Below are 72,089 nucleotides of genomic sequence, written 5' to 3'. Positions count from 1 at the left end.
TGTCAAAGATAGGTGGGCTGCGATGATCATTGCTTCCGACAGCATAGTATACCTTACTTTTGTAAATGGAATAAAATAGAAATGTTCCCACCAATATCCAAGAGGAAAGTGAGCTCCAGTGAGAGGCTGAATAGTATGGTACTATTTTCCCTGGATCGACAGAAGCTGAGGCTTGACCTTATGGAGGTTTGTAAAAACATGAGGGGCATGTGTAGGATAGAAACACAAGGCATTTTCCCTGAATTGGGGCAGTGCCGCACCCGAGCTGATTGGTTTAAAGTGAGAGGGAAATAAATTAAAAGGGACGTAAGGAGCAACTTCTTCACGCAGAGGTTGGTGGGTGTATGAAATGAGTTGCCAGGTGATGTGGCGGTGTCTGCTAAAATTGCAATACTTCAAAGGCATTTGAATGGGTATATGAATAGGAAGGGTTTAGAGGTACATGACTCGAGTGTTTGCAAATGAGCCTTGATTCGTGGAGGATATTTGTTCAGCACGGACGACTTGGACCAAAGGTTTCTGTCTGTGATGACCATCTCTATGACTCTATGATATAGTTACATAAGTTTGTGAGAGCGTTATGTGTTAATTACAATGTCGATGCATTAGAGGTGAGCAAACGAGTTCATTCCCCTGGAGGTCATGTGAAAAGTGTTGATAGCCATCCAAAACAAAGTGAAAAATCTTTCACTTGAATTGAAACCTGAAGTCTGTTTCTCGCTCCAGATTGTGCCAGGTCATGACCTCCCACCTCCTGTACTCAATATGCTGACAAATCAAGGAAAGCATACCAAACTCCTTCTTCACTATCCTATCTACCTGAGACTCCACTTTCAAGGAGCTATGAACCTTCATTCCAAGGTCTCTTTGTTCAGCAAAACTTCCTAGGACATTACCATTACGTGTAAATGTCCCGCTAAGATTTGCTTTCCCAAAATGATTCACTATTTATCTGAATTAAACTCCATCTGCCATTTCTCAGCCCATTGGCCCATCTGATCAAGATCCTGTTGCAATCTGAGGTAACCCTCTTCGCTGTTCACTACACCTACAATTTTGGTGTGAGGCTGGTACAATTGCAACATTTAAGAGGCATTTGGGTGGGTATATGAATAGCAAGGGTTTGGAAGGATATGGGCCGGATGCTCGCAGGTTGGACCAATGGGTCTGTTTCCATGCGGTACATCTCTATGTCTCTATGACTCTAAGGTATGCCTACTTTCTCCAGAAGTGTAATTTTTTTCAGTTATTTCTAATAAACATTACGACTTATTTGTTTGCTGTAGTCGGCACCAAACAGTGATCATGGGTATGGCTGTGAAGCCCTGCGTCCATTCCTTTTTTATTTGTGCTGACGAGTGTTTAGTGGCTGCATGCAGTCATGTTGTTTGGAAATACAGCAGCGAAGCTCAGATGAGATCAGCTCAGCCGAGCCACTGGATGATTGAGATGAGGCTTAATGACTCTGATAGCTGACTAGCGTGTGGAATAGACACCGTAACTCATCAGATCACAATTTCATGCGAATGGTGAACAGAAAAGCAACGATAAACATCAACACTGCAAGTGTGAACCTGCCACTTGCAAATCCCAACAATGCACCTCGTCAGTGTGGGCATCAAATACACAACTTTGGCATTACTAGCGTCACACTCGAAACATCTGAGCAAACGGACCTGCACGCGCCCTGCAACAATTCAGTTCGCTAATCACTTTACACCACTGTGCTCGCAGCCAGCAATTTTGTCTTTTATCATTGATGGCGCGATAGTCAGAAGTGAATCCTTTCATTGCGACTTTTTTCGGTAAAAAATGGATCGTTTTAACTTCTGTCTCCCCGTTCTCTATCTCTGCTCACACTCTGTGCAACCCCACTCTCCCACCCAACACACTCTCTCTCCATAGTACTCTCTCTAAGTTCCAACTCGCCCCGACTCTCTCTCTCATCTCGCTCCCAATTTTTCTCTCTCACACTCTCTCCAACCTTCTCTCACTCTTCCTCCCCACACTCTCTCTCTCTTCCCCCACTCTCTCTCCCTCCGCACTCTCCCCTTCTCTCTCCCCATTCTCTCTCTACCCCACGCTCTACCCCCACTCTCTGTCTCCCCGTACTATCTATTCCAGCACTGTCTTCTCCCCAACAAACTCTCTCCCTCACCTTGCATGCTCTCTTCCTCCTCTCTCTCCTCTCTCTCCACAATGCCTCTCCTCCCAACTCACTTCCCGACTCTCTCCCCACTCTGTCTCTTCCCCAAACTCTCTCTCTCGCCAGCGACGCTCTTTTCCTCCAATCTCTCTCTCCACAATATCTTTCCTCCAACTCTCTCCCCTGTCTCTACACCATACTGTCTCTCCCCACTCTCTCTTACCCCACTCTATCTCCCTCCCGTTAGCTCCTTCCCAAACCTCTCTCACTCCCTCCCTCTCTCTCCTTAACTCCCTCTGTCTCCCTTCCCTCTCCACTCACTGTTTTTCTCCCGTTCTCTCGTTCTGCATCCCTCTCTCTCAGCTTCAGATTCTCTCCCTCTTCTCCCTCACCCTCCATTCCTGTCTCTGTTTACAATCATGCTCTCTCTCCCTTCTCTCTCTCTCTCTCTCTCCTTCTCTCTGTCACAACTCACAACTCTCCCCGACATCTCTCTATCTCAACTCCCTCTGTCTTGCTATTTCTCACTTTTGCCCTCCAGGTCTCTCTGCCCCACTCTTTCTTTCTCTCCCTCCCGCTCTCTCCCTCTCCCTCCCTCTTTCTCCCTCGCCCCTTCCTTTCTCTCTCTCCTTCCGCTATCTATCTCTCTCTACCTCTCTCTCGCTATCTCCCCCTCCCCCATGCTCTCTCTGCCTGCCTTCCTCCATATCTCTCTCCTCCTCCTCTCTCTCCCTATCCGTCTCTTTCCCACCACTCTCTCTATCTCCCCCACACTGTCTCCGCCACATTCTCTCTCTCCCCAACACTTTCTCTTCAATTTACTTTCTCTCTCCCACAATCTCTCTCTCCCCACTCTCTCAGAGCCCCCAACTCAACCTCCCCACTCTCTCTCCTCCCCCTCTCTCACACCCCTCACTCTCTCTTTCGAATTCCCTCCCTCTTTGCCCGTATTTTCCCCACTCCCGTTGTCTTCCCCTACTCTCTCCCCACTCCCACATTCTCTCCTCCCTCTCCCGCTATCTTTCCCCTCCCTCTCTCCCGCTTTCTTTTTCTCCCCTCGCTTTCTTTTTCCCCTCTATCCTTCTCTCTCTCTTCTCTCACCAGTCAATCCCCTCTCTCTCCTCCTCCCTCTCTCTTTCCCCACTCTCTCCCGCTGCCTCTCTCTCCCCCCGCATCCCTTTCTCTTTTCCACCACTCTCTCCCTCGCTCTCCCATCCCACTCTCTCTTCCTCCTCTCACTATCTCTCCTCTCTCTCCCTCTAGTCTTATCTCCCTCTCTCTCCGCTCCCTCCCTGTCTCCACTTTCCTCTAACTCCCAGTATCTGTCTCCCGTCCCTCTCTCTCAACCTCACCCTCTCCTCACTTTCTCTCTCTCGAAATTCCCTATGTCGCACTCACTTTCTCCTTCCCTCATCACTATTTCACCCTCACGATTTCGTCTCCCTCTCTCCCTCCCCCTCTATCCCACCCTCTCCCTCTCCCTCTCTGTCTTTCCCCATCTCTCTCCTTCCCATCTCTTTCCTCCGCTCTACCTTACCTCCTCTCTTTCCCACCTTTCGCACTGCCACCACTCTGTCTCCACCACTCACTGGCTTTTTCCCTTCCTGCCCCCTTTCAATCTCCATCCCCTTACTTTCTCACCACTCCTGCTCTCTTTGCCCTCTCCCCTATCATTCTCTACCATCCCCTCTCTCCCCTGTCCCCCCTCTCCCCTTTCCAAACAGCCTCTCTCTCCCCATCCCTGTCTCTGACGTGTTTTGATGTATATTCCGCAGGATATCCTGCGATCAGAGCCATGGAGCCTCATTTCATTCATCCAGTGGCTAGGCTGAGCTGACTTGAGCTGTGCTGCTGTATATCCAGACAGTATGCCTGCGTGCAGCCACAACACAAGAAGCCTAGTCTGCATAAATACCATGTTTTACAAGGATTGACACATGACTTTGTAGCCGTAGCTGCGATGACTGTTTAATGGCGAATGCAGCAACCAATGAGCCTCAATGTTCTTGACCAACAAATGAAAAGCACAAGGAAATGTATTGATTAGCTAATCAGAACTGGATCAATCCGTCAGAGCTTAAGTAAAAGCTCAAATTTATTTTGCTGCATGTCGATCCATACTTTTCACACAGCCTTCAGGAGAATGAATTAGCTTGTTCACCTCTCATGCATCGATGCTGAAGTTATCATATAACCCTCTCAGCAATTTAGCACTTTGTGTAGCGATATAATAGAGTCATAGATATGGACGACACGGAGACCGAGCCTTCAGTCTAATCCGTCCCTGTCGAACAAGTATCATACATTAATCTAGTCCCATTTACAAGCACTTGGCCAATATTTGCCTAAACGCTTCCTATTCATATATGCATCCAGATGCTCTTTAAATGTTGCAATTGTGCCAGACTCCAGCACTTCCTCTGGCAGCTCATTTCACAAATGCACCACCCGCTGCTTGAAAACGTTATCATATAGATCCCTTTCATATCGTTCTCCTCTCACCCTAAAACTATGCCGTCTATTTCTGGACTCCCCCAACCCAGGGAAAAGCCCTTGACAATTTTCCTATACATGCCACTCATGATTTTGAAAACCTGTATAAGGTCACCACTCAGCCTCCGACGCTAGGGAAAACAACCCCAGCCTATTCAGCTTATACCTACACCTCAAACTCTCGATCCCTGGCACCATCTTAGTCACACTTTTCTGAACGCTTTCCAGTTTCACAACATCCTTCCGACAGGGAGGAGACCAGAATTGCACGTAATATTACAAAAGTGGCCTAATCAATGTCCTGTACAGCTACAACATCACCTCCCAAATCCAATACTTAGTACACTGACCAATAAAGGAAAGCATACCAAACGCCTTCTTCACTCTCCTAGCTACCTGTGACTCCACATTCAAGGGGCCATGAACCTGCATTGCAATGTCCCTTTATTTCGCAACTCAATAGTACCTTACAATAAAGTGTATAAGTCCTGCTAAGATTTGCTTTCCCAAAGTGCAGCACCTCACATTTATCGGAATTAAACTCCATCTGCCACTTCTCAACCCATTGGCCCATCTGATCAACATCCCGTTATAGTATGAGGTAACCCTTTTCACTGTCCACTACACCTCCAAATTTTGGTGTGGTCTGCAAACTTGCTAAATACACCTCCTATGATGACATCCAAATAATTTAAATAAATGAAGAAATGCACTGGACATAGCACGAATCCTTGTGGCCTTCCGCTGGTCACATGCCTTCAGTCTGAATAACAACCCTTTACCATCATCATCTGTCTTCTACCTTCGAGCAAGTTCGGTCTCAAAATGGTTAGTTCTCCCGGTATTCCATGAGATCTCACCTTGCAAACCAGCCTCTCATAAGGAATCTTGTTGAATGCCTTATTGAAGTCAATATAGATCATCCCTACTGCTCTGCCCTCGTCAATCCTCATTGTTACTTCTTGAGAAAAAACAATCAAGCTCGTGAGACATGACCACCCACGCACAAAGCCATGTTGACCCGCCCTAATCAGACCTTGCCTTTCCAAATGCATGCAAATCCTGACACTTAGCATTCTCTCCAACAACTTGCCGACCACCGATATCAGGCTGACTGGTCCATCATTCACTGGCTTACCCTGACCACCTTTTTTAAACAGTGGCATTACAATTGCCAAACTCCAGTGGAATTACATTTGCCAAATCTGCCTCCAATCCGCTTTCGAAAATTCTTTCCTAATACCATCAAAATTGGTGTTCCTCCAATTTAGAAATTCAATTTTGAGATTCGGTCGATCCTTTTCCATTGCATTCTTAACGCTAATAGAATAATGGACACTGGCTCAAAAGTGAACCCCCACTGAGACCTCAGCCACCTGCCTTGCCTTATTTCCCATAGGTAGGTCAGGCTTTGCACCTACTCTGGTTGTCACATACACATACTGAGACAAAAGTTTTTCTTGTACACACTTAACTAATTTCTCTGCATCTTCCCTTAATACTGTAGAAGTCCCAGCCTGGGATGGGAAAGGTGGAATCCACTACCATAACCACCCTACTATTCTCACAGTTAACTGACATCTCCTTATAAATTTGTTTGTCACTTCCTGTTGACTATTAGAGGGTCTATAATGCAATACCAAAAAGGCTGGTACAATTGCAACATTTAAGAGGCATTTGGATGGGTATGGAATAGGAAGGGTTTGGAGGAATATGGGCCGCGTGCTGGCAGGTGGGACGAGATTGGGTTGGAAAATCTGGTCGGCATGGACGGGTTGGACCGAAGAGTCTGCTTCCTTGCTGTACATCTCTATGACTCTATGACTCTATGGTTCCTTTGGAAAAAGTATCGAGTTCAATCAGTCAGAGCCGGAAGCAACAAAGCAGACAACAAGGTAAGACTCATAAATTAAACTGCAATTACTTCAATGCAAGAGGCCTAACAGGGAAGGCAGAAGAATTCAGGGCATAGTTCAGAACATGGTAGTGTGATATCATAGCAATTAAAGAGATGTGGATCAGGGATGGACAGGACTGGGATCTTTATATTACATGATATAAATGCTATAGGAGGTATAGCAAGGGGCAAGAGACGAGGGCGGGTGGCGTTTTTGATCAACAATAGCGTTATCTGTACGGACGGAGGATATTCCTGGGAATACATCAAGTGAAGTTATTTAGGTGGAACTGAGAGATGATCGCCTGTTTGGATTTGCATTATAGACCCTCTAATAGTCAACAAAAAGTTGACAAACAAATTTATAAGGAGATGTCAGTTAACTGTGAGAATGATCGAGTGGTTATGGTAGTGAATTCCACCTTTCCAAACCCAGGCTGGGACTGCTACAGTATTATGGGAAGATGAAGAGGAATTAATTAAGTGTGTAAAGAAAAAACTCTGTCTCAGTATGGTAAGGTCCTGTTGTAATCTGAGGTAACCCTCTTCGTTGTCCATTACACCTCTAATTTTGGTGTCATCTTCAAACTTACTAACTTTATCTGTTATGCATGCATTCAAATCATTTATGTAAATGACAAAACGTAGAGGACCCGGCACCAATCTTTGTGGCACTCCACTGGTCACACGCCTCCAGTCTGAAAAAGAACCCTCCACCACCACCCTCTGTATTCTGCTTTTGAGCCAGTTCTGTATCCAAATGGCTAGTTCTCCCTGTCTTCCATGAAATCTACCTTGCTAATCAGTCTCCCATGGGGAACCTTGTCGAACGCCTTTCTGAAGCCCGTATAGATCACATCTACTGCTCTGCCCTCATCAATCCTCTTTGTTACTTCTTCAAAAAACTCAATCGAGTTTGTAAGACATGATTTCCCACGCACAAAGCCATGTTGTCTATACCTAATCAGTCCTTGCCTTTTCAACTGCGTGTACATCCTGTCTCTCAACAACTTGCCCACCACAGACGTCAGGCTCACCGGTCTATAGTTCCCTGGCTTGGCTTTACCGCCCTTCCGAAACAGTGACACCACGTTTGCCAACCTCCAACCTCCAGACTTCCGGCACCTCACCTGTGACTTTCAATGATACAAATATCTCAGCAAGAGGCCCAGCAATCACTTCTCTGGCTTTCCACAGAGTTCTCGTTTACACCTGATCAGGTCCTGGGGATTTATCCACCTTTGTCCGTTTCAAGACATCCAGTATTTCCTCCTCTGTAATCTGGACATTTTGAAAGATGTCACCATCTATTTCCCTACAGTCTATATCTTCCTTATTCTTTTCCACAGTAAATATCGATGCAAAATATTCGTGAATATTTTCCTCACTATCTCCCGGAGTCGCAACGCAACGCCCACCACACACCCACTTTACTTGTTTAAATCATCCCGAGCAACTCTAGAAAATCTCCCTGCCAGTTTATTAGACCCATTCCAATCAGTCTTTCTAGAAGAGGTGAATTCTACACTAGAACAGGTTCCAATGATTCAAAAATGCGAACCCTTTTTCAATGCACCAGCTCCACAGCCATAGAGTAATCTGCTCTATTTTCCAATCCTAATAACACTGTCTCGTAACATTGGTAATAATCGAGATATTACTACGCCTGCTGTCTTGACCTAGATTAATAAAACATCTATTTCATGCTCAATATCCATCATGTCCCTCTCCTCGGCGAACAATGATGCAAAGTGCTCGTTAGGAATCCCACACATTTTCTCTAATTCCACACGTAACTTCCTTCTTTTGTCTTTGAGAGGGTCAACCCTTTCTCTCATTAGCCCCTTGCCCCAAATATTTGAAAGAAAGGCTTTGTGATTTTCCTTACCCCTGTTTGCTAAACATATCTCATGACCAGTTTCAGCCCTCTCAATTCCTCTTTTCATATTTGTCATTTCTTCCCGATATTTCTCCAAAGCGTCGTCATGCTTCCGTCGCCTAGATCTTTCCTATGCTTCCTTTTTGCTCCTAGCTTATCTCACAATTTCACCTGTCAGCCATGGTTCCCTCTCTTTGTCGTTTCTATCCCTCATTTTCACAGCAATATCTTTCTCCCACACTCTAATCAACCTCTCTTTAAAACGCTCCCACTTATCAACTTTAGATTTACCTTCAAACAGCTGCTCCCAATCCGGATTCCTCAGGTCCTTCCCAATTTTGGTACAGCTGGTCTTCTGCCAATTTAGCATTCTTACTCCACTTCTTTCTCCAAGAATACTTTAAACTTACGGAACTGTGATCACTATTCCGAAAGTAATGCCTTACTGAAATTTCAACCTTTGGCCAGGTTCAATCCCCAACACCAGGTCCAGTATGGCCCCGTCTCGAGTCAGACGATTTGCAAACTGCTCTTGAAAGCCCTACTAGATGCTTCTGACAAATTCTGCTCCATCCGGAAATTTAACGCTAAGTGATTCCAGTCAATGTTGGGAAACCTAAAGTCTCCTACAACCACCACCCTGTTGCATCTACGCCTTTTCATAATCTGGTTATATATTTGTACCTCTATCTCACACAATCTGTTGGGAGACTTGGAGTGCAGCTGCGACGCTCTTTCCAAGCCGTTCCTTTTTCTGAGCTCCGTCTTCTGGCCTCACTGCTCGAGTCTTTCATTGTGCCCACCTTCAGCACAGCTGTGATATCCTCTCTGACTAGTCATGCAATTCTTCTACTCCTTTTTCCTCCCTCTCTATCCCGCTTGAAGCATCGATATCCATGGGTATTTTGTTGCCAATCACGACCTTCCCTCAACTAAGTCTGAGTATTTTCAATAAAATAATACTTCCAGTACTAATCCAAGCCAAACGTTCATCTGCCTTGCCTACTCTACATTTAAACATATGCACCTCAGACCACTAATTCCTCTGCGATTGTAATCTGCTCCCTGCCTTCTCTTTCCTTTCGTCATGCAGCCTTCATTATTTGGTTCCTTCCAGACTTTAGTTACTACCTCCTTCCTGTCGACGAATCTCATCACTTGTTCCGATCCAGCTGTTACATTCATTTAAAAACTCCCCCAACGCCGTTAGTAAAAGCACCCCCGCCAGGATATTGGTTCCAGTCCGTCCCAGGTGTTGGCCATTTAATTTGTAATAGTCACAACGTTCCTAGAACTGGTCCCAACGTCTCAAAATTCTGAACCTGAGATTACTACCTCTGAGGTCCTACGTTTAACATGCGTCACAACTCGATAAATTGTTGTTGGAGGCCCGCATCCAATTTTTACCAATAGCATTTGTGCCTATATGCACAACATCAACAGGCTGTGCCCTCTCCCCATTGAGAATGTTCTGCAGTTGATATGAGTCATCCTTGACCCATGGATCAGGGAGGCCGAACACCATTCGGGAGTTTAATTTTCGACCACAGAAAGGTGTATCTACTGCTGCCTCACAGCGCCAGAAACTCGGGTACAATTCCCGCCTCAGTCAACTGTCTGTGTGGAGTTTCCACATTCTTCTCGTGTCTGTGTGGGTTTCCTTCGGGTGCTCCGGTTTCCTCTCACAGTCCAAAAACGTGCAGTTTAAGTGAATTGACCCTGCTAATTTGCCCGTCGTGTTAGGTGAAGTAGTAAATGTAGGCGAATGGGTCTAGGTGGGTTGCTCTTCGGAGGGTCAGTGTGGAATTGTTGGGCCGAAGGGCATGTTTCCACACTGTAAGCAACCGAATCAAATAGGGCGGCACGGTGGCTCTGTGGTTAGCGCTACTGCCTCACAGTGCCAGCGTCTCAAGTTCAATTCCAGCCTTGGGTGACTGTGTGTGTGGAGTATCGCATTCTCCTTGTGTCCGTGTGGGTTTCCTTCGGGTGGTCCAGTTTCCTCTCACAGTCCAAATATGTGCAGGTCAGGTGAATTGGCCATGTTAAATTAGTCAGAGGGGAATGGGTCTGGGTGGGTTATTTTCTGGAGTGTCAGTGTCGACCTGTTGGGTCGAAAGGCTTGTTTCAACACTGTAGGAAATCTAACGTACTCTCCTTACAATTCGATCTCCTCTGACTGGAGCCCTTCCGCTCTTTTTCCCGCTCGCTGTACACCAGAGACACGCACGATGCCATAAACCTGGCTATTGCTGCATTCTGCTTGTGAGCCAACTTCCCCAGCATTATCATAATGGTATTTCTGCTTTGGAAGGAGTTGACCGCAGGGGATACTTGCACGGACTTCCTGCTCTTTCTCTGTTGTTTGGTCACCCATTCCCTGTCTCCCTCAACAATTCTAAACTACGGTATCAGGTATCGCTAGAATCAGGGAAAGTCCTTGAGGACTAAACAAATTCGATAACGTGACACCCCTGTTTCATAAAAGAGAAAGGCAAACGATTGAAAATACCTCAGTTGGGGTGAAAACCTGGAATATATCGTGGAGGATGAGCTTTCTGAACGCCTGAAAGGCTACTATAAAACAGGACAAATTCAATACGGTTTCATCATAGCGAATTACTGTCTGACAAATCTACTAGAATTCTTGAACGAGGCAATAAGCAGATTAGGCCAAGGAGATCCAATCGATATTATCTACCGAGATCACAAGAAGACCTTCGACAAGTCGCTGTACAGGACGCTACTGAGTAAGATAAGGGCTCAAGATGTCAGAGCCAAGATTTGAGCAAGGGCAGTAGCTTCGCTGTCTGGCAAAAATCGAGAGAGGGGATAAACATTCATCTCAGGATGATAGTTGTGATAAGTGGTGATCCGCAATGTTCAGTGTTGGGACGACAGGTTTCACTTTATACATGAACGAACTCGATGAAGGAACTGAGGGCCTTCTGTCTAAGTTTGCAGATGATGCAAAGGTTAGGAGAGTGACAGGTAGCATTGAAGAACAGGAAGGCTGCAGCCTGAAATGCAATGAATCTTTGAAATTCTAGTCCCGGATTCTCTCAAGTAAAACATGCAGGTCGAGTCAGTAGTTAGGAAAGCAAATGCAATGACGGTGCTTATTTTGAGAGGACTTCAATATAAAAGCAGGGATACACTTCTAAAGCTCTATAAGGCTCTGGTCAGACGACATTTCTAGTATTATGCGCAGTTCTGGGACCAATATCGCAGGAATGATGCACTGGGACCATGTTCAACACAAGTTCATGAGAATGGTCCCAGCAACGAAAAGCTTAGCACTTGAGAAAGGTTTGAGAACTCTGGGTGAATGCTCTTACAATTGGAGAGTCTACTACTATTTCAGCACTGTAAGCTCTACTACTCTCTGAGTAAAGAAAGTACTTCTGACAACCGTTGTTTATCTATTACCCATCAACTAAAATATATGCCCCCTTGTTCTAAATATCGCCATCCGAGGAAAAGGGCTATCACCATCCACCTATCTAATACTCCGATTACCTGATCTGTCCCAATTAAGTCACCTCTCAACCTTCTCCTCACCAACGAAAATAGCCTCAAGTCCCTCAGCGTTTGCCTGTAACACCTCTTCATAACAGGCAACACTGTGTTAAATCTCCTCTGAACCCTTTTTAAATCTTCGACGTCCTTCCTATAATGCTGACATCAGAACAGTATGCAATTCTCCAAGTGCGGCCGCATTGGAGATTTGTCCATTTGCAGCATGACCTCGTGGTTACTAAACACAATCCTTCTCCCAATAAAAGCCAATAGACCGTGTGCCTACTTAACCGCCCAATCAACCTGGGTGGCAAGATTCAGTGATCTATGAACAAGGTCTCTGTGCTCATCTACACGACCAAGAATCTTAACACCTTTCAAGTACTCCACATTCCTATTGCACCTTCCAAATAGAAAAACAACTCACACTTTCCCGCTATGTACTCTAGTTGCCACTTCTCAGCCCAGCTCTCCAGCTTATCCATGTCCCTCTGTAACCAACAACATCGTTCTGTACTATCCACTATTCTACTGACCTCAGTGACATTCACAAATGTCACTATACGCCGTCATACAGGTCGTTGATAAAAATGACAAATACCAGTGTACCCAAAAGAGATCCTTATGTTATACCACTAGTTACTGAACTCCAGAATGATCAGTTCCCAACAACCACCACCCTCTATCTTATTTTCATCGAGCCAATTTCAGATCAAATGCACGAAGCATAAGAAATAAGATGGATGAGCTAGAGGATTAGTTGGAAATTGGCAGGTACGATGTTGCGGGCGTAACTAAGACATGGCTTCAACTGGACAGGGCATGGGATATGAATATTCAAGGCTCTACGGTTATCGAAAGGACAGACTGATGGGCAGATGGAGTGTGGTGGCCCTGTGGGCGAGGAATGATATTCTGTCTCTTGCGAGGGAGGACAACGAATCAGGAGACGTAGAGTCAGTATGGATAGATCCGAGAAATTCTAAGGACAGAAATATCCTCATGGGAATTATCTGTAGACCCCGAAACCGCAGTTTGGATGTACAGTGTAAGTTGAAAAAGGAGTTAAAATTAGCCTGTTGCAAAGGTATTACTACAGTTGTTATGGTGAATTTCAACATGAAGGTAGACTGGGAGTGTCAGGATGGCACTGGACCCCAAGAACGGGAGTTTGTGGAGTGCCTCCGAGATGGATTCTTAGATTAGTTGTACTGAAGCCTATCAGGGAGAAGGCAATTCTGGATCTGGTGTTGTGCAATGAATCGAATTTGATCAAGGACCTCGAAGTAAAGGAGCCATTAGGAGATAGTGACCACATTATGATATGTTTTAATCTGCAATTTGAGAGGGAGACGGGAGAATCAGGAGTATTCGTATTGCAGTTGAGCAAAGGGAACGATGGAGCTAGGAGGGAGGAACTGGTTATAGCTCAATTGTTCAATACCTTAGCAGAGGTGGCAGTGAAACAACAGTAGCAGGTATTCCTGGATATAATGCACAAGGTACAGGATCGGTTCATTCCAAAGGGGAAGAAAGATCTTAAGGGGAGGCAGGGACGACCGCGACTGACTTGCGAAATTAAGGAGCGTATACGGATAAAAGAAAATAAGTATAACGTAGCAAAGATCAGTGGGAAGCCGGAGGACTGGGAAAATTTTAAACAGCAATAGAGGATAACAAACAGACAATATGCTGAGAAAAAACATAGGTATGAAAGCAAACTGGCCAAAAATCTAAAGGAGGATAATAAAAGCTATTTTAGGTATGTGTGAAGAAAACCAAGTTGGCTAACACTAAAATTGGGCCCTTGAAGACAGAAATGTGTGAATTTATTGTGGGGAACAAGGAAATGGCAGAAGAGCTGAATAGGTACTTTGATTCTCTCTTCACTGGGGAAGACACAAGCAAACTCCCAAATGTAATACTGGCTGAATGTCTTCGGGTAATAGATTAACTGTACGGAGTTATATTAGGCAGGAAATGGCGTTGCATAGCCTGATAGGTGCGAAGGCTAATAAGTCCCCGGACCTGATGGTGTACGTCCCAGGGTACTTGAGGAGATGGCTCTAGAAATCGTGGACGCATTGCCAATCATATTCCAATGTTTTATCGATTCAGGATCCGTCCCAGCGGATTGGAGGGTGGCTAACCGACAAACACTGACCAAATACTTAACTATACCAGCAACCATCCCAACACACACAAACGAAGCTGTATCAGAACACTATTCCAACGAGCCACCACACACTGCAGCACAGACGAACTTCGTAAAACAGAGGAGAACCACCTATGCAACGTAATCAAGAAGAACGGATACTCAAAACATACAGTCCGCAGGTTCCTCAAGGACAAACAACGACAAGCAGATCAAACACAGCCAGAAATCCTAACCGCCTTACCATACATCAAACAAGTTTCAGAAATGACAGCCAGATTACTGAGACCCCTCGGAATCCTAGTATCACACAAACCCACCAACACTCTCAAACAAAAACTAACAAACTTAAAATACCCAGTACATCTCATGGACACAACCAACGTCATTTACAAAATTCCATGCAAGGACTGCCACAAAAACTACGTAGGACAAACAGGAAAAAAGTTAGCCACCAGGATACACGAACACCAGCTAGCCACAAAAAGACACGACCCTCTCTCCCTCGTAGCCCTACACACGGATAAAAAAAAACCCACCATTTCGACTGGGACAACACATCTATCCTGGGACAGGCGAAGCAAAAACATGCCAGATAATTCCTAGAGGCTTGGCACTCCAGCCACAATGCCATAGACAAACACATAGTTCGAGATGCCATCTATCAACCCCTCAGAAAGCGAACAGGAAATGACATCACCACAAACCCCAGGAACCCAATCCAGGAGAAAGATGTAAATAGAAAGCAGGAGACAACAGCTTCGCTTCACTTGGAGGTCGCCACTGATGATGTTACCTTGCCAGGTCATGAAACGTTTGGATATCAAACCTACAGCTCAGCGAGCAAACCTACACCCGAAATTACGACTTATTTGGATAGCAGTAACAGGATAGATCAGAGTCCTCATGGATTTACGAAGGGAAAAGCGTGCTTGATCAACCTAGTGGAAGTTTTGAGGACGTAATAATGAAGATGGACAAGGGAGAGCAAGTGGATGTAGCGTATCTTGTCTTTCAAAAATCCTTTGATAAGGTCCCACAACAGAGAATAATGGGCAAAAGTAGGGCACATGGTATTGGGGACAAGGTAATTATTTGGACTGAGAGTTGGCTGACTGACAGCAAGCAAAGAGTAGCGATAAATGGGTTGTTTTCGCAATGGCAGGCGGTGAAAATTAGGGTACCAAAAGGTTCCGTGCTGGGACTGCAGCTGTTTATAATATCCATCAATGATATAGATGAAGGCATGAACAGTAATAATACCAAATTTGCGGATGACACAAAGCTGAGTAGCAGAGTGAAATGTGAGTTGGACTTTATGAGAATACAGGCTGACTTGGACAGGCTAGGTGAGTGGATGTTTGCATGGTAGACGCGGGTTAATGTGGATAAATGTGTGGTTATCGAATTTGGTGGCAAGAACCGGAAGGCAGATTAATATCTAAATGGAGTCAAGTTAGGTAAAGAGGAAGGAAATGAAAGCAAGCATTCAGGTACAGCAGGCAGTGAAGAAAGCTAATTGCATGCTTGTCTTCATAACGAGAGGAATTGACTTTAGGAGCGAAGAGTTCCTTCTGCAGCTGTACAGGGCCCTGGTGAGACCGCACGTGCAGTATTGCGTGCAGATTTGATCTCCAAATTTCCGGATGGACATTCTGGCATTGAGGGAGTACAGCGTAGGTTTAAGAGGTCAATTCCCAGAATGGCCGAACTATCATAGTTGAAAGTTTGCAGCGTCTGGGCTTGTAGATACTTGAATTTGAAGGATGAGAGGGGATGTGATTGAGACTTGTACAATCACTAATAGATGGGACACTCTGGAGGCAGGAAGGAGGTTTCTGATGATGAGTGCGTCCAGAACCACATAACACAATTTAAATTATGGGGTAGGCCATTTAGAATAGAGTTGAGAAGAATCTTCTTCACCCAGTGAGTCGTGGATATTTAGATTTAGATTAGATTACAGTGTGGAAACAGGCCCTTCGGCCCAACAAGTCCACACCGACCCGCCGAAGCGAAACCCACCCATACCCCTACATTTACCCCTTACCTCACACTACGGGCAATTTGGTATGGCCAATTCATCTAACCTGCACATCTTTGGACTGTGGGAGGAAACCGGGGCACCCGGAGGAAACCCACGCAGACACGGGGAGAACGTGTATGGAATGCTCTGACCCAGAAAGCACTGCGGGTCAAGTCTCTGGATTATTTCAAGAAAGAGATGCATATAGCTCTTAGAGAGAGTGGATTCAAGGGTTATGGGGTGAAGGCAGGAGCAGGATACTGATTGTGGATCATCTGCCATGATCCTAATGAATAGTGGAGCTGGCTCGAAGGGCCGAATGGCCTATTCCTGCACGTCGTCTCTATTGTCTATTGATGAACTGTTCTACCTCCTCATGGGAGCACAAGGCGGTGCAGATACAGTCATCGATTTAGCAGAGGAATGGATGTTAGGGTAGTGCCAGTGTTAACTGCGAAAGATGAACTGTTCCTCTTATCCAACAAACGGGCGGGCATAGATGGTTCCTGTGGGTGCCCGTGGTTACTTCTTTGGTTTGGAGGAAGTGGGAGGATTAGAAGAAGTTGTTGACGGTGAGGACAAGTTAAGCCAGGCAGTTGAGGGTATCAGTGGAAAGATGCTGTTTGGGACGGCTTGGGAGGAAGAAACGTCGGGTTTGGAGACCTTCATCATGGAGCATCAGTCTCTCCAGGAATGGGGTGCAGATGAGGAAGTTGAGGCGTTGGGGGCCGGGGAAACGAAACTCTTAGAGAAAGTGAAGGTGTCACGAACGTCGATGTTGAGGTCCTGGGAATAGGATGTAGTCGAGGCAGGAAGAGTTGAGTTCGGTGGGACAGCCCAGGCTGAGACAATGGGTCGACTGTGGCAGTCAGGTTAGTTAATCTTAGGAAGGAGGTAGAATTGGGTCATGTGGGGTTCATGGACATGGAGTTTGTAAGTTGTGAATGGCAGATCCTCAGAGGCGATGAGGTTGTGGTTGGTATGGGAGATGATGTTTTGGTGATGGGTTATGAGTTGGTGATCAAGACACAATAGGAGGAGGTGTCTGCGACTTGCCACCTGACTTCAGCAGTGTTAAGTTCAGTGTGCCACACTATTCCCGCGCCTCCCCTTGTCTGCGTGTTTCATGATGAGTTTGGGGTTCGAGGGGATGGGGTGGAGGGCTATGCGCTGTAAGAGTGGGAGGTTGGAGTGGGTGAGGATCCGGACAGGTTGAGGCAGTCGATGTCATGGTGGCAGTTTGAAATAAGGAGGCCAAGGGTGGGGAGCATGCCTGTATGGGCTGTCCAGGAATTTGGGGTGTGTGGGAGATGGGAAAGGGGTCCTCGGTGTTTAGGTGGGTGTCTTGGTTTAAAAGAAATGTACACAGATTCGGAGGTAGTGGAATAAACTTTTAAGCTCGTAGTGTGTGCCAAACCCTTTAAACCGGGAGCCACATTGACTGACTTCCTACAGACTGTTTGCTGTTTGAACAAAATGGCATGTATATTCAAATACAAATATGCAAATGGAAATTCACCTGTGGACTGATATTTGGGCGTGTGAGTGTTTGTTTGTGTGTGTGTGTCGGCTTATGAACAAGTGAGAGGGTGTCTGTGTGTGTGCCTATGTGTTTGTGTGTGAGAGAGCATGTGTCTGAAGGAGGGTACATGTGCGTATGATTGTAAGAATGTGTGTGCATGTTCATATGCGTGAGTATGTGTGTGAGAGTGCATGGTGTAGTGGGCTGACCTGTAGTGTAACATGAAGCCAAGATGCTGTTTGAGGCTGTCCATATGGGTACAGAATGTAACTCTCAGTTTCAGCTTGGCCACTCTATTTTGTGGCATATTCTGAAGACCGCCTTCGAGAACCGTCACCTGAAGATTGGAGGCTGAATATCTCTGACCGCTGAAGTGCTCCCCCGATTGGGAGGGAACATCTCTGTCTGGCATTTGTTGTGCAGTGTCCATTTATCCGTTGTTAGAGCTTCCGCTTAGCTTGGCAAATGTGTAATGCCTCAGGACACCCTGGACTGTAGTGTCTGAGGAAGACAACATTGGACGATGTACATGAGTACAACGTGGTATGTGGTGGACATTTATTAGAGACAACACGGTGTGACCGTCTTTATGACACAGTGCAGTGGTCCCTCTGTATCTTTTACAGAACAACATCTCTGATTTTCATGCGGGGAACACCAGTCACTGTTTATCACAGAGACAAATGGTCCCTGTTTTAGTATAGACAACAAGAGTCTCTGTTGTTATTGTAGTGAATGGGATTTTCTGTCTTTGTTTTAGAGAACATAGGTCCCGATCACTGATATAGAGAACAGCTTTCCCTGAGTTATACATTTACATTTCATTACAGTGTGGAAACAGGCCCTTCGGCCCAACAAGTCCACACCGACCCGCTGAAGCGTAACCCACCCATACCCCTACATTTACCCCTTACCTAACACTACGGGCAATTTAGCATGGCCAATTCACCTAACATGCACATCTTTGGACTGTGGGAGGAAACCGGAGCACCCGGAGGAAACCCACGCAGACACGGGGAGAACGTGCAAACTCCACACAGTCAGTCGCCTGAGGCGGGAATTGAACCCGGGTCTCAGGCGCTGTGAGGCAGCAGTGCTAACCACTGTGCCACCGTGCCGCCCAAATTCATACAGACCTGCAGTTCCTGTGTTTATAAAAGTGAACATCAGTCTTGGCTTCATTATAGAGAATAGCATTTCCTTTGTCTATTAAAGTGAACTAAGGAAAGTGAGGACTGCAGATGAATGAGATTAGAGTCGTGAGTGTTGTGCTGCAAAAGTTCAACAGGTCAGGTAGCATTTGTTGAGCGAGAGTACCGTCGTTTCGGGCACAAAGCCTTAATGAGGAATCCTGATGAAGGGCTCTTGCTCGATTGTCGATTCTCCTGCTCCTCCGATGCTTCTTGACCTGCTGTGTTTTTCCAGCACCAAACTCTCAACTCTATTAAAGTGAATGTCATTCCCTGTTGGAAACATAAGGACTCGGATCAGGAGTAGGCCATCTGGTCCTTTGAGCCTGCTGTGTCATTAATTATATCTTTCCGTGGCCTCAGCTCCACTTAGCCCCCCTCTCACCATAAACCTTGATTTCATTACTGCTCAAAAAAATACTGTATTAGCTTTAAAAATATTTACTGAGAAAGCTCAACAACTTCACTGGGCAAGGAATCCGATAGATGCACAACCATTTTGGTGAAGAAGTTGTTTCTCAATTCAGTCTTAAATCTGCTCCCCCTGATATTGAGGCGTTGCCCTCCTGTCCTAGTTTCAGCCGCCAATGTCAGCATCCTCGCTAGTTCTATCTTATGTATTGTCTTTATAATTTTATATGTTTCCGTAAGACTCCCTCCCATGCTTCCGAATTTCAGTAAATATAATTGCAATCAATGCATTATCTCCCCAGACGGCAACTCCGTCATCTCCAGAATCTACTTCGTGAACCTCCTCTGCATCACCTCCAGGGCCAGTGCATTCTTTCTCAAGTAAGGAGACAAAAACTGCACACAGTACTCAAGATGTGGCCTCACCAGGACCTGTATAGAAATAACACGACCTTCCTGATCTTAATATTAATCCCTTTCTTAATGAAGGACAAAATTACGTTTGCCTTCTTAATTACCTGTTGCACCTGTTTGCCACCTTTCTGTACTTCATGCACATAGACACCGAGGTCTCTCTGCATAGCTGTGTGCTACTTTTTTTTACACTTCAGATTTTTTTACTGTAATTTATAACGAAAGAGATGACTTCACATTTATTAAAATTATACTCCATCTGCCAAACCTTTCTGCAGCCGTTTAATTTATCTGTCCCCCAGCAAAATTTCATAGTCCTCCACACATTTTGCCCTACCACTGATCTTAGTGACATCCGCAGACGTCTACATGCGAAAAGTTGTCCCAAGTACAATTCACCAATGTAAATTGTGAACAATTGCAGTATTTGTCACTGCCATTTTTTCTCAACACGCATTTATTTCCCTCTTTGCTTCATGTTGGTGAAAGTATCCTATATTTTGCTCAGAACATATCACATCTTTATCTGATGAAGCAGCCTTTTGGGTGGCATCCTGTCGAATGCCTTTTCTAAATCTAGATACACCACATCTCCTGTGTCTCCGTTGTCCATAATGTCCATAATGTCTTCATAGAATTCCAAAACATCAGTTAAGTATCATTTACTCTTCATGACTAATTGCTACATCCGCCAAATAGGACAATTGATATCTAGATGCCTTTCTATTTTAGATTAGATTAGATTAGATTAGATTACTTACAGTGTGGAAACAAGCCCTTCGGCCCAACAAGTCCACACCGACCCGCCGAAGCGCAACCCACCCATACCCCTACATTTACCCCTTATTACCTAACACTAAGGGCAATTTAGCATGGCCAATTCACCTGACCTGCCCATCTTTGGACTGTGGGAGGAAACCGGAGCACCCGGAGGAAACCCACGCAGACACGGGGAGAACGTGCAAACTCCACACAGTCAGTCGCCTGAGTCGGGAATTGAACCCGGGTCTCTGGCGCTGTGAGGCAGCAGTGCTAACCACTGCGCCACCGTGCCGCCCACTAAGGGGCGGCACGGTGGAAAGTTGCATTCTCAGGTTAGATTTCGTCCTTGATGATAGACTCAAGTATTTTCCCAACTGCAGAGGGTAAGCTAACTGGTCTATAATTTCCCATCATTTGACTGTGTGCACGTCTCTTTTTAAAGTTAACAATCACATGGCACCATATTATAGTCCAACAGGTTTAATAGGAAGCACGCTAGCTTTCGGAGAGCCGCTCCTTCATCAGGTGATTTTGGAGGACACAATTGCAAGGCACAGAATTTATTGCAAAACTTTAGTGTGATGTAACTGAAATTATACATTAAAAATATATATTGATTGTCTGTTGAGTCTTTCATCTGTCTGAATAGCATGATAGTTTAGCTTATTTCATGTGTAATTCACAAAACCTTTTTCTTTAAAGTTGCATTCTCAGGTTAGATGAGAATTCACCACACAAAATATATGTGTGCATGTGGGTCTTTCTGTGTGTGTGTGCGTGTGTCTATCTGGGTTCGCAGTTCTGAGTGTGATAGAGAGTGTATATGTGAGTGTCGTGAGTGTAGTGAGTGTAGAGTGTCTTAAGCCTGTGGGGGGTGCATGTGTGAGTATGAGAGTGTGTGTGTGTGTCTGGGGTGGGGGTTTGTGAGTGTGTGTGAGAGTGGATGTATATGTGTATGCATGAGTGCAGAGTGGTCTAAGTCTCTGAGAGGATACCTGTGTTAGTGGGTGGAGTGTGTGTGTCTGTGAGGGTGTGTGAGTTTCTGTGTGCACGTCTGTATGTATGTGTGTTCGTGTGCATGTGTGTGTATAGGACTGTTGTGTGTGTGCGTGTGTTTGTATGTGTGCTTGTGTGTGTGTAGGAGTGTCTGTGTGTGTGTATAGTGCAATGGTGGTCACCTGTCATGTGACATGAACCCAAGGTCCCGTTTGAGGCCCTCCCGATGCTTTCAGCCTTTGCTCGGCCACTTTTCGCTGCTGCCTGTCCCGAAGTCCGCCTTGGAGGATGGTATCCATGTCCACACTCTGACACGTCTTGCAGCGCCTACCGTGACAGGATTGTATGCAGTTGTCCTGAGAGCTGGGCAGCTTTCTACGAGGTGTTGTTTAAAGCCAAGTAGTGGAGGTGTGGGGAAGTTCTTGGCGAGTTGCTCATCCTCATTGATAATGCGTTGCAGGTCACGAAGAACATGGTGTAGTTTTTTTTTTAGCTACTGGGAAGTACTGAACAGCAAAGGGTACCCTGTCGGTTTGCAGCACGTGTCTGTCTCCTGAGGAGGTCATTACAGTTCCTTGTTGTGGCAAATTGGAACTGGCGGTAGATCAGTTGAGCATGTCAAAACCAATCACAAAATTGTCATCAAAATGGCAGATAAAGGTGGAGCCATTGTCATTTTGAATTGAACAGATTACTGCAAGGAAGTGTACCGACAACTGAAAAACCAGGAAGCCTACAGGCAACTACCAGCTGATTCGACCAAAGAACACACCCGTGAATTAAACACATTGATCAGGACTTTGGATCTCGTCCTTCAGAGTTCCCTACGGGCCCTCATCCCACGTACTTCTCGTGCAGGTGACTTCTACTGCCTTCCAAAGATACTCAAACCAACGCACCAGGTCGTCCCATCGTATTGGGCAATGGGACCCTGTGGGAGAGTCTCTCCGGCTGTGTTGAAGGCATATTGAAACCTATTGTGCCGGGGACCCCCAGCTTCTATCGCCACACTACGGATTTTAAACAGGCACTCAGCACTTACGGACCATTCGAACCGGGAACGTTCCTCGTCACAATGGATGATTCAGCAATCTAAACCAGGACCCACCCACCTTTATCTGCCATTTTGATGACAATTTTGTGATTGGTTTTGTGAAATCGCTGCAACAGCCTCAGTACTGAACACCAAAAATTTCCAATCCCCAAACACCATCCTACAACTCATCCGCTTTCTGCTCGATCATAATGTCTTCACCCTTGAGAACCAGTTCTTCATCCAGACACATGGAACAGCCATGGGGACCAAATTTGCACCTCAATATGCCAACATATTTATGCACAAGTTCGAAAAAGACTCCTTCTCTACGCAGGATATCAAACCAAAATTAAACACCAGGTTTTTTGACGACATATTTTGCCTCTGGACCCATGGCGAGGAGTAACTGATAAAACTATAGAGTGATATCAACAGGTTTCATCCCATCATCAAATTCACTGTCGACTATATGTAACATTCTTGGACACATGCATCTCCATCAAGGATTAACACCTCAGCACCACTCTACCGCAAACCCACAGACAACCCCAAAATGCTACACTTCTCCAGCTTCCACCCAAGTCATATTGAAACAGCCATCCCCTATTGACAAGCCCTACGCATACACCGGATCTGCTCAGATGTGGAGGAAAGTTACGGGCACCTGGAAGTACTCAGGGATGCCCTCACAAGAACGGGACACGATGCTCAACTCATCGACCGCCAGTTCTGAAGTGCCATGGCAAGGAACTATAACGACCTTCTCAGGAGATAGACACATGCTGCAACCGACAGGGTATCTTTCATTTTTCAGTACTTCCTAGAAGCTGAAAAACTACGCCATGTACTTCGTGACCTACAACACATTATCAATGTGGATGAGCACCTCGCCAAGACCTTCCCCACACCTCCAGTGCTTGCTTTTAAACAACACCTCGTAGCAAGCTGCCCGGCTCTCAGGACAACTGCATACAACCCTGTCACGGGAGGCGCTGCAAGACGAGTCAGAGTGTGGACATGGATACCACCATTACACTTGGGGACACCTCCCACCTTGTACGTGGCAGGTACTCATGTAATGGAAATGTGTTGCTGGAAAAGCGCAGCAGGTCAGGCAGCATCTAGGGAACAGGAGAATCGACGTTTCGGGCATTAGCCCTTCTTCAGGAATGAGGAAAGTTGGTCCAGCAGGCTAAGATAAAAGATAGGGAGGAGGGACTTGGGGGAGGGGCGTCGGAAATGTGATAGGTGGAAAGAGGTCAAGGTGAGGGTGATAGGTCAGACTGGGGTGGGGGCGGAGAGGTCGGGAAGAAGATTGCAGGTTAGGAAGGCGGTGCTGAATTTGATGGATTTGACTGAGACAGGCTGGGGGGAAGGGGAAATGAGGAAACTGGTGAAATCCGAGTTCATCTGGGATGTGGTTGGAGGGTTCCTAGGCGGAAGATGAGGCGTTCTTCCTCCAACCGTCGTTTCGCTGTGGTCTGACGATGGAGGAGTCCAAAGACCTGCATATCCTCGGTGGAGTGGGAGGGGGCATTGAAATGTTGAGCTACAGGGTGGTTGGGTTGGTTGGTCCGGGTGTCCCAGAGGTGTTCCCTGAAACGCTCCGCAAGTAGGCGGCCCGTCTCCCCAATATAGAGGAGGCCACATCGGGTGCAAAGGATGCAATAGATGATATGTGTGGAGGTACAGGTGAATCTGTGGCGGATATGAAAGTTTCCTTTGGGACCTTGTAGGGAGGTGAGGGGGGAGGTGTGGGCGCAAGTCTTGCACCTCCTGCGGTTACAGGGGAAGGTGCCGGGAGTGGAGGTTGGGTTGGTGGGGGGTGTGGATCTGACGAGGGAGTCACGGAGGGAGTGGTCTTTACGGAATGCTGATAGGGGAGGGGAAGGAAATATATCCTTGGTGGTGGGGTCCGTTTGGAGGTGGCGGAAATGGCGGCGGATGATGCGCTGTACATGGAGGTTAGTGGGGTGGTAGGTGAGGACCAGTGGGGTTCTGTCCTGGTGGCGGTTGGAGGGGCGGGGTTCAAGGGCGGAGGATCGGGAAGTGGAAGAGATCCGGTGGAGGGCATCGTCGACCACGTCGGGGGGGGATGAGCGTTTTTGGAACTGGTCCTCCTGGGAGCAGATGCGGCGGAGTCGAAGGAATTGGGAGAATGGGATGGCGTTTTTACAGGGGGCAGGATGGGAGGAGGTGTAGTCCAGGTAGCTGTGGGAGTCGGTTGGTTTGTAGTAGATGTCCGTGTTGATTCGGTCGCCTGAGATAGAAATAGAAAGGTCGAGGAAGGGGAGGGAGGAATCTGAGACTGTCCAGGTGAATTTGAGGTCGGGGTGGAAGGTGTTGGTGAAGTGGATGAACTGTTCAACCTCCTCGTGGGAGCACGAGGCGGCACCGATACAGTCATCGATGTAGCGGAGGAAAAGGTGGGGGGTGGGGCCAGTGTAGTTGCGGAAGATGGATTGTTCCACATATCCTACGAAGAGGCAGGCATAGCTGGGGCCCATGCGGGTGCCCATGGCTACTCCTTTCGTTTGGAGGAAGTGGGAGGATTGGAAAGAAAAGTTGTTCAGGGTGAGGACCAGTTCAGTCAGTCGAAGGAGGGTGTCTGTGGAAGGGTACTGGTCGGTACGGCGGGAAAGAAAGAAGCGGAGGGCTTTGAGTCCTTCGTGATGGGGGATGGAGGTGTACAGAGACTGGATGTCCATGGTGAAAATAAGGCGTTGGGGACCGGGGAAGCGAAAATCATGGAGCAGGTGGAGGGCATGGGTGGTGTCCCGAACGTAGGTGGGGAGTCCTTGGACTAAGGGGGACAGGACGGTGTCAAGGTATGCGGAGATGAGTTCGGTTGGGCAGGAGCAGGCGGAGACAATGGGTCGGCCGGGGCAGTCAGGTTTGTGGATTTTGGGCAGGAGGTAGAAGCGGGAGGTGCGGGGTTGTGGGACTATGAGGTTGGAGGCGGTGGATGGGAGATCCCCCGAGGTGATGAGGTTATGGACGGTCTGGGAGATGATGGTTTGGTGGTGGGGGGTGGGGTCATGGTCAAGGGGGCAGTAGGAGGAGGTATCTGCGAGCTGGCGTTTGGCCTCAGCGGTGTAGAGGTCGGTGCGCCAAACTACTACCGCGCCTCCCTTGTCTGCTGGTTTGATAGTGAGGTTGGGGTTGCAACGGAGTGAGTGGAGGGCTGCGCGTTCCGAGGGTGAGAGGTTGGAGTGGGTGAGAGGGGTGGGGGAGTTCAGGTGGCGGTTAATATCGCGGCGACAGTTGGCTACGAAGAGGTCGAGGGCAGGTAGGAGGCCAGCACGGGGTGTCCAGGTGGATGGGGTGTGTTGGAGGCGGGAGAAGGGGTCGTCAGAGGGTGGGCGGGAGTCTTGGTTAAAGAAGTAGGCGCGGAGGCGAAGGCGGCGGAAGAATTGTGACTTAGCCAATGTTGTCAATTTTATACGCTGCAGGCAAGGATGCCCTGAGCCATGGTACATTGGGGAAACCGAGCAAAGGTTATGACAACGGATGAATGGGCACCGCACAACAATCAACAGACAGGAGTGTTCCCTCGCAGTTGGGGAACACATCAGTGATCCAGGTCATTCGACCTCGGACCTTTGTGTGACCATCCTCCAAGGCGGACTTCGGGACAGGCAGCAGCGAAAAGTGGCCGAGCAGAGGCTGATAGCTAGTTTCAGTACCCATCGGGAGGGCCTCAACCGGGATATTGGGTTCATGGCACATTACAGGTGACCACCATTGTACTATACACACACAGACACTCCTACACACACTCACAAACACACAGACACACGTACACACACAGCAGTCCTGTACACACACATACACACGAACACATGCATGCACAGACACGCACACAGACACTCATACACACCCGTACAGACACATATACTCCCACGCTCACACAGGCATCTATTCAGAGACTTAGACCACTCCACATTCATGCACACACACACACACACTCTCTCTCACAGATACTCACAAACCCCCACCTCAGACACGCACACACTCTCACACTCACAAATGCACCCACTCACAGACTGAAGACACTCGACACTCACTACACTCACATATATGCTCTCTATCACTCTCAGAATCCCCGACCCAGGCAGACACACACACAGACAGACACAAAGACCCACATGCACACATATATTTTGTGTGGTGAATTTGTACTTGCAGAGTTAATTATAATTTGCTCATAGACCTAATGGTTTCATGAAACACTCGGAGCTCAAAAACTGCATGAATTCATGTTAAACTCAGTTATCTCACTTTTTAGATTAGAGTCAATCTAAACATCATGCCATAGACAGAGAGCAGGGGGCTAACACCTTCAACATGTTGTCTGGCTAACATCAATTGTTACTGCTAACCTGAGACTGCAACTTTATAAAAGATTTTGTGATTTACACGTGAAAGAAGTGAAACTATCATGGTATTCGAACAGATGAAATGCTCAACAGACAATCAAGGTATTTTTCTATGTATAATTTCAGTCGCATCACACTGTAAGTTTTTGCTATAAATTCGGTGCCTTACAATAATGCCCTCCACAATCACCTGATAAAGGAGCAGCGCTCCAAAAGCTAGCGTGCTTCCAATTAATTCTGTTGAAATATAACCTGGTGGTGTGTGATTTTTAAAATTATACATCCCAGTCCAAAACTATCATCTCCAAATCATTTATTTTAAAACAGTGGTATCTCGTTTGCTGGAACTACACCAGGGAACAGTGCATTCCAGGTAGATTACCATAAGTACACTTGTAAATTACCATCTGCCATTTCTTTTAGCACGCAAGGCGCCATTGTGTAAGGGCCAGGAGACATGTCTACCATTAGCTTGCCCACCTCTTGTCATTAGGGTAGGCCAGAAACCAAACAGCAGCGGAAAAAACACTGATTGTGACGTTGTCAGATTGCAATATTCACCTGTTGCTCAAATGTTTGAGGCACCTTCCTGTAAGAGGCTAGAGAAGAAATTGTGAAGTCTCTGGCTGATACATTTCCTTCATTATTAGCCATGAGCGAGGTATTCGATGTTGGGAGGCGAGTGAATGTTGTGCCCTTATTCAATAAGGGCTGCAAAGGGAACCCTTGACACGATGGACCAGTAAGTCGAATATCTGCGGGAGGTATGTTACTGAGATGCTTGCGAGAGATAATGTATAAATGCATTTCGAAAGGCAGGGTTTAATCAGAAGTTTTCAGCATGGAGGTCATGCCTCGGAAATTTGTTAAAAATCATTGATAAGATCTCTTGGCAGCAGGGTGGCCAGCGATCTGGCCTTATTTCCAGCGCCGGGAGACTGTCTGTGTGGAATTTACATATTCTCCCCATGAGTTTTTTCCGGGTAATTCAGTTTCCTCCTACATTCCAAAGACGTGCAGGTTGGGTGAATCGGCAATGCTAAATTACCCATCGTTTTCAGGAACGTGCGTTTCAGGGGAAATGTAGAATAATAGTATAACGAATGGGACTGGGTGGGTTAATCTTCAGAGGGTAGGTGTGGACCAGTCAGGCCAAAGGCCTATTTCGAGACAGCAAGGATTTTATCAGGAAGGTTCATGAGGGCAGGGACGTAGACGTACGATATATAGATTTCACTGAGCTCTTTGATAAGGTTCCATATGGTAGGCTGGTCTTCAAGGTTAGACCGCATGAAATCCAGGGCGAACTATCAAATTGGATACAAAATTGGCTTGATGGTAGGAAGCTCGGTGTAATAGTGTAAGAATGCTTGTTGGACTGGATGCCTGTGACGATTGGTGGGCATCAAGGTTCTGTGCTGGGCCCATTGCTTTTTGTTCGCCCTACCAATGATTTGGATAACAATGTACAAGGCAAGATGTTTAAATTTGCAGGTGATACCGCGGATATTGAGAAAAGCTGTCAAAACTTGCAATAGTAACTTTATACACTGGAGAAGTGGGCTAAAATAAGCCAAATGGAGTTTAATATAGATAAATGCGAGATCTTGCATTTCGAAAAATAGTGTTCAAATCAATGTCGGAATTTCATGTTGAGTTTCGGGCGTTAAGGAATGTATTGGAACGGAAGGAACTTCGATTTCGGTTTCGTAGTTCTCTTCTAAGTGTAGTCACATGCAGAGAGGGCAGTAAGCAAGGCGTTTATACATCATGCTATCGAAAATGCAGAAGTTGGGAAATTACGTTTGCAGTTGTAAATGATGGTGGCGAGGGTGCATTTGCGTTCAGTTTTCGCTATCTTGCTTTAGGAAAATTTTTATTCAACTGGAAAGCGTGTGGAACAAATTTAAAAGAATGTTGCCTGGTCTCACGGGATTGAGTTATGGGAGACGTTGGACAAGCAAGGACTTTTTTTTTCTTCAGAGACCAGGGGACTGAGGGGGAGTTGCGAGTGCACAAGAATATGAGAGGCATGGATAGGGTGAATGCTCCCAGTCTTTTTCAAAAGATTGTGGAATTGAGGATTTGACGGAATCATACTGAAGTTAGTGGGCAAAGATGAAATGAAAACCTGAAGGGGACCTTGTATGCATATTGAAAGAGCTTGCAGCAGAAGTGTTTGAGCTGAGTACATTAACAACAATTGAAGCATTTGAACAAATACATGGAGAGGAATGGTTTAGAAGGAATACAGTTCAAATGAAAGGAAATAGGATTAATGTGGACGGTTATTTTTGGTCGTCATGAAGCTGTATGGACCAAAGATACTGTCTTCATGCTGTTGAACTCGGTGACTCTATGATTCTATAACATTGCCCTTCCCAGATATTGAACATCATAAAACACTGCATAGAGTCAAATTGGTGGTTGGAAGCTCATTCATTGGATTTTGCAATGTACAGAGAGTGATGAGAATCAGAGAATGTATAATCACAATAACTATTTTTGATACGCACTCTCTGAACATCAAGTAAATACAGTGCGAGGATGGTGAGGACCGTATTCATGAAGATGCTGACATGCATGATCTCGTGGAACTGTACGAATCCGAACATGTATGCTAACCAGTGAGTGTCGGCTTACAGTAAATCAGAGTTGAGAAACAATTTGGCCGATTTCTCAATGAAGCTATGACGGAAATTCTATTCCGTTTCAGTGATAAATTTCAGCATATGGTCTAGATCATAGAGGTATATAAAGATTGTCTTTAATGCAGATTTAAGTATTGCAAATATATCATCAACATAATGGAAATATGCAGGGGGTCTCAGATAATTAGCATGAAATCAAGATTTGTTACGTATGATTATTAATAAATATGTTAGGAAGAGGTTGATCGAGAGAATATCCCATGATAATGTCATTTATTTGTGCATACATGTTACTACAGCAGAAGTCAACAACACAAGTTGTTAAGTTCATGATTTTGATGAAATCACGCACAAATAGTACATCTAGATTTCAATGGCCTATTTGAATTATATACTGATAAGTGCGCTGGCAATGTTGAACAGCAAATGGACATGCCTCTGCTCTCAATATGTAGCTGTCAATTGGTCTCAGTGAACATGAAGGAATTACTTAATGGCACGTTTAAAAATCAGTTAGACATAATTGCAATAGTTGCACAGAGCACTTGGTAAATTCTTGCCGTGCAGAGCCAGTCACAGATATGATAGAACGTAAAAGGGTCATCACATTTTTGTGTCGTGTGAACCCTTATATCGTGGCTGCAGTGAGCCATGAGAACAATTTAACAGGGGTAAGCCATGGTCCAGGAATGGGTTTCGCAGGTTCTGAGCTTTAATTGTTTCAGTAATATCAGGGAATTTGGAAAACGTTGGAGAGATGTGGCATTGTTAGTCAAGGAAAGTATTGCAATGGAAGAAAGTACGTTTGATGAGAATTGGTCTAATGAGGAACATGGCCTGAGAATAGAAAAGGAAAAGGAGAGGTCACTCCATTGACAGTTTTCGACAGGTCTCTGAGAAGTTCCAAAGATGTAGTGAAAAGAATTGTAAAGATAATTCTGGATAGGAGCAAAAGTAACAGGGTAATAGTTATGGGCGCCGTTAACTTTGCAAATGTTGACTGGAAACGCAATGGTTTGAGTAGTTTACTTTGGTCCATTTGTATACAATGTGAGCAGGATGGCAAGCTGACACAGAATGTGGATAGGCCAACAAAAGGCGAAGCCATAATGAAGTAGGTCCTGCGTAACCAGATGTTAATTTGATGGTAAGTGAGCACTTTGGTGATAGTTACCACAATTCGATTGTTTACATTAGCAATGGAAAGAGGTGGGTATATGCTGCAGGGCAAGAGGTACTACTGGGGAAAGGCAATTATGAGGCGACTAGGCAAGAGTTCGGATGCATAGGTTGCAGAAGGAAAGTGCAGGGGTTGGGCATAACTGAAATGTGGAGATTGTTCAAGGAACAGCTAATGCGTGTCCTTGATAAGTATGTACCTGTCAGGCAGGGAGGAAATGGCCTGGCGATGAAACTACGGTTTAGTAGAGAAGTTATGTCTCTTGTCAAGAGGAAGAGGAAGCTGATGTAAAGATGAGGCATGAATGCTCAGTTCGGGCGGTTAAGAGACACAAGTTAGTAAGGAAGGACCTAAAAGAGAGCTAAGAACAACCAGGAGGGGACATGGGAGTTCTTTGGCAGATCGCATCAAGGGAATGCTAAAATTTTCGACAGACATGTCAGGATGTTTTTTTAAATGACGAACATAACATTAGGGCCTATCAAGGACAGTAAGTGGGAAGTTGGGTGTGGAGTCCAAAGAGGTAGGAGATACATATTGTTCATCATTGTTAACACAGAAAAAAGACAATGCGGTTGAGTGGAATACTGTGATGCAGGCTATTAGACTAGACGGGATTGAAGTTTACACGGTGGACGTGTTAGCAAATTTGGAAGATGTGAAACTAACAAAGTCCCCAGGAGCGGCTGGGATTTCTACTCGGATTCACTGGGAAGCGAGGGAGGAGATTCCAGAGCTTTTGGCTTTGATCCTTATGTTGTCATTGTCTACACGAATACTGCCAGAAGACTAGCAGAGGACAAGTATTGTCCCCTTGTTCATGAAGGAGATGAAAGACAATCCTGATAATTATGGAGCTGTGAGCGTCTTGCAGTTGTGGTAACGTTTTGGAAAGGATTATAAGTGATAGGATCTATTATCATCTAAAAAGGAATATTTTGATTACGGATAGTCAACACTGTGTAATGAGGGGTGGGACGTGCCTAACAAACGTAATTGCGTTATTTGAAGACGTGACCAAACAGGTAGAGGAGGGCAAAACGGTTGATGTGACGCATAATAATTTAGTAAAGTGTCCCCCACGATAGGCTATTGCATAAAATACAGAGACATGGCATTGAGGATGATTTAGATGTTTGGATCAGAAATTGGCTATCAGGAAGAAGGCAGAGGATGGTGTTTGATGGGAAACGTTCATACTAGAGTTCAGTTACTCGTGGTGTACTGCAAAGATCTGTTTTGGGGACACTGCTGTTTATCATTTTATATAAATGACCTGGATTTGTGCGGAGAAGGTGTGTTAGTAAACCTGCAGATATCACTAAAGTGGAGTTGTGGATAGTGACAAAGGATGTTGCACATCACAGAAGCACATAGATAAGCCGCAGAGCTTGGGTGAGAGGTGGAAAGACAGTTAATTGCAGACAAGTGCGAGGCGATTCACTTTGAAATGCATAACAGGAATACAGAGTGCTGGCCTAATGGTAAGATTCTTGGTAGTGTGGATGAGCAGAGAGATCTCGGGTTCCATGTACATAGTTTCCTGCAAGTTGCCACCCAATTCGATAGAGTTGTTATCAATGCGTACATTGTGTTAGCTTTCGTTCATAGATGGATTGAGGTTCGGTGCCATGATGCCATGTTGCAGCTGGAGAAATATCTGGTGTGTCCGCATTTGGGGTAGATCATACAGTTCTTGTTACTGCATGAAAGGAACGACTTGGAAGCAATAGTATGGGTGCAGAGGACATTAACCAGGATGTTGCCTGGAATGCAGGGAATGTCATATGAGGGAAGGCTGAGGGACATGAGGCTGTTTTTGTTAGAGAGAAGAAGTTTGAAAGGTAACTGTATGTACAAAATGATAAGAGGGTTAGATAAAATGGCCAGTGAGAGCCATTTTTCCTTGGATGACAATGGCTAGCACGATAATAAATAGTTTTAAATTGACGGGGGATTGACAGAGGACAGATGCCGGAGGTAGGTCCTTTATTCAGCGAATAGTAAGGAGATTTAAATTTGATGAAAATGGGTTCGTGGAAGTTAGATGGGATTCAGCATGGTTTCACGAGTCTGCAGTTCCGAGCAGTTACTCTGCATATTGTAGTGAACAGCAATATTCGTGTATACTATCGAGAACAGCCACTGCTGTGAATACTATACTGAAGAACAGTTTCTGTGTATGTGAAAAAGAAAAGCAATCGCTGTGTATATTACAAATGATGGCAGTCCGAGACTATATTAAAAAGAATAGCAGCGGCCGTGCATACTGCAGTTTCTCTGTTCTGTTACATACAACAGCTCTCCTTGTGCACATCTCAGAAAACAGAGGTTCCCATGACACTGCACAAAACAGCAGTTCCTGTGCATATAACAAAGGGCAGCAAAACCAATGGAAAATGCAGATAAAAACAGCCCCTGTGTATATAGATCGAACGTCAGTACCAGTGTATTTGGTAGAGAAAAGCAGTCTATTTGTACATTGAGGAGAACAGACGTCCATGCATATCATTTAGTCTTTGTCTAAATCGTAGAAAACAGCAGTTCTGTTTATATTGAGGAGAACAGCAGTTCTTCCGTCTGTTGGCAAGAGCAGCCGTCTCTGAGAATATTGTTGAGAGCATCAGTTCCTGGCAATAAAATGGAGAATAACAATCAGTTTGTTTTGCATGGAGAGCAGCACTGGCTGTCAATAGTGTAGAGAAGAGGAGTTCCTGTGATAGACGACAGCATTCAAACAGTGTGTTGCTGGAAAAGCACAGCCGATCAGCAAGCATCTGAGGAGCAGGAGTGTCGACGTTTCACGCATGAGCCCTTCATCAGATATGTTCAGGGGGAATGGTGCTGCGATATATACAGGAGGGTGGTTATGTTTCCAGAGGAAAGGTAGATCGGAAGGCAATAGTTGGATGCAGGTGTGGACGCGATTGTGACAGGTCTATGGCGAGTTCGAGCGGATTGGTTGGAAAAATATGTACAGTTGGGACAGGTCATGAGGATTCTGTCGAGTTGGAGGGTTGGAGCTGGGATGAGGGGGGGGAGGGGAGATTTATAATCTCGTGAAATCGACGTTGATGCTGTGTGATTGGAGGGTCCAAGGCGGAAGATGAGGCGTTCTTCCTTCTTGCATTGGTGGCTAGGATTTGACAGTTGAGAAGCCCATTGACAGTGTAGGAGGGGATGTTGACGTAGTCGGCCACAGTGCTGTGGGGCTGTTTGGTGCGGGTGTTCCCTGAAATGCTCCACTAGTTGGCGTTCTGTCTCCCACATCGAAATCACATCGAAAACGAGGAGATCACATCGAAAACGAAGGACACTGTAGAATAAGTGTGTAGATGTGTTTGAAAATCTCTGCCGGGTGTCAAAAGGACCTTTGGAACCATGGACGGAGGTAGGGGGGAGATGTAGGCACAGGATTTACAACACTTGTGGTGGCAAGGGAAGGTCCCAAGTATGGAAATTGTGCTGGTGCGCGGCGTGGGCTTAACGAGGGAGTATCAAATGGAATGGTCCCTGTGTAATTCAGATAGGGGTTGGCAGGGAACTAAATCTTTGGTGTTGGTTCATGCAAGTTTTGTGACTCCTCCTCCGCCAAATCTAGGCTCCGCGCCGACTGGAGGAAAAACACTTCATCTTCAACATTGAGACCCTCCAACCACACGGCATTAATGTCGACTTCACTAGTTTCCAAATCTTCACAACGATACCTCATCCCAAATACAACCTTCTAACTCAACACCACCTTCTCGACCTGTGCCACCTGTCCATTTTGGTTCCTCCTTATCTCCTCCATCTTCATCATCAATCAATCACAATCACCAACCTTGTGTATCCACCTGTCGCTTTTCAATGTAACTTGCCCCCAGGCCAAGACCCACCCTCATTTTTACCTCTGAGTTTATTGGAATGGATAGCAGTCCCTGTTGTTTGTTTCAAGGACAGCAGTCCCAGTGGTCATGAGAGTGAACAGCAGGCCCTGTTAATTTTTATGGAGAATAACAGCATTTCTCTTTATTGTCAAAAACAGTCATCTTCATTATTACACAGAAAACAGTCCATGACTTTACTGCAGATAACAACAGTCCTTGTCTTTTGCAAAGAGAACAGCACCACCTGTTAATGTGATAGAGACCAGCGGTCCATGTCTTATCATAGATACAGCAGCCTCTGCCTTCATTGCAAAGAACAGAGCCTGTTGGTATTAGAGAGAATATGCATCGATGTGCGCATTTCAGTGAAAAGAAAATAAACATACCTCGTCATTACTATAGTCAACAACAATTCACGTGTTTATTTTAGAGAACAGCATTACCACTGTTTGTTGTGAGGAACAGCATTCCATGTCTTTATTTTGTTTCACAGCAGTCCCTGTCATTGAGAAAATGAACAGCGGTTACTGTCTTTGTCATAGAAAAGTGGAGTCCCCGTTGTCATTAGTGGAGAACAGTCTAACCTGACATTTTTTTGGAGACAACAGCAGTCCCCGTCTTGATAGACAACAGTCTGCGATTCTTGTACAGAACAACAGTATTTGACTTGATTGCATTAAATCGCAGTCCCTGTGTTCATTCCAGTGACCATCAGTCCCTGTTGTTATTATTGATAGAAAACAGCAGTCCTTGTCTTTATGATAGAAAACGGTAGTCCCTGACTTTGATCTGGAGAACCGAAGTCGCCTTTGTTATAATTCAGAACAGCAGTCCTGTCTTTAATATGGAGGACAGCAGTCTCTTTCCTTATTGTTGAATACAATAATCTCTGACCATATTGTAGAGAACAGAGACAGTTCACTACCCATTAAATCGAACAGCAGTTCCAGTCATTATTATATAGTGCCACCTCCTGTTTTTCATTATCGAGACAAGCAATTCCTGTCATTATTACAGATAACAACAGTTCCTGTATTTATTGTTGAGAACTGCAGTGCTTGTCGTTGTTATAGGGAACAGCAGTCCCTGTCAATGTCATAGCAAACAGTCCCTGCCGATATCGTAGAAAAAAAGCAGATCATGCCCGTACTTTAGGGAATAGAAATACCAGTGTATATGAATGAGAACAGAAGTCCCTGCCATTATTTAGACAAGGGCAGTCCCCATATTTATTGCAAAGAATTACAGTGTCTGTCTTTGTTATGAAGAACAGAAAACCTTGTCAGTGCCATAGCGAACAACTCTCCTAATCTTTATTGCAGAATACAGAAGTCTCCATCTTATCGTTGAAAACAGCGGTCACTGACTTTATTGTAGTGAAAAGTAGACCCTATTCTCATTCCAGTAAACATAATTTCAGGTCTATTTTTGGAGAGAACAGCAGTCCCTCTGAGTGACATAGAGAACAATATTTGACGTCTTCGATGTACAGAGCTGCAGTTACTAAATTTATTGTAGAGAACAGTAGCATCTGTCCTTATTTTTGAGAAAATCATTTTTCTGACATCATTGCACAGAATAGCAGATCCTGCTTTTATTACAGTAAACAGGAGTACCTATGTAAATTACAGAGAAAAACGATTTGTGTGCAGGAGATAGAACAGCAATTACTATTTTTATTGCACAAACAAATGTTGTGTATATTACAGAGATTATTTTACACTCAATAGCCATCTCTGTGTATACATAACAGAACAGCAGACTCCCTTTACATTACAGAGAACAGCAGTCGCTCTGTATATTGAGGAGTACAGCAGTATCTGACTTTATTATAGTGAACAGTTTCTGTATCTTTTCAGAGTGACCAGCAGACAGTTGTTTTTGTGGAGAATAGCAGCCCCTGTCTATATTTTAGTGAACAGCAGTTGTTCTCTTTGTTGTAGAGATCACCAGTCACTTTTCGCTTTTTCTTTTGAAAATAACAGCTTATTTTGTAATGTGCAGAGATCATCAATATCTGACTTTGTTGTGGTGAACAGCAGTACTCGTGCCTATTACAGTGACAAGCAGTCCCTGGTGTTAGAACATAAAACATAGAACAGTACAGCACAGAACAGGACCTTCGCCCACGATGTTGTGCCGAGAATTGATCCTCATCCTCACATTTCTGTGACCATATGCATGTCTAGCAGTCTCTTAAATGTCCCCAATGACATTGCTTCCACAAGAACTGCTGGCAACGCATTCCATGCTCTCACAACTCTCTGTATAAACGACCCGCCTCTGATAACCCCTCTATACTTTCCTCCAACCAGCTAAAACTATGACCCCTCGTGTTAGCCATTTCTGCCCTGGGAAATAGTCTCTGGCTCTCGACTCTATCTATGCTTCTCATTATCTTGTATACCTCAATTAGGTCTCCTCTCCTCGTCCTTTTCTCCAATGAAATAAGTCCAAGATCAGTCAACCTCTCTTCATAAGATTAGGCCTCCAGTCCAGGCAGCATCCTAGTAAACCTCCTCTGAATCCTCTCCAAAGCATCCACATCTTTCCTATAATAGGGCGACCAGAACTGGACGCAGTATCCAAGTGCAGTCACAGCAAAGTTTTATAGAGCTACAACAAGATCTCACGACTCTTAAACTGAATCCACCTGTTAATGAAAGCCAAAACACCATATGCTTTCTTAACAACCCTGTCCACTTGGGTGGCCATTTTAAGGGTCCATGTACCGGCACACCAAGATCCCGCTGTTCCTCCACTCTGCCAAGAAACCTATCCTTAATCCTGTTCTCAGCTTTCAAATTCGACCTTACAAAATGCATCACCTCGAAGTTATCCAGGTTGGACTCCATCTGCCACCTCTCAGCCCATCTTTGCATTCTGTCAATTTCCCGCTGCAGCCTACAACAGCCCTCTATACTGTCAACGACACCACCAACCTTTGTGTCGTCTGCAAACTTGCTGACCCATCCTTCAATCCCCTCATCCAAATCATTAATAAAAATTACAAACAGTAGAGGCACAAGGACAGAGCCCTTGGAACACCACTCATCACTGACTTCCAGGCACAATATTTTCCTTCTACTCCCTCTCGCTGTCTTTTGTTGGCCAGCCAAGTCTGTATCTAGACAGCCAAGGACTCCTGTATCCCATTCCTCCTGACCTTCTGAATGAGCCTACTATGGGGAACCTTATGCCTTGCTGAAGTTCATATGCACCAGATCCACAGCTCGACCCTCATCAACTTTTAACGTCACATCCTCAAAGAACTCGATAAGGTTTGTGAGGCATGATCTGCCCCTCACAAAGCCATGTTGACTGCATTCAATCAAGCCATGCTCTTCCAGATGGTCATAAATCCTATCCCTCAGAATCCTTTCTCACACCTTGTAGGCGACAGAGGTGAGACTTACGTCTGTTCTTATAGACATCAGCAGTCCCTGGCGTTATTTTAGTGAACGGCAAGTTCTGTCTTTGTGTAAAAGAATCCCTGATTTTATTATAGAGAACAGCAGTGGCTGTCTTCATTATCGTGTACGACAGTCGCTGCCTGTATTATAATGCATAGCAGTCCCTGTGTTTCTTAGAGAGAACAGAGGTCCCTGTTGTCAGGACAGAGAATAGCAGTCGCTAACAATATTTTAGAGATGATGTGGACATGCTAGTGTTGGACTAATATGAACAAAGTTAAAAAGGACATAACACCAGTTTAGAGTTCAACAAGTTCATTTGGAAGTATTGACTTTTGGATCGCTGCCCAGGTAATTGTGCACAAGCAGCGCTCCAAAATCTGGTACTTCAAAATAAACCTTTTGGACGATGACCTGGAGTTGTGTGATTTTTAACTTTAGGATAGCAGTACGTGTACTCATTGTGAACAGCAGTAGCAGCCATTACCATGGAGAAACCCACATCCTGGTTTTCTTAGTGTGATTAGTGGTCCTGTTCTTTATTACACAGGACAGGTGTTTCTCTATTTAATATAGAGAAAAACAGTGTTTGTGCTTATTGGAGTGAACAGCAGTACCCGCCATTGTTATCCAGAATAGCCATTCCTTGGTTCATTGACATGAAAAGGAGACCTCTTACTTACGACAAAAGGCAACACTCCATTTCATAATTATAGCAAACATCAGTCCCTGTCTTTTTTCATACGAACAGCAGCCCTGGTGTATCAGGTAGAGTACAAAAATATCTAAATTTGTTGAAGTGAACAAAAAACCCTATGGTTATTACAGTGACCAGCAGTCCCTATTGTTATTATGGAGAACGACAGTCGTTGTCTTTGTTATGGTGAACAGCAATGGCATAGAGAACAACAGTCAACGTTTCTGTCACACACTTTATCAGTCCTTGTCTACATTATCGAGAAAAGCTGTCACTGACTGAAATGGAGAGAACTGTAGTCCTTGTGCTTCATTTCAGTGAACAACAGCCTCTGTCGTTAATACAGAGAATATAAACTTTTGTCTTTATCACAGAGAACAGGAGTCCAACCTGAAATGTAGAAAACAGCTGAAGGACGAAATAGCAAAAACAGTTAAAATTGGGGCACGGGAAAGCTAAATTTGATAGAACAACATGCGATACATGCTGAGAAATTGCTGGCCCAAGAGAATGATAAACGGAAACTGAATATTGGAACAGCAAGCACATGAAGCTCAGCTTACTGTGATGCAAATTCTCGTCCAGCCATTGGAGGGAGGTGCTGCGGGAAAAGAGAGAGGCAGAGGTAGAGGTCGCGGAAGAGGAAAACGTCACAGAAGAGGGCCTTACAGAGGTAGATCTGGCGGGTGCTTTGTTTGCGGAGCAATGGACCGTTGGGCGAGACGGTGCCCGCACGGACAGCCTCAATCAGCCCTGGAGGCTGGACAGCAGGGTGACTGACGGGGAAGGATAAGGTGGAGGTGGGCAGCACACAAGGGATAGGCAAGCCTCTTTTTTATGCTTGGCAACGAACACTGGCTTATGCTAATCTCCTTTACTGACCTTACGGGCACTGAACATGTCCTACCTCTGTACTGAGCGCTGAGATAGCGAAGAGTGGACTATATATTCAGTATAATGAAGAGGTGCACCTCTATGTTATATGTGGAAAGTACGCCAGTTACCTTTTCGGTAGATACAGGGGCAACTTATTCAACCGTAAATTAAGCCAGTTCAGAGAGTTGACGCAAAGACGGTTCCTGAACTTAATGGGCACATCACGAGTCATGATCCGAGAGAGATTTACCGCACCCTGATTGTACGAAACGAGTAATGGGGAAACATTCCAATTCTCATTTCTGTTATCAGAATTCTGTCTTTAAATCTGATGGATCAGGAACTCATAGTGAGACTGGGGTTGGATTTGCTCCGCACCCCGACGGGCTTGCAGGTAATACAAAAAAGAAAGATATACCAGTGCAGGCTGTAAAATACGATAGTAAAATATGAATATCTATGAATGGCGATTAAGCCAGAGAGCGATAGGTTCAGTGAGCGATTCCTCGCCCGAGAAGCAAGTAGCCAGGTTAATCTTATTAACACCAAGTTTCTTGCTGGGGATATGCTGCACCGCACAGCACACATACACCGCGATGGCCCTGACGAAGCATATGAGAAGGATTGATTCAGTAGATTAGTTAAACCAAATCAGTTGTTATTGTGCGAATTTTATTTGAATGATCACAGATGTGCAGTCAGTGTGAACTTATCTAAAGTATCTGTGATGGCAAGTAGACCCTGTCTTTTTAATGTGGAAAGCTATTTTCCTCACGTGTCATTGGCGAAGGCATTCAGCGACAGGTGGCAGGATTGGGGACCATGGGCACTAAAGGCACAAAAAAACGAAAGATTGGGTCTTCAGGGACGATGTAGGTGTCTGGTTCAATGCAGATGTGCGGACATATAGGAAGGAACTAAATTCGCTAACTCAGGCCGATAGGGCAGTCCAAGTAACTTCCGCTCTCTCTGAAGTACCGAGGAGGGTAGCTTGGTGTATTCTAAGGTCGAGGTGTCGGACCCAAGATTAAAAATGGTCCCGACTGAGTTGTCGACAAAAGGCAAACATTACGTGGGGCTCATACGAGGCTATGAACCTATAAGAATAATCCCGAAGTCCGAGTATCGACCTGGCAGAGTACAATACCCGTTAGAACCCAGGCTATAGAAGGAATTACTCCAGTCTTTGAATCCCTCCTAAAGGCTGGAGTGATAATCCACTGCAAAAACTCACCGCTGAGAACCACTATTGTTCTGGTCGAAAAGGCAAACATTTTAGGTGAGTCGGAGAAATGTAGGTTTATTCAAGACGCCATTGTTCCGCCCGCCCCAAATGTTTCCAAACCCTATGCTATTTTGGCTCAAATTGCACTGGACAGGAAATGGTTATCTTTTGTGGATTAAGCATGTGCCTTCTTTAGTGTCCCTGTACACCCAGATAGTCAATTCTGGTTCGGGTTTTCATTCAAAGGGAAATCATATATTTTCCTGCAACTTTGTCAAGGTTACTTTGAGTTCACCACCATATATAATAAGGCTCTACGCAGGAGTCTGGGTGCTTTTGTTTTATACCCGGGTCAGCGCTTCTGTAGTATGGTAGACTGTTGCTTAATATGAGTACCAGCAGAGGAAGATGCCATTGTGTTGCTCTGCCATCTAGACAGGGAAGGCTGTTTGCCCAAAACCGCAATTTGTGAAACAACAAGTGATGTTCTTACGTCAATTAATATCTGAACAAGGGAAGGTCATTGGTCAGGACAGAGTTCAAATCTTCGAGGAGAAAGTGAGATCTGCAGATGCTGGAGATCAAAGTCGAAAGTTTATTGCTGAAACAGCACAGCAGGTCAGGCAGCATCCAGGGAACAGGAGATTCGACGATTCGGGCACAGGCCCTTCCTCAGGAATGAGCAGAGAGTGTTCAGCAGGAGAAGATAAAAGGTAGGGAGGAGGGACTTGAAGGAGGGGCGTTGGAAATGTGATAGATGGAAAGAGGTCAAGGTGAGGGTGATAGGTCTGAGTAGGATGGAGGCGGAGAGGTCAAGAAGAAGACTGCAGGTCAGGAAGGCGGTGCCGGGCTGGAGGGATTCGGCTGAGACAAGGTGGGGGGAGGGGGTATGAAGAAACTGGTGAAGTCCAAGTTCATCCCCTGTGGTTGGAGGGTTCCCAGTCGGAAGATAAGACGCTCCTCCTCTGACCGTCGCGTTGTTGTGGTTTGGCGGTGGATGAGTCCAATGACCTGCATATCCTCGGTGGAGTGGGAGGGGGAGTTGAAATGCTGTGCTACAGGGTGGTTGGGTTGGTTCGTCCGGGTGGCCCAGAGGTGCTCTCTGAATCGCTCCGCAAGTAGGCGGCCTGTCTCCCCAATATAGAGGAGGCCACAACGGCTGCAGTGGATGAGTAGATGATGTGGGTGGAGGTGCAGGTGAATCTGTGGCGGATATGGAAGTTTCGTTTGGGGCCTTGGAGAGAAGTGAGGGGGGAGGTGTGGGCGCAAGTGTTGCACCTCCTGCGGTTGCAAGGGAAGGTGCCGGGAGTGGAGGTTGGGTCGGTGGGTGGTGTGGATCTGACAAGGGAGTCGCGGAGGGAGTGGTCTCTACGGAAAGCTGATAGGGGAGGGGAGGGAAATATATCCTTGGTGCTGGGGTCTGTTTGGAGGTGGCGGAAGTGACGGCGGATGATGCGCTGTACATGGAGATTGGTGGGGTCGGAGGTGAGGACCAGTGGGGTTCTGTCCTGGTGGCGGTTGGAGGGGCGGGGCTCAAGGGCGGAGGAGCGGGAAGTGGAGGAGATGCGGTGGAGGGCACCGTCGACCACGTCGGGGGGGGAAATTGCGGTCCTTGAAGAAGGAGGCCATCTGTGTTGTACGTATTTTGAACTGGTCCTCCTGGGAGCAGATGCGGCGGAGACGAAGGAATTGGGAGAATGGGATGGCGTTTTTACAGGGGGCAGGATGGGAGGAGGTGTAGTCCAGGTAGCTGTGGGAGTCGGTTGGTTTGTAGTAGATGTCCGTGTTGATTCGGTCGCCTGAGATAGAAACAGAAAGGTCTAGGAAGGGGAGGGAGGAGTCCGAGACTGTCCAGGTGAATTTGAGGTCGGAGTGGAAGGTGTTAGTGTTGTGGATGAACTGTTCAACCTCCTCGTGGGAGCACGAGGTAGCGCCGATACAGTCATCAATGTAGCGAAGGAAAAGATGGGGTGTGGGGCCAGTGTAGTTGCGGAAGATGGATTGTTCCACATACCCTACGAAGAGGCAGGCATAGCTGGGGCCCATGCGGGTGCCCATGGCTACTCCTTTTGTTTGGAGAAAGTGGGAGGATTGGAAAGAAAAGTTGTTCAGGGTGAGGACCAGTTCGGTCAGTCGAAGGAGGGTGTCGGTGGAAGGGTACTGGGTGGTACGGCGGGAAAGGAAGAAGCGGAGTGCTTTGAGTCCTTCGTGATGGGGGATGGAGGTGTACAGGGACTGGATGTCCATGGTGAAGATGAGGCGTTGGGGACCGGGGAAGCGGAAATCCTGGAGGAGGTGGAGGGCGTGGGTGGTGTCACGAACGTAGGTGGGGAGTTCTTGGACTAATGGGGACAGGACCGTGTCGAGGTATGCCGAGATGAGTTCGGTTGGGCAGGAGCAGGCTGAGACGATGGGTCGTCCGGGGCAGTCAGATTTGTGGATTTTGGGCAGGAGGTAGAAACGGGCGGTGCGGGATTGTGGGACTATGAGGTTGGAGGCGGTGGATGGGAGGTCCCCTGAGGTGATGAGGTTATGGATAGTCTGGGAGATGATGGTTTGGTGGTGGGGGGTTGGGTCATGGTCAAGGGGACGGTAGGAGGAGGTATCTGCGAGCTGGCGTTTGGCCTCAGCGGTGTAAAGGTCAGTGCGCCAAAATACTACCGCGCCTCCCTTGTCAGCTGGTTTGATGGTGAGGTTGGGGTTGGAATGGAGGGAGTGGAGGGCTGCGCGTTCCGAGGGTGAGAGGTTGGAGTGGGTGGGAGGGGTGTGGGAGTTCAGGGAGCGGTTAATATCGCGGCGGCAGTTTGCTATGAAGAGGTCGAGGGCAGGTAGGAGGCCAGCACGGGGTGTCCAGGTGGACGGGGTGTGTTGGAGGTGGGAGAAGGGGTCGTTAGAGGGTGGGCGAGAGTCTTGATTGAAGAAGGAGGCACGGAGGCGAAGGCGGCGGAAGTATTGTTCGATGTCACTCCGTGTATTGAATTCATTGACCCGAGAACGTGTGGGAACGAAGGTGAGACCTCTGCTGAGGACTGATCTTTCATCCTGAGAGAGGGGCAAGTCTGGAGGGATGGTGAACACACGGCAGGGCGGGGAGCTAGGACCTGGTGTGGGACTGGAGCTGGATGTGGGGGCGGGGTTAGGCCTGGGGGCGGGGACAGAGGTCGGCGTGGGGGCGGAGTTGGACATGGGGATGGAGACCAGCGGAGGGGCGGGGTTAGGCGCGGTGACGGAACTCGGCCGGGGGGCGGAGTTAGGCGAGATGGCGGAACGCGGCGTGGGGGCGAAGTTAGGCGCGGTGACGGAACGCAGCGGGGGTGCGGGTTTAGGCGTGGCGACGGAACGCGGCGGGGGGGCGGGGTTAGGCGTGGTGACGGAACGCGGCGGGGGGGGGCGGAGACACATGCGATGTGGTCCAAATGTAGGTTGCTGACGTCACTGGGGGCGGAAGTCGCTGCGGCGACCACGGAGACAGAGTTCTTCCCCATAGCCGCGGAGGTCGCCAATCTGTTGGCGATTGTCTTCATGACGATCGCAGAGCAGGTTGTCTGTGCGGCGATCCCGGAGGCGGTTGTTTGGGCCGCGATCATGAAGGTTGCGAGGTCGGTGGGGGCGGAAGTAACGTCATCGTCGGCGGCGTCTGCGGCTATTGCCGCGGGCGCTGTAGCGGCCGCTTGTGTAATGGCGCCGGACTGGTTTCGGAGGCCGATGGAAGTTTCTGGAACGGTTGAGGAATCCGGAGTTTGGGGGTAAGTGCATGAAAGTTTTTGGTACTTACTGCCGTTAATTACCGATATGGCTAGAAAGAACTGTTTGTTCAGTCTATGGATTATTCTGTAAATGAAGAACAGTAGAGGTCCTTTACAGGTCTGTGAGAGAGTTGTCCTGAGCTGGGGTATGTCGAGTTGCAGGGAATGTAGGTACCGGCGCATGGCTGCAAGCGTGGAGTGGAGGATCCGGAGGGAGGTCCGTTGCTGGAGGCTGCGGATTTGTTGCAGGTACTGGTAGTCCTGGTTGGGTCCAAATTGTGTTGGTCGGAAGGTGATCTGGAGTCCATGGGGGATCAGTCGGTTCCGTAGGCAGGTGCTGAGAAAGGAGATATGGCTGTGGTAACGAGTCTGCTTCAGAATGTGGCTGAAGAGCTTCTGTGCAGAGGAGATGACCTGGGGTGTGCAGTGAGAGAGGGACTCACTGAAATCTTTGTAGAGAGAGGCAGAGAGCTTCTTCAAGGAAGGCATCCTTGTAAGAGGATTCACAGTAGGTTGAAATCTTCGAGGAGAAAGTGAGGTCTGCACAACCCCGCACCGCCCGTTTCTACCTCCTGCCCAAAATCCACAAACCTGACTGCCCCGGACGACCCATTGTCTCCGCCTGCTCCTGCCCCACCGAACTCATCTCGGCATACCCCGACACGGTCCTGTCCCCATTAGTCCAAGAACTCCCCAACTACGTTCGTGACACCACCCACGCCCTCCACCTCCTCCAGGATTTCCGCTTCCCCGGTCCCCTTCGCCTCCGTGCCTCCTTCTTCAATCAAGACTCTCGCCCACCCTCTAACGACCCCTTCTCCCACCTCCAACACACCCCGTCCACCTGGACACCCCGTGCTGGCCTCCTACCTGCCCTCGACCTCTTCATAGCAAACTGCCGCCGCGATATTAACCGCTCCCTGAACTCCCACACCCCTCCCACCCACTCCAACCTCTCACCCTCGGAACGCGCAGCCCTCCACTCCCTCCATTCCAACCCCAACCTCACCATCAAACCAGCTGACAAGGGAGGCGCGGTAGTATTTTGGCGCACTGACCTTTACACCGCTGAGGCCAAACGCCAGCTCGCAGATACCTCCTCCTACCGTCCCCTTGACCATGACCCAACCCCCCACCACCAAACCATCATCTCCCAGACTATCCATAACCTCATCACCTCAGGGGACCTCCCATCCACCGCCTCCAACCTCATAGTCCCACAATCCCGCACCGCCCGTTTCTACCTCCTGCCCAAAATCCACAAATCTGACTGCCCCGGACGACCCATCGTCTCAGCCTGCTCCTGCCCAACCGAACTCATCTCGGCATACCTCGACACGGTCCTGTCCCCATTAGTCCAAGAACTCCCCACCTACCTTCGTGACACCACCCACGCCCTCCACCTCCTCCAGGATTTCCGCTTCCCCGGTCCCCAACGCCTCATCTTCACCATGGACATCCAGTCCCTGTACACCTCCATCCCCCATCACGAAGGACTCAAAGCACTCCGCTTCTTCCTTTCCCGCCGTACCACCCAGTACCCTTCCACCGACACCCTCCTTCGACTGACCGAACTGGTCCTCACCCTGAACAACTTTTCTTTCCAATCCTCCCACTTTCTCCAAACAAAAGGAGTAGCCATGGGCACTCGCATGGGCCCCAGCTATGCCTGCCTCTTCGTAGGGTATGTGGAACAATCCATCTTCCGCAACTACACTGGCCCCACACCCCATCTTTTCCTTCGCTACATTGATGACTGTATCGGCGCTACCTCGTGCTCCCACGAGGAGGTTGAACAGTTCATCCACGACACTAACACCTTCCACCCCGACCTCAAATTCACCTGGACAGTCTCGGACTCCTCCCTCCCCTTCCTAGACCTTTCTGTTTCTATCTCAGGCGACCGAATCAACACGGACATCTACTACAAACCAACCGACTCCCACAGCTACCTGGACTACACCTCCTCCCATCCTGCCCCCTGTAAAAACGCCATCCCATTCTCCCAATTCCTTCGTCTCCTCCACATCTGCTCCCAGGAGGACCAGTTCAAAATACGTACAACAGAGATGGCCTCCTTCTTCAAGGACCGCAATTTCCAAACCCGACGTGGTCGACGGTGCCCTCCACCGCATCTCCTCCACTTCCCGCTCCTCCGCCCTTGAGCCCCGCCCCTCCAACCGCCACCAGGACAGAACCCCACTGGTCCTCACCTACCACCCCACCAATCTCCATGTACAGCGCATCATCCGCCGTCACTTCCGCCACCTCCAAAAAGACCCCAGCACCAAGGATATATTTCCCTCCCCTCCCCTATCAGCTTTCCGTAGAGACCACTCCCTCCGCGACTCCCTTGTCAGATCCACACCACCCACCGACCCAACCTCCACTCCCGGCACCTTCCCTTGCAACCGCAGGAGGTGCAACACTTGCGCCCACACCTCCCCCCTCACTTCTCTCCAAGGCCCCAAACGAAACTTCCATATCCGCCACAGATTCACCTGCATCTCCACCCACATCATCTACTGCATCCGCTGCAGCCGGTGTGGCCTCCTCTATATTGGGGAGACAGGCCGCCTACTTGCGGAGCGATTCAGAGAGCACCTCTGGGCCACCCGGACGAACCAACCCAACCACCCTGTAGCACAGCATTTCAACTCCCCCTCCCACTCCACCGAGGATATGCAGGTCATTGGACTCATCCACCGCCAAACCACAACAACGCGACGGTCGGAGGAAGTTCGTCTTATCTTCCGACTGGGAACCCTCCAACCACAGGGGGACTTGGACTTCACCAGTTTCTTCATCCCCCCTCCCCCACCTTGTCTCAGCCGAATCCATCCAGCCCGGCACCGCCTTCCTGACCTGCAGTCTTCTTCTTGACCTCTCCGCCTCCATCCTACTCCGACCTATCACCCTCACCTTGACCTCTTTCCATCTATCACATTTCCAACGCCCCTCCTCCAAGTCCCTCCTCCCTACCTTTTATCTTCTCCTGCTGAACACTCTCTGCTCATTCCTGAGGAAGGGCCTGTGCCCGAAACGTCGAATCTCCTGTTCCTTGGATGCTGCCTGACCTGCTGTGCTGTTCCAGCAATAAAGTTTCAACCAAGACAGAGTTCAAGCAATCCTGCAAATTTCAAAACCTCACACGAAGAAGCAATTGCTATCCTTTTTGGGCATTTGCTCCCACTGTAGAAGGTATATCCCACATTACGCAAGCTTTGAGGTGCCCCTGAGTGACATCGTCCATGGCAAAGAACTGGAGCCCATTTTCAGAGTTATTGGAAAGATGTTCATCTTTCTCTCTCTCTCTCTCTCTCTCGCGTCATCGCTATCATTTTTTTTTTGCCAATATGACATGCTTTTACCTCCTGAGGTCCCGCTCACTGGGTGCGTCCCCCTCAATGCCTTGGTTTTCGTAAACCAAGAAACCACGTACCCGGTACGTCTTTGGCGAGTCCAACTCAGCTAATGGTGGTTCCAGGTCTAAAACCACCCTTAAACTAGCTGTCTCTTAAACACTCTGGAGACGCAGTCCATTCCTTTGAGTTTTACTCGAATACCACGCAAGAGTTCACTGGACCCTTCTGCGAATATATTCATTCTCTTAGATCGTGTCTCTGTGTAGGATTACTTAAGCCACGACTCTTACACCGACCCTACTCGCCGGGACGACCCACATATTCCCAGCCCTCTCGCGCAAAGTAGCCAATTTCGCGCTCGAGATGATGTGAAGATGCTTCAAAGCACTGGCGCCTGCACCTCTTGGGAATCTTCAGAGTCTTACCCAGTCGCGCAGTCCCGGGCGAGCCCCCAAGTTTACTGTCGTGGAAATTTATTCGACTCGACTCAAATGTTAGCAAGACCAAAGAAAAAGTTTATATCTGGATTCTGCAGAGTTGACCCGATTCTTTGGCAATACGCCACATGTAATGGGTGCCTGACGGCTTTCATATATTTCCTTTATACTTTACTTCGCTTCTCCTTATATACAACTCAAGGCCAGCAGCCTGGAACATTCGAGCTCCTTTCGTCCTATGGAGTTGTTTTTTTTTTTTCATTTCGTGACTATTGCTATGATAGTTTGCTGTCCTTGTAATTCCCGACTGTCGATTTAACTTTACAATTTTTCTGTCTGTCTACAATACTTTGCAAAGTCAGGCAATTACTTCTTCGTTTCAACCATGCTTTTATAGATTTCACAATAAATGTTAATTTTCCATTCCATAGGTTTGGAGTCTGTCTTTGTCGTTTAGTTCCAAAGATATCTTCATAAAATGCCAGATTGACAGATTGTATACATATTATGTGCTATTTGAACAAAATAGAAAATGTCTGCAAATGCAAATTCATCCCTAAGATGTATACGTGTGTGTGCGTTTGTGGGGTTGGGCTTTCAGAGAGAGAGAGTGTGTGTGTGGTAGGAGGGTGTGTGTTTGTGTGGGTCGCTAAGTGTATGCATGTGTGCATGTGTTTGAGCTTGTGAGTGTGTGTGAGAGTCTCTGAATAAGAGATGGTCTGTGTGATTGAGAGATATTGTGTGTAATTGTACTTGTCTCAGAGTGTGTCTGTGTGTGTGTATACTGTTATGCGGTCGTCTGTAGTCCGACATGAACCCAAGATTCCGGTTGAGGCTGTCATCTTGGGTAGAGAATTTGGCAATCAGACTCAGCACAGCGACTCTGCATTGTTGAGTGCCCCACTTTTGACCGGATGTATATACGCCTTCAAAATCTCTCATAAAAACTCTCACGCTCACACAAGTGCACACGCAGTCCAGCTCTCTCATACATACACACACTCTGTCTCTCCCCACACAATCACTTTGCACCAAATTCTCTCTCACTCACGCACACACTGTCTCTCACTCATGCATGAACACACACTCACTCAACTCCTCTCTCACATGTGTTCATACGCACTCTCCACCACCTCTCTCTCACAGACACACATCGAAATCAACTGAGTACATTTGCATCTGCGGATTTGCATTTGTTGTTCGAAAAGCACACAATTTAAAGTCAGTCAGTGAGTGGGACATTTTATAATCTACATTGGAAATAAAGGAGACAGGCAGATTTCACAAACGACTTCATGCCAAAAATACATTGTTTGAGCGGAGGCTTCATCTCCTTTATATGGATATCACCTTAACTTATCGCACGGCAGAGACTTGAAAGAAATTCTTGCATTTGCATATTACTCAATCAAAACCTGTATCTTCATTCTAACCGATTTAAATGCCATTTTATGTGTGTTAAGTTCTTTCACATGAGTTGAATGACCGTTTTATGCTTTCCTTATAAACTCTATGTCTAAGGTCTTCGTCTCTCAATAATACCTGATGAAGGCGCAACGCACTGAAACCTAATGTTTTCAGATGAACCGGTTGGAATATAACCTGGTGTATTGTTTCATCCACCAGTACGTCTACAGCATTAAAGACAGGGACAGGTGGACACTGTAATAAATGCAAAGACTGCTATTCACCACAAGATACGCCGTAATAACTATTCTCGACAACAATCACAGGAACTGGTGGTCTTGATATAACAGCAAGTTATGTGTTTATTTTATAATAAATGAGGCTTTATATTGGGTGGTTGCTTTATCCGAAACATGACTCTGACAGTGTCTCTCACACATATTTCTCCTCTAACAATAAAAATAGCTTCTGTACGCCACTTTGATAAATTGACTAGTGTTCCTTTCATCTCATTTGATTTTCAGTCAGCTCGTTGGACATTTATAATAATGGGAATGGAGGTTAGGGCAGTTGAATGTCCTTCCTGAAGAATGTGGGTGATCAAGGTTACCATTAGTGTCTCTGCTGACTGCATTTGTGGAAAGTACTTACAACTCCAACACATCAGTAACCGGGTTAGAGAACTAGAGTTGGAACTGGATGAACTTTGGATCATTCAGGACGTGGAGGTGGTTATAGAGAGGAATTACAGGGACGTAGTCACTCCACGGGTACAAAAAGACAACAGATGGGTTACAATCATGGGACAGAAATGGAACTGGCAGACAGTGCAGAGATCCACTGTGGAAATTCCCCTCAACAACAGCAGCTCGGTGGAAGTATCAGATTGAAGCTGTGACTGACATGCCCGTGGGAATTGTAGACTCGGGCTGTGAGTGATTGTTCTCTCGGGATATCATTTGGAGCTGGGAGTGACACGTCTATCGGGATTGCAGACAGGGGCTGAGAGTGACACCTCCGTGAGGATATTAGACAGGGGCTGTGAGTGATAGGTCTGTGGGGATATCAAACTGCGACTATGATTGACAGATTTGTGAGGATATAACACTGGTGCTGTCAATGACCGGACTGTTGTATTAGCAGATTGTGGCTGTAAGTGAATGATCTATGAGAATATAACAGCGGCGATGTGACTACCATGATTGTGGGGATAACCGACTTTGGATGTAAGTAACAAGTTTGTGGACATTTGCACTGATGCTGTGAATGACAGACTGTGGTTGTGAGTGATAGATCTGTGAAGATAGCACACTGGGTCTGTGATTGACTGGTCTGTCGTTATAACAGGCTGGGGCTGTGAATGACAAGTTTGTGGTTACATCCGACTGGGGCTGTGTCTGTCAGGACTGTGGGTATATTAGAGTGGTGACAGATTTGTTGGGGTATCAGACTGGGGCTGTGAGTGACAAGTTTGTGGTAACATCCGACTGGGGCTGTGTCTGTCAGGACTGTGGGTATATTAGACTGGTGACAGATTTGTTGGGGTATCAGACTGGGGCTGTGAGTGACAAGTCCGTGGGGATATCAGACTGGGACTGTCATTGACAGTTCAGTGAGGATATCTGACTGGTCTGTAAATAATAGGTGTGTGGAGCTATTAGACTGGGGCTGTGCGTGACAGGTCTGTGGCGATAACAAACTTGAGCTCTTCGTAACAGGTTTTTGGGGAAATCGGACTCAGGTTGTGAGTGACAAGTTCATGGGAATGTCAGACTGGTCTTTGAGTGATAGATCTGTTGGGGTATCAGACTGCGGCTGTGATTGGCATGTCTCTGGAGTTATCAGACTGCATATGTGAGTAATAGGTCTGTTTGCATGTCAAACAGCGTCTGTGAGTGGCAGGTCTGTCGGGTTGTCAGACTGCAGCTTTGAGTGACAGGTCCGAACGATATGAGACTCGAGTGTGACCTACTGGTCGGTGGGGATGTCAAAATACGGCTGTCAGTCACAATGCACATCCCGAGAAAGCTGCAGCATATTGAGTTATCCCCACAATTGGCAACGCAGTTAATTCGAACCCTCACTTCCTTGGAGATGGGAGACTCCGTTTCGTGCCTTAACCCGCTCGGCCACGCTAGCGGGTGCAGCAGATTATTTGGCTTCATCTCCAGAACAGAAGTGAAGATCATGAACGCCCTTTAATCCAAGCAAATATCAATGGAAAACTGAATCTATCTTCTGAGCCTCGTTTGAGCAACAAATGTAATGTGAATGTGGGAATGTATGTTCGATTAATATGCAGTAAAGAAATCAGAAACTGCACGATTTGCTGGAGTTTAGATTCTTGATTTGCTGAATGATTTCGTCTCATTGCTCGAAACAGAACAATGTTCACGAATCCAGAGAACACGATTAACACCAGACGACAGTCAAAATTCACAAAGCTGAGCAGGCTGCATACCAAATCATACCATGCAGATTAGTTCCAGTTACTGCCTCTGTTTTGCAGAATAAGCAGCTCAAAGAATGTTCTCTTTCTGAAAATCTGAGTTAACAGCTTTCCGTCCCACACTGAAATCTCATAATCCTGCTCCTCCATTACCGAGCATAAACTGGTCATTGAATAAACCCACACGGTCACACAAGAAGGTCATTTTCCATGTGAAGTGGGAAATGTTCAGGAAGAGTTCTCTGAAGTTTCCTTCGAAACATTTTCAATCAGGTAATTCTTGGTCAGCTCATTTTACATGGGGCTTCCACTGTCAGTCAACCACGAAAAGGTCATTCTCGTTCTGTGACTGAATAGTTTGGTTGGTGCAGAATTGGAATGGACATCATTTGAAAGGGACATCATTAATTGTACATTCAGTTGGGCATACAAGCTTGTTTCCAACACTTCCAGTAAATTGGATATACTTTTCACACAGAAACCGAAGTGTGAACAAAAGTAGCAGGAGAGAGTGCGTGACCCCAGTTTTGCTTGGTGACACTGCCAGTGGAATGGAGAAAAGAGATCCACCCCGGAAAGTGACCACCTAAAACTGTAACTGCCCATCGGCCCTGAGATGAAGAGCCTCATTTTCTGCCGACTGATCTTGCTGGGCCAGACGAGCTGCCATTTCAGACTGAGCCAAATCCGCGTGGCACCTCAACTTGCAAAGTTCCAGTTCATTCCTGCCAATCACAAATAACATCATTCACATCTTCAACTTCTCAGCTGTTACACTTTCAGATCTTTACAATTTATGTTAGTACTTGTTCCGGGATTTAAGATTCAATATTATTATTTCAATGTCGTTATCCTCATCTTCAAGCTGCCAATGTGCCTCCCAGTCACGATGGCAGACGGTGACGCAATCTGGGAAGTTATTTCAATAAAGCTAATCATTTCTGTTACAAAACTGAGGAATTCTAGTCTGACTGACGGGCCACAATCAATGCTTTCTTTCCTCAGCGTGTCAACAATTTTTTCCACTTCTCATTTTGGGGGCAGGCATTGGCTTAAAACGTCGTTCCCAGAATAGAAAAAAAACACTACTACAGCCGTTGGCAAATTAAAGTGGATTTTCTTGCCCTTTTGTCACCGGAAGAACCGTTCACAAAAAACGAGTTTATCTAAACTGTGCCCCAGGGCTGGGCATGACGCCGCTGATTGAAGCTGCAATGGCTGCTTTCCGTTGGTAGCGGGGATTGGAGAGAGGGAGATCACATCCTGCTGCGTCTCCCACTCTTATTCATTGTGGAGCCGGTGTGAATTATGCATGAGTTCTCGTGGGTGCAACGTCAGGACGTGATCGCTCTGACTTGTTGACTTGAAATATGTGACTCTGTGCCTGGGAAGGCTCGAACCACCAACCTTTCAGCTAAACGCGCTGACCAATTAACACACAAAAATTTTCTCCAACACTGCCTGTAAATTTCCCGAAACCAGGGTATAAGTGAGTACCTGACAAGGCGTGGAACTGCTGGAGCGCTCATTGCTTTTGGAGACTGTCGCGAATTTCATGCTTTCATCAAAGAAAGTATTTGAGGTTTGATGAGCCGCAAACACCCAGAAGGAAAGGAAGCATCACAGACTACCTCGTTATTTCTCAAGTTGCTGCCTGCAGTATCTCACCCGTGATGTTAGCAACAGTGAGCTAACAACGACTCCGTAGAAATCGGACCTGAAACCCAGTGCCTTAAACTGTTCGAACACGCTACCACAGCAAGCCTCACTATTGCATTTGCTTTGACTAGTGTTGGCCCTGAATTGCAATACAAATCGATACGATGTGGTGTGAAGAGCCTTCGATTCTGTCTTGTTTTATTATTCCCCTGTATTGCCAGTAGTTCAGCATTTATTCCACCTTCTCAGTTGCCACTGAGAAGATAGTGGGGAGAGGTTTGGTGTAATAGGATCAATTTGATCAACTGGGAGGAAAATTGACTGAAGGAGCTGTTCAGTCAACATTTCAATCGTCCACTATCCCATACCGAGAGAGGGGCACACAAACCTATCCACTGAGAGTGACAAAGGCGCGAGGAGAAACATAAACCCAGAAAACAACGGCGTCTCTTACTTGGAGAATCATTTTGGCTCAACAACGTTCATGAATTTATCGAATTAAAGCGAATTGCCATCATTTAAACATGTTTGCTGTTTGGGTCCAAACGGCACGCAGACGAATCCGACAAATAGAGACTTTAGTCTGCAGCTATTTATACAGTTCTCACTGACCCAGAGTTAACTGATGTGCTGTTTTCCAATATTTCCTGTCACTCTCTTTTCAACCTTTTTCTCTCCCGAGCAATTATTCCCTGTTGTTCTTCGATCTGCCGTCTGACTAGGATCTCCAGTGCTGATGTGAAATTTGATTCTGCGTGAGCTTCGGTGACTTGTTAGTTTCAGATTGTCAGTCATCTTCCATTAGAAAATAAGCACAAAACAAATACGTCATCATCTTCCGGGATCGTACTCTGATCGAAAGGAAGACACGAGAACATCAGAAGTATTGACCTTTGTCCATTCAGTTTGAGTGAGTCATGGAAGTTTCAGAATCCCTTCACTTCTGTCTAATTCCCCCAGACACAATCAATTACTAATTTGACAAAAGTGAATGTACATTGTCAGCTTTGGATGACACAAAAACAGGTGGCAATTAAGTAGTGAGTCAAAAGTCACCAAGTTATGCTCCCAACCGATTTTTTTAAAATTACAGACGTAGGCATTCACCAAATGGAGCCTCTGTGTTGTCCCACATCACAAAGCGCATTACAGGTCTCGATTACATTTAGTTTGTCTTCAATTTCAAACCGTATTATCCCGGTTACAGTTTGACATAACACTTAGCACAATTCGCAGCAGTGGTACTTAATCTCGCCCTTCCACTGATACCATCCTTCGACTGACTGAACTGGTCCTCACACTGAACAACTTCTCTTTCCAATCCTCCCACTTCCTCCAAACCAAAGGAGTAGCCATGTGCACCCGCATGGACCCCAGCTATGCCTTCCTCTTCATTGGATATGGGGAACAGTCCATCTTGCGCAGCTCCACTGGCACCACCCCTCACCTTTTCCTCCGCTACATCGATGACTGTATCGGTGCTGCCTCGCGCTTCCACGAGGAGGTTGACAGTTCATCCACTTTATCAACACTTTCCACCCAGACCTCAAATTTACCTGGACCGTCTCAGACTCCTCCCTCCCCTTCCGAGACCTTTCCATTTCTATCTCGGGCGACCGAATCAATACGGGCATTTACTATAAACCGACTGACTCCCACAGCTACATAGACTACACCTCCTCCCACCCTGCCCCCTGTAAAAACGCCATCCAATTTTCCCAATTCCTTCGTCTCCACTGCATCTGCTCCCAGGAGGACCAGTTCCAAAATTGTATAACCCAGATGGCCTCCTTCTTCAAAGACTGCAACTTCCTCCCAGACATGATCGACGATGCTCTCACCCCATCTCCTCCACTTCCCGCTCCTCTGCCCTTGAGCCCCGCCCTTCCAATCGCCACCAGAACAGAACCCGACGGGTCCTAACCTATCACCACACCAACCTCCATATACATCGTATCATCCTTCGTCATTTCCGCCACTTCCAAACGGACCCTCCCCTATCAGCGTTCCGAAAAGACCACTCCCTCCGTGACTCCGTCGTCAGGTCCACATCCCCACCAACCCAGCCTCCACTCCCGGCACCTTCCCCTGCAACCGCCTACTTGGGGAACGTTTCAGAGAACACCTCTGGGACACCAGGACCAACCAACCCAACCACCCCGTGGCTCAACTCACCCTCCAACTCCACCAAGGACATGCAGGTCCTTGGCCTCCTCCATCGCCAGACTCTGGCCACACGACGCCTGGAGGAAGACCGCCTCATCTTCCGCCTAGGAACCCTCCAACCACAAGGGATGAACTCAGATTTCTCCAGTTTCCTCATTTGCCCTACCCCCACCTTGTCTCAGTCCCAACCCTCGAACTCAGCGCCACCTTCCTAACCTGCAATCTTCTTCCTGACCACTCCGGTCCCCCCCGCCCCCAACCCCACTCCGGCCGATCACCCTCACCTTAACCTCCTTCCACCTATCGCATTTTCAACGCCCCTCCCCCAAGTCCCTCCTCCCTACCTTCTATCTTAGCCTGCTGGACACACTTTCCTCATTCCTGAAGAAGGGCTCATGCCCGAAATGTCGATTCTCCTGCTCTTTGGATGCTGCCTGACCTGCTGTGACTTTCCAGCAACACATTTTCAGCTTCCATCAATCCGTCCATAACTTCACAACGGCGCCTTTGAGCACTGGGCCACGCTAATATATACTCATACGTTTGAGATGATACCTTGAAGTATGTTCATCTTTACAGCGCCTGTTCTGCCAAATAAGCAGCTCAAAGGAAGTCCTCCACCTGAAATGCTCAATTAGCAGTTGAGTCGGAGAGTGACAGATTACATTGCAAGGTTGCTGTGCTGGTATGAGTTGGTAATTTCCTTGTCTATCTCTTAACTGGGCATTTTCTGCAGAGCTTTACACACCTGGATATAACAACTGTCACATAGCTGCCAGCTGAGTTTGCAACCTGTGTGTGGAAAAGAAAAGAAGTGACTCACTAAATGTTGCTAATTCACACGGTGTTAACTGAGAGATGTACCAATATCAGTTTATAAACATGTTGGCAGAAGGTAAAAGGCGATCTGAGATTTCAAAGAGTTGCTAACTCTACGCGATTGATCGTTGTCGAGGTGTGGAAAGCTCTCACGTCTGAGTCACCTTCACACCTTTTGTTGCTGACTGATTCAGATAAGAGGTGTTTCACCAGAGCTGCATGTGCTTCTCTTTCCTATCCCTCTCTGTTTAGACATCCCTGCTCCTCTGTGACAGAAATAAAATGACATGGATAAAATATCATTCGGCAGCCTGTCTGCTATTTCCTAAGCGTGAGTTCCAAAACGGCTTCGATTTCAGAGAAAACATCATTATTAGTAACTGTGTGAGTGCGCGAGTCAAGAGGTTCATCTGACTCTATAAATCCACTCCTCCGTGCAGTTGACTGAATGAGCCAGAAACGGACCAAGTGCTTCGGAAAGCGAACATGAGAACTGCACCAAAACGTGACTGGAAATTTGTGATCTCGATTCACACACGTTGGGAAACGGCAAACGGCATCCGAATGAGGTATTTCAGAGACCACTTTGGCATGAATTTGAAAGAGTGAATATATCAGGAATCCAGTGTACACTGCGACACCAGAAAGTGAGGGGTCTCCTGGGCTCTGAACAGAGCCGCCTTCAGATGGAAAGCAAATGTGGTACTGTTGTTTCGAAAAGGATTGGGACAAGGTATCTGTACACTTAAATAGGTTGGCTATAGAAAGGAATATACATCAACACATATTTAGAAGCAAGGAGGAAACACATTTAACAAAGTTTCACAGAGCAATTAATCAGAATTTTATTCCGTTTCACCACTACCGCACAAATGTGCGAGCAAATTCAAAGCAAGGTTTGCTGGTGAGAACAATTAGCACAAAATCTCCGTTCTCCTTAATGCAAAAGACTACCACCGGTTAAAAAAAGACGTTATTTGGCCTGAGGAATCCTTTTGCATTTAAGGCGAACGTGATAACTGCTATACTATAGAAACGCACGATGATAATGCAGCTGTGGCCCGCTGCCAGTCGGATAACACTTAAATCTGAAGTTGTTCAATGCATTACCTTTCTGTCGCAAGTCGTCCTATGTTGTCCAGCTTCATTGGCATTATTGATGAATAAAGAAAAGCACGTGAAATTGCTATTGAAATATTTAAAACGATATTGGCCGGTTTGCACTTGTCGGGCAAGGCTGAATTGACTGGAACAATTTTCCCTGGAAATTCAGGGCTGAGAGAAGTCAGTAACAGCACTGTTAAACAGGATGGCCATCGGTGCTCTACGCATTGACGCATGTTCAAGACCAGAGGGTAGAGAACATTTAAATGAAATTGAAACACCAATTAATTGGAACTGCATTTCTTCTCACAACAGCAGCAGTGACATGCGAGGAAAATTCAGAACAAGGCTTGTTGATGAAAACTGCAAGAAAGTCCGATGAACCACAATCCAGAAACTTATCCCCAGGAACAAGGCAACAGTAAAGTTCCCGAACCGCTTTCGCACAGAAGACGAACTGATCCTTCTACTCTACAGAAATGATCAGGGTCCGCCGGCTGCACTCTTCAAAACAATGCCTGCCTGTGCTGGAAACATCCGTTTGTATTCAAGGCAAGACAGAACAGAAAACTAATTGTAAAAATCGCACACAGCAATTAATTGGACTTGTGTTCCCTTTCGCCACAACAGCGTGAGCAAGAGCATCAAGTAATTAGAGCTGAAAATGTGTTGCTGGAAAAGCGCAGCAGATCAGGCAGCATCCAGGGAACAGGAGAATCGACGTTTCGGGCATAAGCCCTTCTTTCAGGCTTATGCGCGAAACGTCGATTCTCCTGTTCCCTGGATGCTGCCTGACCTGCTGCGCTTTTTCAACACATTTTCAGCTCTGATCGCCAGCATCTGCAGTCCTCACTTTCTCCATCAAGTAATAAGGTCTACCCATTGTAATGCACAAGTCTGTCATTATTTCTGTACGGCTTTCTGAAGCAGTGATCATTCCCGTGCGAGGTGATCGTGAAAACTGCTCCCGCACAGAAACTACAGTCAGACCACAGACCCGATTGGGCTGTCTCCCAGTGGGTGTTACTTTCCTCAGAACAGATCAGGTTTGCTGTGTAGGACTGAAACCGTGCTCGGTCACACATACCTATTGTGTAACATATGGACGGGGCCAAACTCAGAACCTCGTTGGAAGGAAACCTGATTCTAAGTCCAGGAAAATGACGTGTTCCGGGAAGCAGGCTGAAGAATCGGGTTGTGAACCATATCAGCCATGATTCAATGGTGGAGCAGCGTAGATGGGCCAAAGGTCTTTACCGTAATCCTATACCTGATGATCTATGGCCATCTGGTATCGGAGGAGATAGAAACGAAGGTAATTGTTTCGCTGAATGACTTCCCATCAGAACTGGGTACTGTGACAGATAGGTCAAGTTAGAAACATATGTGGAGCCTGGGAAAAGGGTAGGGGGAGATACGAAGAAAGACGCTCAGTGTGAAGGTGGAAGACAGGACAGATTCAATGAAAAGGGGCGAGTGCTGAAAGAGGGTGATGGATGTCGATAAAATAGCGTTACTGACCCTAAATGTTAAATCTGTTTTCCTTTCCCAGATGGTGCTAAACTTGCTAGGTTTTTCCAGCAATTTCTGTTTTTTATTACTGAAACAGGGGATACGACAATGATCCTGAACCAATCAACTCTCTTTGCACTGGCAATGTTGGCCAACCCGTGCTCCAGATCATTTATGTCCCACACAAAAACTCGACATCCTGCCCCCTCCATTACAAAGCTTAAACTGCTCATTGGATATCCCCACACAGTCACACAAGAAGATAATTTTCCATTTGATTTGGGGAGCTTTCAGGGATAGCTCCCTTAGGTTTCCATCACTTTCAATAAAGTGGGGACAGTTTCCGCATAGAAACCGAATTGTGAAGAAAAGTTGTGTGGGGGATGAGGGGGTATGGTGGAGAGTGAGTGAGTGAGAGAGAGAAAGCCGCTGTTATGGGTGGTGACACTGCCAGTGGAATGGAAAGTAGGGATCCATCAGAGAAAGAGAACTTCTTAAAGGGAAAGCGTCCAATCACCCTGAGATAAAGATTGTCATTATCTGCCAACTCAACTAGCCGGGCTGGACGATCTGCAATTTCACACTGAGCCAAATCCACGTGCCACCTCAACTTGCAAGGTTCCAGTTCATTCCTCCCAATCAGAAATAACATCATTCACATCTTCCACTTCTCAACTGTTACTCCATCAGAACGCTACAATGTAATTACGCACTCGTAAGCTGTAAGATTTTAATTCAGTTATCTGGACCTTCAAGCAGCCAATGTGAATCCAAGTCAGACGATGACTCAATCTGGGAAGTTACTTCAATAAACACAGTTATTTCTGTTACAAACTGTAAGGAATACCCGTCTGGCTAACGGGATACTATCAGCACTTTCTTTCCACTGCGCTTCACCAACTTCTTACACTTTTCATTTTGGGGATGGGAGCTTTTTTTTAAATCCCGAAATAGAAATAATCTGATGCAGCCGCCAGTAGATTAAAGTGATTTTGACCCTTCCACATGAAAAGAAATGTTCATGAGGAAGGAATTTCGATAAACTCCAGGGCTGGGCAGGAAGCCACTGCGTGAATCCACAGTGGCCGCTTTCAGCTGGCATTGGGGATTTGGAGATCGAGGGAGTCACATCCTCCTGTCTGTCCCTGTCTCACTCCGCGACGATCCGGGGTGATTCATGGATGAGATCTCCTGGGAGCAACATCAGTACGTTATCAGTCTGAATGCTTGCTTTGAAATATCTGAGGCTCTGCACTGTCATGACATGGGGTAAACTGTCCAGCTTAATTTAAAAGCGACAACACAGAATTGATTTATCCCGTGCACTAATCTATTAAAAACTCGAGGCCAAGGACTGTTTTAAGGAAAAAATAACAACTTCATTTTTTACCTCTAACAGGGATTAATTACGAACGACTATTTACAATTTCTTCCTCGAAGCAGTCTTTTACCTTCCCCTCTATACTGCCAGTCCGACAAAACTCCCAATTAACATTTACAAAACCACACTTCTAACCTTAAAACCAGGCAGCTTTCGTGTTTCTATTTGGATCTTCCTGCTCGAAGGTTGGGTGAGCAAGTTTGCGAATGATACGAAAGTCAGTGGAGTTGTTCACAGTGAGGAAGGATGTGTCAGGTTACAGTGGGATATAGATAAATTACAGAGCTGGGCAGAAAGGTGGCAAATGCAGTTCAATGTAATGTAAATGTGAGGTGATTCACTTTGGCAAGAGTAACAAAAAGACGGGGTACTGGGCTAATGGTTGAATACTTGGTAGTGTAAATGAGCAGAGGGATCTTGGTGTCCATGTACACAGATCTCTGAAAGTTGCCACCCAGGTAAATAGTGCGGTGAAGCAGGCATATGGCGTACTCGTTTTTATTGGTAGAGGAATTGAGTTCCGGAGTCCTGAGGTCATGTTGCAGTTGTATAAGACTCTGGTGCGGCCACATCTGGAGTATTATGTGCAGTTTTCGTCGCCATACTATAGCAAGGATGTGGAGGCACTGGAACGGGTGCAGAGGTGGTTTATCAGGATGTAGCCTAGTATGGTAGGAAGATCGTATGAGGAAAGTCTGAGGCACTTGAGGCTGTTTTCATTGGAGAAAAGAAGGTTTAGGGGTGACCTAATAGAGGTGTACAAGATGATTAGGGGTTTAGATAGGTTTGACCATGAGAACTTTTTTCCACGTATGGAGTCAGCTATTACGAGGGGGCATAGCTTTAAATTAAGGGGTGGTAGGTATAGGACAGATGTTAGGGGTAGATTCTTTACTCAGCGAGTCGTGAGTTCATGGAATGCCCTGCCAGCAGCAGTGGTGGACTCTCCCTCTTTTTGGGCATTTAAACAGGCATTGAATAGGCATTTAGAGGATAGTTGGCTAGTGTAGGTTAAGTGGGCTTGGATCGGCGCAACATCGAGGGCCAAAGGGCCTGTACTGCGCTGTATTTTTCTATGTTTTATGTTCTATGTCTTCTTTTCTTCTTCTTTGGAATTTCTGCGTCACAGGTCATTGATCAAAAAGGTACTTTTCAGAGACCTTTTTTTCAAGCGGACTGTTTACATGCTCAGCTTGACAGTTCTCCTCTCACCTGTTGAATTTTCCCCGGTCTTATACACCGAAAGGATCGGATTGTCAATATACACGATACAAATTGGATTGGAGTTTGTTATTTGTCGGGGTATAACTTTTACTGATTGGCCAAATTCGAATTTGTGTTCTGACTCATAGCAACTCAGTGAGTGCTGTTTGTTCTGCTGTACATGCTACATCCTTCACTCCCTTAAAGGTACACACACATTTTCATAACACCTCTCCCCGAAGAAAAAAAAATCAAACAGCAAAATGAAAGATGGCTTCATTTTTCACTCTACATCTACCTCACATTATTGCAATATACAGGTAACTTTAATATAATTTCACCTTAACCTTTTCCCCCTAAACCTGTATAAGTATAACATTAAATAAAGACAAATGTCATCTAAACTCAATCAGTTGTATCCATATTAATGCATCTGCCATTACATTCTTCCAACCCGCATCATATATGTTTTTTAAGTTAAACGTCTCTAACATGAGACTCCAATGAAATAGTCTGAAATTCCAATCTTTGAAATGTTCTAAGCATGTAAACGGATTGTGGTTTGTGCACATAACAGTCTCCAACGCATTACTCGTGACATATATATTAAAACGCTGTAGGGCTGGTACCAAACTCAAAAGTTCAGTTTCCATTGTGGAGTTTTTCCTCTGGTAGATGTTGATCTTCCTGGCAAAGTTACCAAGTGGCAGTTCAATTCCATTCTCATCTTGCTGTAGGAGGACAGCTCCACCTCCAATGTCACAAACATTGATTGAAACTTTAAAAATATTTGCAAAGTTAGGTGCAGCTAAACAGGTTTGGTGTATAATATCACTTTCAAATTGTCGAATGCTTCCTGGCATGGTTCTGTCCATTGAAACTTTGTATTCTTCTTCAGCAAGTCGGTTAATAATGCCACTACACTACTGAATTTGGAACAAAACTCCGATTGAATCACTGGAGTGTAAAAATCGAAGTGCTTCATTCTTTGAGTTTGCTCGCAGAAATTCTTCTGCAGCCTTCGACTTTGTTTTAGGTGGGACCAACCTTCCATGACCGATGTTATGTCCAAGAACGTCACCTCTGCTTTCACGAATTCCGTTTTATTTAACGTTATCAGCAGTTTTGTTTCTCATAGTCGTTCAAAGAGCTCTGCCAACTGCACTAAGTGATATTTTGAGGACGTACTAAAGATCACTACATCATCCAAAGAGTCTGCACAGTTTGTTAACACAGCTACAACTTTCTTTATCAGTCTTTGGAATGTGGTAGGCACTTTCCTCCTTCCAAAGGTCATCCCTTAAACTACGAAATCCCACGCAGAAATTTCTTTCGCCGTCTCTGAGAAAGATAACTACCATAACCACACATTAACTCCAACATGATAATATAATTGCTTTGTCCAACTTTCTCGATGCAGTCGTCTAATCTAGGAATTGGATATGAGTCCGATTTTGTAGCAGCGTTGCCCTTCCGACAATCCAAGCGAATCATTGAGTCCTGTCTGGGTTAGGAATTAAGACGTCTGGAGAACTCCAATGGCTCTGGCTTGGTTCAATTATGTCCTCCTCGAACTTTATCTCCCTCTTTAATGGACATGTCTGGCTTTGGGCGATTAAGCCTGTACGGGGGTTGTTTTACAGTAGCAGTATTCCTTACATCTATTTCATGTACAATAGCATTAGTGGTCCCCAAGTGATTCGAACATAAGTCCTTGTATTGTAGAAACAAAACTTTCAACTCTGTCATATGCTCCTGAGACAGATAGCGTACTAACCTATCCCACTCCTCAAGGACGTCTTCATTTTAAAATCTGTTTTAAGTATCCCAATATCCATATAATTTGCATTTGATTCCTCCCTCTTCAGCGCAGTGACTAACACATGTTTCTCCAGTTCTTTCTCTCTTCTGTAATACAGTTTCAACATATTCACACGACACACCCGATACCTTTTGTTTCCATCTGTTTTTTTTAATAGTTCACTTGATTGAAATTTTCCTCAATTTGATAAGGGCCTATAGACCTAGCTTTGAAGTGATTTCTTACCATTGGTAACAGCACTAACACGTCATTCCATCGGGAAAACGTCAGAATCTCTGGATTTTTACCTGTCACCTGCTTCATTCAACAATGTGCCCTCTTTAGGTGCTGTTTAGATAACTCAACTATTCGATTTAATCTCTCCCTCATCTCCAATACATAATCTAATTATGAGGTCTCCAACTTTGCCCCTGTTAACTTTTGGTGCATTAAATTTCAAAGGGCCTCTCATTCATGACGCAACATTAACTCAAAAGGAATAAACTTACTCAACCTCAACCTGACCTCAAACCTTCACAATCGTTGCAAAAAAGGGAATAAACTGTGTAGATTCGTTTGGAACATCTCTAAAGGTAAACAATACGAATGGGATACCTTTATCCCATCATTCGAGTAATCCTGACAGTATGCTGTCAACTTGGTCTTCACGATCTGATGGCACTTTTCTAAAGCTCCATGGGATTCAGGAGGACACACTTTGGATTTAAACTGCTGCATATCTAATTGCCCATAATTGCCTTATCAGTTCAACATTAAAATTTGACCCTTGACCTCTCTGAGGAGCCCATAGCGTGTGAAGAAAGCTCCTAAATCCTCTACCAATTTGTTTGCCTTGACCATCCGTAATGGAATTGTCTGCAGAAATCTTGTAGACAAATCCTATATGTTTTAGTAGTACTGGTGCCCATTTTTTAGATGTTGGGAGGGGATATACATAATCAATTATCACTCACAGAAAAGGTTCTTCAAATGCGGTTTTTGGCAGCAACGTGCTGCTTTTTATTACCTCATGTGGTTTACTTATACGTGGACATTTATGACACGTACGTCAAATGTTAACATCCTTGTGCATTCCAGGTCAATAGAAATGCTTTTGTCCCTTATCCTAAGCCTTTCATACCTCTTGGGGACCTCTGCCGGCAGTCAGTAGTGCTATCCTTAACACTTCCTGTCTGTATGCTACCGGCAACACAATCTGCTGCACTTCGCCTCATTTCTTATACCGTGGTATCCATTTCCATCTTAGGATTCTATCTCTCGGATAATAACCCCCCGAAATAATCTCTGGCTGTATTTCAGTGTATGCATCCATATTTTTTCGTTTTGGTTTGCTGTTGCAAGTCCGTTAGCCTTTCAGAACTCAACACGTCCATCCGTCTCTCTGCAACTTCATGTTGTTACTGCACCATAACGACAAACAGGGTATCCACTAAGTGAACCTCAACTTCTTCATCTTTCTCTTTACTTTTAACGTCGTGCTGTGCGTTATGATCGTGGGATCTGGTTACTACAGAGTCTGCGAAAACACTATGATATTTTTGTTTTAACTCTTCAGTTTCTTGATCTTCCTTGGGCTTCTTCACAATGAGTGGTGTCATTCCCACCTTGGATCCTGCCAACTCATTCCCAGGAGCAAACTGAATTCCAGGAGCTGGAATTATGTCAAACACTACCATTGCAACATGCCCAGACGTAACTCGGCACTCCAATCTGAACTTACGTCGGGGAATACTAAATTTCTGTGCATCTAGCCCACAAATTACCACATGCTTCGGTAACAGTGCATATTCACTCATCCCTTACTAACAGCGACTGGATGGATCATGTACCTCTCAAAATTTTCACTTCTTGTCCTTATATCCCTGTTTTTTCTGAGTAAACCTCACTCAGAGAAGCAAAATATTTGTAGAGGTCTGGTCCTACCTCGATATCCAACCCCTGCCTAGACTGTGCAGCTCTTCGACTCTTCTTGGGGTGTCCTTTGTTTCAATCACCGATGCCACTTGCTTAGGCTCTTTTCAGACATTTTCTCCCACAGCGTCTTTCTTTAACGACCAGCACTATGTCTTTACGTGTCCAACTTTACCACAGAGGGAACATCTGAGGCCTTTCACCTCCTTTCCACCATCTTGGATTTCTTTTTTATCCTGTGGTATAATCTTACCACAGCGCTCTACGGTTGCTTTAGTAGTATAGCATCTCCTCTTCTCCCAACTTCTACCCCTCACAGGAAATAATTCTGGCCGGAAGCTTGTCTTTCGAACCAGCATGTACTCATCTGCTAATTCTGCTGCTATTCTCACTTCCTGAAATTTCTGATCCTCTACGTGAATTCTCACCATCTCTCGACGTGAGTTTTTAAACTTCTCCAGCAGAATAATCTCTCTCAGACTCTCAAATGTCCGATCTATTTTTAAAGCATACAACCATTGATCAAATTGACTATGTTTAATTGTTTCGAAATCAACATAAGTCTGACCTGATTCCTTATTTGTGCTTCTGAATCGCTATCTATATGCTTTTGGTGCCAATTCATAAGCGCTTAAAACAGCCTATTTAAACTCTTCATAATCTCTTGACACCTCATCTAAAAATGCGGCAAATATCTCATCGCTCTGCCTACCAATTTAGTCTGAACTATCATTACTCATAAATATTGGGACTACTCCACCTGCCTCAATTTTTCAAATGAAGTAAAGACAGCCTAACATAATTCTCATCAAAATATTTCAGAGTTTTGATGTATTTATATATACATGCCACTACCTCCTCTTTTAATCTCCATTCTGTTAACTCGACTTTGTTGACTGACTCAAAACTTCTCAAGTTCAAATTCTCTCTCTTTCACTCTCTCTATCTTTTCTCCCTCTTTGCTCACCAGCAACTTCCTTAGCCTCTCTTTTATCCTCTCTCTCTTCTCTATCTCTTTCCCTTTCTCACTCCCTTTGTTTATCTTCTAACTCCATTATCTTCAATTGTAATCTCAGATTTTCTACCTCTTTGGCACGTGCCTGTTTCTCTGAAACACCTAATTGTTTGTATAATTACCTTACAATTTTAGCTTCACATTTGTCCTTGGTTAAAACCAAATATAAATAATTTGCTAATTCTAAATTTTCGGAGTTCTTCTTTCATTCGAAACTTTCTTGGCAAATCTGAGAATCATTTTTTTTAATCCCAGAAACTCTTTAGCAATTTTCTGAGCGGTGTCTCTCTCTTTTAATTTAATCAAACACAAATCACCGAAATTAAAGAAATGGTCTCAACTACTTTTTATTTCAAGATCTTGAACACTTAGCTGTAAGTGCTAAAATATACTGGGCTATTTCGTACTTACAAATCTATTCAAGTCTGTCTAAACCAGCTCAGATCAGATCACGGACCCGAGCCTCCAAACTGTTCCGACATTCTGCTTAATATAAAACCAACAACACAGAAAAGTTTTATCGGGTGCAGTAATCTGCGAAGATACGTGTGGCCAAGAACTATGTAAAGTAAAAAAAAACGTTATTTCTTAAAGTATAACAGAATATAATTAACTAACCACTATTTACAATTTCTTTCTCGAACCTATCTTTTACCTTCCCCTCTGTAATACTAGTCTGATTAAACTCCCAATTAAGACTTACAAAACAACACTTCTTGTCTCAAACCACGCAGCTATAGGTTCTTAACCTCCGATCTTTCTGTGCTCTTTTTCTCCGTGTTAGGAACTTCGGCGTCACAGGTTACTGATCGAAAAGGTACTTTAAAGAGAGAGCGTTTTTCAAGCAGTCTGTTTCCATGCTGGGCCGTGGCCGTTCTCCTCTCAATTTTTCAATTTTCCCTAGTCTTGTACTCCAGAGCATCGGAATGTGTCATTGGTCTTTAAGATTGCCAAAATACTCAGTTTAAAATTGATTGGAGTTTAAAATATGTTTCGGGTATAATTTAAACTGATTGGCTGAATTCGAATTTGATTTTGTCTCCATGCAATGAACTAACTGATTGATTCCATCCAGTGTTACATTGCTACCATTTTTGAGTACACTTGGTGCTGAATCTGGTAGTTCTGCTGCTTCTAACTCCCTTAAAGCTATACCCACATTTCATAACATTATGCTTTGATGTATTTTGATGTTTCTACGTTAAGGTGCTCCCATGTTCTCTATTTTGTTGTTGCTATTTTGTCTTTAGCATTCATGTTGCATGGCATTTATTGTTATTTTGATTATTGTTACTATCATTTTGTTGGCACTAACATTGAGGAAATGAATACACTGGAAATATTTTAGACCAATTCACTGTGATATTGCAGCGTTACACCATGAAACGCAGTGCTCCATCAACTTGGTGAAATCACTGTTATTGTGCCGAGTCGTAGGGCACAGAAGAGTGGAGATTGGGCAGGTCAAAATTTTTTATCACTGATATTGTTGCGTTGGTCCGAGGCTCCAACCAGAATCACAAACAAGCGTCCAATTGAGTGAAACTCAGCAGTGATGTTGTGTTCTCACTCTGACATGATGTTCAGCATTGAGGTGCTCGGTCAGTTGATTCATGCTCCATTCACAGCGCACTGCTAAACAAATATGAATTCTGCTATGCATTGCTGAATTCTTTGATTCTCATAAAGGTGTGTGAGTTGTGATGTCTGTCGAACCTGATTTCCTATATGTTCATTTTGTCATAGCGTGGGACATAATTGCACGGCTTGTCACAAAGGATGTCTATCCAAACAATAATTGTGCGTTTGCAATTGGTGTGGTTTAATGGATGTCATATTTAGATACGGACTAACTCCAAACATTTTTTTGTCTGATGAGGTAAGGAAATTAAGTATATAATGGGAGTGAGGTCATATTGAAAATACATTTTGTTGACAGCTTGCGATTGGATGCATTTATAATTGTTTGCATTTAGGATAACACCAAGCTGAAGATTCCCACAGTAAATTGCAATTGACATGGCTGCTGCAGTCTGAGAAAAAAAAAATATTTTCTGCAGCTCACAGGCACTCAGCATTATGCAGTGATTGACTACAAATCTCCACGAAAAAATCTAAGTGAAGGTATTACTGATAGTGGGTCAGGATAAGAATCACGAAACTCAGGATGCACCCACTGATTGATTTAGCCTCATGTTTACAGGAAAATATGTTATTGCAGAATTATGATGAATATGGGTAATTGCTTAATGAGGAACATTTGATCCAGGATTCTTGCTATTCTCTGGGGATCTGTAAATGCAACATTGTTGTAAGTCAGGACCGCAAACAGGAGAATATCCATGACTTTAATTCCAAACTTTAACGTGATTAACTTTCATTGTACAACTTTGTCAGTCTAAAGTGAAAAAGAAATCCTACTTCGGAAGAAATTAAGTCAGCATCTTTCAATTTGGTTAATACCAAGTGTGCGTTCCTACTAAACGGGAACAACATAAGTCTCAGTGTTGCTGGGAGAGTCTCTCAAAGTAAAATTACAGGGTACAATAAGTGAGGTTAACGAACTGGGGAGGAAAACTACTTACCCAAATGGTCTTGTGCAAAGAGGGCTCTCCGCAAATGTAACATTTAACAGTTCATGGAGGACTTAATGAAACTGGAAAGCTGACCTCAGTGATGTTACAAATTTGGTTACACTACTTAGAGTTTGGGAGACGGGAAGTTAGTATTTGGTGTTTAAAAAGGAGTAAGCTGTAAAATGCTGGGCGTGGGGTTAAAGTAAACATTGCGTGGTTCCTTTAAAGGATGGTCCTTTTTCGGTGACTAATGATTTAGAATGAATGTCCGTGAACAACAGCTTGGAAGTGTGCAAATACACTAAGATCACAAGAATTGACACAATGGTATTGAAACGCCTTTACAGATTCATGGTCAATCAGTGGATTTGTTTTCTTCCTTACCACAAAAACAGGTTTTGAATTCAGACAATGAAGTTGGATCAGGTTCTTCGGTTCCCAAAACGTATTACACTTAGTTTAGAGGATATCAGAAACGGAGAAACAATTCTATGGTAGAAATATTGACATGCCATCACAGGTATAAATGGTGGAAGCAGCTGGACAAAGATCATAGAGCTAGTGGCCATCTGCCAGAGCTAACGACCTTCAGCTCTCTCGAGCGTATCGTTGTCTCTTCCAGACTTCTTTATGTCTGAGAGAAGGCACCATCTCAGTAACAGCGGTAGTCACAATGGAGAAGATGTTCTTGTTCGAAGAAAGGATTGAGGAAGCACAGAACATTCCAGAATACAAGAAACATTACTCTAATTTTGGTCGATGGAAGTTTATTTATTTTATATATATATATTATATATATATATATATATATATGGGATTTACATTTATTTCAACAACATAACAATATAATTGTGTTCCATTTTCAACATTGGTTAGGAGTTAGAAGAGTGTTATTCAGATTGTTACGGGTTTAGATAAGTTGTTCACAGTTACAAATGGATAAATGAATTATTCCTTGTTGATTTTAAAGTGAGTGACAGAGATTTATTTTCTTTTAACTAATCGAAACTTCTAAAAAGCAGGTTACATCTCATTTGGCAATCCTTTTAAAATTTACAGGGTGAGACAATCCTCTTTGTGTCTTTTGGTTTTAGTTCTCAGAGGGCGGTCAATCTGCGCTTTGTCACTGCAGTATCTCGTGCAATAAATATGAATCATGTAGCAATTCGTTTGTGTTACATTAATCACTTCTGGCCTGCCAACTGATGGATTGGAAGATATAGTTTATGAATATACAATTAATTGCATGTTGGAACGTCGCCGTAGCGATTTGAATACATTTGGTAGTACGTTTATAAAGTGAAATGTCTCATTGGGCCTAAACAGATGTGATATTTTCATAGAAGAAAAATGTCAGAGCAACAAAATTAATTCAATAAAATGACATGCAGACACACTATCTTGAAGTAAATAATAATTTGATACGGATTAACAGTCTGGCAAGTTATAGGACATGGCTACACCAATTTATTACGGGTACTTTGATTTGGATGAATATCGAGTTGCAAATCAACTAGGCGAAAGAGAAGAAGAAACTTGGTGGTGATTAGAGTCGAGAGTTTGGTGCTCGAAAAGCACAGTAGGTCAGGCAGCATCCGTGGAGCCGGAGAATCGACGACTCGAGCAAATGTCCTTCCTGAGAAAGGGTTTTTATCCGAAATGCCGATTCTTCTGCTTCCCGGATATTGTCTGACCTCCTCGACATTTTCAGCACCAGACTCTGGATATAGAGCTGGAAATATTGACATAATTTCACATCTGTGTTTCATTAGACGTGGATGAATAATCGTTGAATCTGTAATTCATAATCTTTCCACAGTTAAGTTTCCAGTGATTACTGCTATTCGCTTTGTGATGCATGGCATCCTTTGGAGGAAGAAATTTTGATGAGCACCATGCAACAATCCGTTTAAAGTCAAGATATAAAAAAATAATAAGAATCGTAACAGAAATGAAAATAACTGTGCCAACCAACACATAGGTTTAGTACTCACAATCCTATGGCTTTATTGATGAAAGGACTTTACACTAGATTACTTACAGTGTGGAAACAGGCCCTTCAAGCGAATAAGTCCAGATGGACCCGCAACCCATTCCCCCTTCACCTAACACTATGGGCAATTTAGCGTGGCCAATTCATCTACACTGCACATTTTTGGATTGTGGGAGGAAACCGGGACGGTTACGGGGAGAATATGCAAACTCCACACAGGCAGGAATTAAACCGGGGTCTCTGGTGCTGTGAGGCAGCAGTGCTAACCACTATGCTACCGTGCCGCCCATAGTTGGAGAGTAATTAATGGAATTAATAGTACAGCACAGAACGTTTAACATGGCGCTTGAATAGACAATACAAGTTTCTCCAATTAGTAAGTATCCTAAACCAGAATGCGTATTCCACTTTCCTGAAGTCCAGTTGCTGTCGCTTTCCTCAGTGGAAGCATCATTTCCATATTTCTATCCCAAAGTTTTTTATACTCTCTTTCCATCTGCATTATCTATGTCATGAAGAAAACTCGCAAGCCCAATTTTGAGAGAATTTTTATTCTTTAACTGTGACAACGAAAAACATTCTAACTCTGCGGGAGCTCAGACTCTGTAAGTCGTTTCCTTGACCTTACAACGCAAACCGGTGTTCACTGTGTAGTTTGGTAAACTCAGGAATGTTTGACTTGTATTCACAGAAGTATCGATTACCTATTTCTTCGATAAAATGCATCCATATTTGCAATTCAATTTTGAAAATAAATATTCAACTCTTAAACATAAAAATTATGAGCACAT

This window comes from Chiloscyllium plagiosum, unplaced genomic scaffold, assembly GCF_037043375.1.
Source record: "Chiloscyllium plagiosum isolate Xiang-an unplaced genomic scaffold, Cpla_swu_hap1 HiC_scaffold_29, whole genome shotgun sequence".
Taxonomy (NCBI): Eukaryota; Metazoa; Chordata; class Chondrichthyes; order Orectolobiformes; family Hemiscylliidae; genus Chiloscyllium; species Chiloscyllium plagiosum.
Note: the sequence above shows the minus strand (reverse complement) of the source record.